Source organism: Pan troglodytes, chromosome 3, assembly GCF_028858775.2.
Source record: "Pan troglodytes isolate AG18354 chromosome 3, NHGRI_mPanTro3-v2.0_pri, whole genome shotgun sequence".
NCBI classification, from domain to species: Eukaryota; Metazoa; Chordata; class Mammalia; order Primates; family Hominidae; genus Pan; species Pan troglodytes.
In genome coordinates, this window is record NC_072401.2 from 118470282 (window position 1) to 118542370 (window position 72089).

The following is a 72089-nucleotide window of genomic DNA, read 5'->3' on the forward strand; positions in this document are numbered from 1 at the left end:
GCGTGGAAGGATCCAGAGTACCTAAATCACCTTGAACACAATCTGCTACATATTCTTTTGGACTTTGATGTGAATTTAAAAAAGAGCTTTTTTGTTGTAATGAATGGGATTTGGGTATTTTAAGAATAGCAATTGTTATCTGCTTTGATTAATACATCTTCCAAATATCAGGTGTAGTCCTACATTTCAAGGAGAATGTGACAAATGGCTCATTTTTTTCTCTGTATTTGTACAATTCCCATTACTTTTGAGTGACTTTATTGCACTCAGAATTTCTTAATATTTTCTGTAACTTATTTCTCATCATTTATCTTCAGTAAATCACTCCTGAGGTCACAAGCAGGATTTACAATCCTGTGAACTGAACTATATACTAAGTCCTTCTCTCTAATAACAAACACTTTGGTCTTTTAATCCCTCATATGTATGTTTTTCATATCATGCTTCTTGGCTTTACTTTCTTGATGAAATCCATCATCATGTTTGTCCATTTCTTGTCATTCTTATTTTCAAGGCCCCTGTTCTTCTGCCTTTCTTCTACTTTCTTCGAAACACAGCTCCAAGCTAGACCTATCTAATCACAGACATTTTCCAGCTTCTGGGCTGCTGAGCTTCCCTGGAGAAAAATCCCATAACTCTGACAAGTGGGACAGATTTATAGTTTCCAATTTTAGCTGGGGCCTCAAAATTGCTTGTCAATCCTTTTACTCAATGACTTTTGGTTTGATAGCCCTGACCTACATAATGGTGTGAGCACAACTCTCCCTTCTACAGTATCTTGTGCTTATTTCTGGGCATTTCAGAGGAGTCCTTTGTACAAACCCACTTCAAATTTATGAACTGAATTCCCCCCAGTGTATTAGCCTAGTCTCCTTCTCCTACTCCAGCCACCACTTGCCCATTCGTGCTTTGCACAGTTGCCTGTGGAAGCCTCACCACTGCCAATTGCAATCCTGAAATGCCAGCATCACTGCCAGGGATGCTGTCACCTAGAGCTGAGTACTTCACTTCCTTATAGTGTCACAATGATGTAGAGTTCACTGTCTAGACAGGTTAAAAAAAAAGTTTCCTTTTAACTTATTATCACATGTGGTCATCTGAACACAAAAGTAGCTGGACTGAGGGCCAGAGACTTGCAAAGTTTTCTTATTGAATCCTGAAAAGTGTGGTCCTCATCCCTTAGTCATAGGTGCTCAAGTTTCTTTTTTGGTGCAACAAAGGAAATAGATACATTATTCCTATAGTTTCTCTTTTCCCTTCAGCTCCTCCTTAAACCAAAATGTCTTCTCTATTACTAGTTATAAAACAGAAAATTGTGGACAAGCTGACATGTGCTTGTACTTAGGTGGAACAAGTTTACTAATGCACTTTTAAAATAGTGAACCAAATATTCTTTGTTACCCTCATCTGTGGTCTCTCTTTTTATACAATTCTTGATGGATTTGTGAGTAATGAGCATTTTATCCTTCTCATTCTTTTTGATATATATATATCAGTAGGGGGAAAATAGTTTCTCCATTCATTAGAAAAATATTCATTCATTCATTCATTCAACAAATAATTTCCTAGTGACTATACAAGTTGATATCAAAGTAGATATTTTTAATTCTTACTTTATGTCTCCAACACACACACAGTGCAAGAGTACAACAGCTCAGTAAAAATAGTAAGTACAATAAAATGTTAAAATAGCTGTGATAAAATTTGCTGTAATATAAAATGGGGTCACAAGAACGAGAGTGAGTAATTCAATTTGAGTTGGAATCAAAAGTTTCTTAGAGGAAATGATATATGAGTAGTTTGCATTTGCCTATGAAAGTGGCTAGCTCTTTACAAAATTATTGCAAAATAATTTACAAAAAGGTAAACTATAATGGCTTATCTATTTCCCATGTAGATGTATGTGTATGTAATCATATACATATATGGAATAGAAGGCTAAAGTTTCATATTAAACATAAATTATCTTTGTCATTCTGTTCTTATCCTTACCATGCCATGGATTGGTCCTAGCACATTTATGCAGTAAGTATAATCTGACCATAGTTTTTCTAGTTCTCCCAGTGTGGCGCTCTGTCTAATCTCCCCATTTTTCACCTTACTTGAAATTAAACTTTACTATTTTAATTAAAAACATTTAGAGAAAACCTATTTATGTGCAAAGTGCTGTGCTGTACGCTGTAGTTGAGAAGGAAAAAGGTGTTCGTGTTGACAGTCAAGGCTTGATCTTTGCCCTCAATGAGGGCAACGCAAAGGAGAAAAACTAAAATTTTATCTGAGACAGACCTCTCCTATTTGCTTTTCCAAAAAGAAGACACTAGAGGGTTTTTTTGTAATAATTTTTTAAAGTTTTGTCTTTGCCAAAAAAATGATCCTCCCTCTCTGCTTGGATAAAGTGATTGAAACTAGATATAAGTAGAAATTAATAAAACACATGAAAAACACATTGTCTGAGTAGGGGATACGGCCCTGGATTTGTTATTCACAATAAGAGCTATGTGATTTCTGCCATTTAGACCAATATTACTTCAAGTATTCCAATATAAGATAAAGCAAAATTTACCAAGGAGGGATATCAAGGAGGGCTATCAAGGAACACAATTTAGATCATTAGGAAGGGGGAACATTTTTGTTGTTTGCTTTTCAGTAATTGTTTTTTATGTTTATTTAACTTTCATTTTTCAAAGAAATGTTAACTGTTTTGTTTTACTTATAAAAGTACTTTATGGAGTACATAGTGATGTTTAAATACATAGAATGCATAGAGATCAGATTAGAGTAATTAACATCCATCATCACAAACATTTATCATTTATTTGTATTGGGAATATTCAATATCCTACATCTAACTATTATTTAAAACTATATATTATTGCTAATCATAATCCTATAGTGCTATAAAACACTAGAAATTATTCCCTGTAGCTTGCTGTAATTTTGTTGATTTTTTTTTATTAGGATAATGGGTCAGCTCTGCCTTGAGACAGCACACAGAGATTGCAAGTACTTAGAGGCTATATAGCTGCTTGATTCCCATAACAGTTAGAGATTTTCAGTGTTTGTCATTAAAGTCTGTGCATTACATCTTTTAGTGAGGTCACCTTTATGGATATTGTCAAGTAAATAGAACCACACTAAGTAACAGGAGACAAAAGGGTTTAATAAGGAGTTAGGGCTTACACACATGTGGAAAGAGCAGGGGCTGTGGGGGTCATGATGGCTGTCACTGAAAGGTCAGAGAAACAGAGAAGACATCAGCCTGAAAAACAGAAGAAAATGGTTTTTGAAAGTTTGTTTGGAAAAGGTCACAATTCCCAATTATCTTCATAATATCCTATACACTGTCTCAACTTGCAGCAGGACAGCTGAAAATGGCAGGAAAATCCTGAGTAGCTGCCATGGTTGGTCACTGGGATCTCATCAAAGTATAATGATTTCTCCTTACTTCTGCTTGTCATGTCAAATATGAGGGCCATTCATTTGTAAATGCTCATCTGGATCCAATAAATAAAGAGATGTGGTACTCAGTACGGTAATAATGCGAAGTTTACTAACATTCTAACAAAAAAGAGTGGTTACTTTATATTTGCTACCCTAAGACATTGCTACCCACATTCTTTTTGTGCTAATAAATAATCTGATGATATTTTCATAATCTGAAAGGAAAAACAATAGGTATATTATGTATATTCTACTCAACAGAAATAGTTGTGGCTCTGTTCATATAAGACAAAAGAGGCTTTAAGGGGAAAAATTCTTACTGGCTGTCTATACGAAAACTACATAATGATTAAAGCTTCAATTTACTAGGAATACATAACAATTTTAAATTAGCACGCCCCTGTGACTATAACTTTATAATTTCTCTTTGAGTCAGGGTTCTCCAATTGCAAGTGACAGAAAGAATCTCTAACTTAAGCAGACAAGAAAATTTTTGGTAATATCGGTTTTGATGAGCTCACAATGTTGAGAGAGAATATATTAAATTTTGCATAATGTCTTACAAGCAGACTAATTTAAAATTTAGAAAACAATAAAAGATATTGCTTTCTTTATTTCGTAATATAATCTAATATACTGATGGTGATATATTGAAATCTGCAATGTATCTAATGATTTTCATCAGCTTATCACATTTAAATAATGTCAAAACATTTTTACCGGACTGGTAACAGGGCGAAAATATATTGATTCTATCACTAATTACAATATGTTAAGAATTTATTTGTTTTTCTTTAAAATCATAATATATTATCATTTCTAATTCTGAAATATAGTAGATAGGCAGGGCATGGTGGCTCACAACTGTAAGCCCAGCACTTTGGGGGCCTGAGGTGGGCAGATCACCTGAGATCAGGAGTTTGAGACCTGCCTACACAACATGGTGAAACCCCGTCTCTACTAAAAATACAAAAATTAGCCAGGCGTGGTGGGATGCACCTGTATTCCCAGCTACTCCGGAGGCTGAGGCAGAAGAATCCCTTGAACCTGAGAGGCGGGGGTTACAGTGAGCCAAGATTGCACCACTGCACTCCAGATGAAATGACAGAGCAAGACTCTGTCTCAAAAAAAAGGATATATATATACATATATTATAAGTATATGTGTGTATATATATACACACTATATGTATATACTATATATATTATAAGTATGTATATACTATGTATATGTATATACTGTATATACTATATATACTATAAGTATATATATACAATAAGTGTATATATGTATATATATACTATAAAAAGTATATATTATATATTAAAGTTTTACTTTTGAATAAAAGAAATAATCTACAAGGCACAATTCAACAATGCTTTTATAATATATTTATTGTTTATGTATGTATGTGCATATGCCTGAGTGACCACATTTGTTTGTCTGTGTGCATGCACACACACATGTGAAATATACTTTATTCAAGTTGATAACTAATCATGCGGATAGGAATTCTGTTTTCACATCAATCTAATTTTCTTATTAAATACCATTATTTTCTCCTCCTGGGCCAAGTACAATGTTTTAAACTAGTAAAATGTCTTATTTTTAGTATTGTCAATACTCCCAGTGGTAGAGCAGTGTCGCTTTCTTAAAATATTTCTACCTTCTGGGCAACAGAATTTTTTTTCAGCACTAAATAAGACAAAATCAGTTTTGTAGCTGCTACCTGTTTTATTGTGTGTAGGCCTGTGTTAAGATACTTCATAAACTGTCAAATCCAGATTGGCACTGGAAACACTGTAATGCTTGATATTTGATGAGAAGCTGTCAACTTGCCTCTCCCTGTCAAATTGCCAGATGCTTCTTCATGACCAGTTTAGGCTAAGAGATTACTGGTAGTCAGAGCTCCACACACAAAGATCTTAATGCTATATGATTTGTGAGAGGAGTGGGGTAGAAAAGATGTGAGACAAGTTATACATTGTTGGAAAATGGAATTTTATATGCTTAATTATTAAGTTTGTTTTTAGGAACTTGTAGATGAATCAATAATTCAGAAATTACATTGAGAATTAAGCATGAAAAGGCATGGTAAAAATCCCTCTGAGTAATCATATCCATAAAAACAAATAGTCTTTGAACCTTAGGCTATAGCTTTAAGGGAAGTTATTATTCTGTTATTTGCTAGGATAATATTTTATCTCAGTATTTCTTGTTTCTAATTTAATTTATGTTTCACTAAATACCCAGCTAGATATATATGTGGGTGTGTGTAGCTAGACACAGAAAGGAATTGACAGAACACTTTGGCTCTATTTTCAGTGCTATATAAAGATAAAAGGCGGGGTGCAATGGCTCAAGTCTGTAATCCCAGCACTCTGGGAGGTGGGTGGGTCACTTGAGGCCAGGAGTTCGAGACCAGTCTGGCCAACATGGCAAAACCCTGTCTTTATTAAAAATACAAAAATTATCTGGGTGTGGTGGTATACACCTGTGGTCCCATACACCTGTGGTCCCAGCTACTCAAGTGGCTGAGGCAGGAGAATTGCTTGAACCCGGGAGGCGGAGGTTGCAGTGAGCCGAGATTGCCCCACTGCACTCCAGCCTAGATGATAGGGCAAAACCCTGTCTGGAAAAAATAATAATAATAAAAATAAAAAAGAGATAAAAAAGAACAATAAACCTCATTCTATGTGGTCATGTGTTACTTGGAAAATTATATAGTTACTTAAAAAATTAAGGAATTTACGTAAATGTTTGAAGCTTCCCACTCTGCCCCTAATAAAACAAAACACAAATGGAAGGCACAATATTCCATTATTCCCAATCAGGAAGCCCAAGGGAGTAGATACTCCTTCCCTGAACTGGTTAAAAGCTGGAACACAACAAAGTGCTCCTATTCTGAACCTCTTAACATTAAACAAGTAATTCAAAGGTAAATACTGAAGTATATAATTTGTTCACCAGGACAAATTTAGTGAAAGTCTTGGGGGCATTTGATGGCCGCAACACCTGTGTCCAGCAGCACTGTGGGTGCCAGCTATGCCCACTGTGGCACTATAACCTGATTACATCCTAGTTTCAGATCTTAACGTCTAGAATTCTCATCTATTCTCTAGTAGTCCTGCTTCTCTCTCAACATTGTGAGCTAATCAATACAGATATTACCAAAAATTTTCTTGTCTACTTAAGTTAGAGATTCTTTCTGTCACTTGCAATTGGAGAACCCTGACTCAAAGACAGATTATAAAGCTATAGTCACAGGGGCATGCTAATTTAAAACTGTTATGTATTTCTAGTAAATTGAAGCTTTAATCATTATATAGTGTTCATATAGACAGTATAAATTTTTTTCCTTAAACTCTTTTTTGCCTTATATAAACAGAGCCACAACTTATTTCTATTGAGTAGAATATACATAATATACTTATTGTTTTTCCTTTGGAGTTCAACATTTTGGTTTCTTATATTTACATGTGTTTCTTGAAAACCATATATAGCTGGAGCATTTAGACCATTTAGATTTAAACTGATAACTGATGTTTTTTTTTATTTATAGCTTTAATTTTTGCTTTCAATTGGTTGTTCTTGTTTTATTTTTATTTTTCTATCTTTTCCTTTTTTGAGTATTTGAATATTTTTTAAATTCCATCTTTAGTTTTCCTTCTAAATGAATAATTGCCTTTAGAATTATTTAGTAAAGTTCTGCTTTAGACAGACTCTGAAAAATCTCTTCTATATACCCATCCTTAATATTTTTATAGCCCATGCAAAAGCACACCTTGAAGTTTCCTGTAGAGTCTTTCAAAGTGACTTGAGCCTATTGCTGCACAGAATTCTGGGATTCTAGCTCTATGGACTATAACAGGAGACAATAGGTCATGGGCACTGATGGGCATACCTCAAACGCCCTATGGATTTTCAGACTTGTCAGGGAGACACTAGAGAAGAGCCCAGGAAGAGACCCTGAAGCCAGGGGATTGCGGCTGGAGCTGCACTTCCCTTAGAGTGACCTAATAGTAGCACTATGTTTCCATTACAAATATTTTTACCATATGTAGATTCTCACATTGACAATTCTTTCAGCATGCAGATTTACATTACACAGCCTTCTTGCCTCCATTATCCCTGCTGAGAATCATCTCTCCTCTCAGACTGTCCATTTTCTGTTCTTAATTTCTCCCTTTGCTCTATAAATTGTTAAGACTTTCTCTTTGCATTTAATTTCCTGACTAGTTTTTTATATTACTGGACAAATGTCTACATGTCCAGTTTCAGATTGATTGTGTTTCAGATTTATTTGATTGGTTGAATATGAGGATTGGTGGCGTTTGACACTTCTGGAATCTTCCAGTTATCTTTTAAAATATGGCATTTGCCCCATTTTCTCTCCTCCCTCTCTGAAATCCCAAACACCTATCAGACATTCTCATTCTATCCTTGACCTTTCCTGTTTCCTTGTGCTCTTATGGCATTTTTTTTCCTGACAGATCTATTGTATTGAAGCTCTTTTTAAATCTTCTTAATTTGCTCTTTGACTAGTTCATTGAGTTTTACATTTTTCTAGTTGTATATTTTTTTCTTGAATTTCTATTTTTTATCCAAGTCTGCTAGGTGACATTTTAGTTTCCTGAAGATACATTTAAGTTTGTGGTCTTTCTTTTAATATACTAGTTACTAGTTTTAAATTTTCTAGTTACATTTAGAATAAGAAATATTTAATATTAGTAATAATAAAGTTTTTTGTCATTCACCATATCTTCATAATACATGTTATCTTTGTGTCACAGAACAGATGCATTGTATCACAGAGAAGAAATTTCCAATGAATAGAAAATATTGGTTTTATTGCTTTACTTAGGTCATTCATAGGAATGCTTCTCAGAAATTTGAAAGACTCTTTCCTAGGCCTTTTCAAAATTTTCTGTAAAGAAAATGTCTGTCATTAGAGAGAGGTCTTTTAATTTTTCCCTCTCCATATTCATTCTTCGAAATTTGACCTTACAACTTGACTTCAATTATTATTTATATTTTGATGACTTTCCAAAATATATGTATCCATCTGAGTTCTTCCTTATAATCATAAGGCCTGTATATGCTATTATCATTGATAAATATCATTGTGGTGTTTTTGTTGTTTTAAAAGCATTTCAATTTTATTTATTTATTTTTTAGACTTTTAAGTTCAGGGGTACATGTGCAGGTTAGTTACATAGGTAAACTTGTGTCATAGGGGTTTGCTGTACAGACTATCTCATCACCCAGATATTAATCCTAGTGCCCATTGGTTATTTTTCCTGATCATTTTCCTCCTTCCACCCTTCACCCTCCAAAAGGTCTCGGTGTGTGTTGTTCCCCTCTAGGTATCCATGTGTTCTCATAATTTAGCTCCCAATTTTAATTAAGAACATGTGGTATTTGGTTTTCTGTTCCTGCATTATTTTGCTAAGGATAATGACCTCCAGCTCCATCCATGTCCCTGCAAAGGACATAATCTCTTTCTATTTTATGGCTGCATAGTATTTCTTGGTGTATATGTACCACATTTTCTTTATTCAGTCTATCATTGATGGACATTTAGGTAGATTTCATGTCTTTGCTATTGTAAATAGTGTTGCAATGAACATACACATGCATGTGTCTTTATACTAGAATAATTTATATTCCTTTGGGGATATATCCAGTAATAGGATGGCTGGGTCAAATGGTATTTCTGCAAAAACTCAATTGATTTGAGTTCACAATTTTTCTTCCCCTGTATTCTCTTCTCAGAAACAGTACCATATGCTGCTAATTTGCTCATAGCTGAGTTGGTAAGTCATAAATCCATAACACCCATTTATCTCACTGTTCATATCCAGAAGCAACAAATTCTATTGAGACTAACACTAATCATAATTTTTGCAACTATACTCTTCATTCTTCTTCTTGTTACCTCAGTGTGGATTACAATAATTTTTCCTGCATTGTTATATGAAATAGAGTTTGAATAGACTAATTTTCTCTGACTCCTTCCAATAGATTCTCCATGCCACTACAAATATTTTTTAATAAAAATTATCATGTCATTCTCCTGGCAAAATATTTCACTGAATACTTACTGATCTTAGATAAAGTGCAAACTTTTTAGTATGTTATTCAAGGTCGTTCTTTCCTCCCTCACTTGTTCTCTATATCCTAACAATATTTCATGCCCAAACCCATGTCCTCCCTCAATTTTTGGTCTGTATGTGTGCACTTCTCCATCTAGACAATGTGCATCCATCGTTTAAACTTTCTAACCCCTAATTCTCCCACTGTTATTACAGTTGTCAGTTGTTTGAGGAAGATTTCCTTAAACCAATAAGGCTAGACTGATTTCCCTCATAGAATGAATAATAAACTAATAATAGAATGAAAAATCCAACCAATAATCCTATTGCTTAGCATAGTGCGTTATATATGCTTCATAATTAGTCTTTTTCCTTCCCCAGGCCACAAACACAGTGAGAGGAGGAACCGCCATTTTCCCTTTTAGCTGCGGACCTAAACATAGTGCTGGAAACAGTAGGCATTTAATTACCATTTGCTGAATGGAGAGTTGAATAAACCTTTAATTTGCAGTATAATTAATAAAATGTATGATATGTGATTTTAAACATCACCATACTAGATGCAATGAAATGTAATGCATATAATGAAGCATAAGATTCTTGTACTTAAGTAGTTTGTAGTCTATTTTGCCATAAATGATTAAAACCCCTTAAAGATAATGAACAATAAGCTGTTTACTGTTGCCAATAGATATTGCAGAGAATAATTCACATAGGTGATCATTGGAGCCATTTACTCTAATAATTCTCAGAAATTCTATCACACCGCTCTCCTTCTAAACCACCATTTCTTGCCTGTAAATAATGCCATTTCTATGATAAATAAGAATAGACTTATCCAACTTGAAAAATAAACAGGCATTTTAAAAATAAACATATTTAGCCTATAACATTTTCAGTTTCAGTCATATGTTTACAGTTTAGTGAGGGAGATAGTGTTCAAAATATACAATTTAAAACAAGACAGAGTAATTTAGAGTAATTGCAAGAATGGGCATAATTATAACATAGTAGCAGAGGCCAGGTCTTGCTTGAAGAGCTATGATATGTTTTGATATATTTGGAAAAATTGATGATCTTATAATAATGTATAGAATCTGATAAATAACAAATATATTCCTAATTGTCCAATACTGCCATTTGAATTTAGTGGGGATTTTGGAGATCTTCAAGCATATAAAATGTCTAATGACTTTATTATATATTTTGGAGTTGATAAAACAGATTTTAGAGAAAACTAGTGAAAATGGGAGACAATTAAATGTTAATATTTGAGAATAATTTTATTTCATAAATCTTTACATGTAGATTAATTTCAGCAAAACCTTATATAGCAGTCAGGATTTGCTATGTGCTCTTTTCTTTCAATATTTTTAAATATAGTGGGGAAAAATAAAAAATAAGGAAATCTTAATAACTTCAAGAAATTAAGGTTAGTCTCATAATCAACAGGCAATTAAAGTTTAGAAATGAAAATATTCTGCAAATGAAAAACATGCATTTTGTAACCCCAATATAAATACAGCAAAAAATTTCTTTTTTAAGAGTATTTTAATTAGGTAAATGTATTTAAGCAAAGGTGTATGAGAATAACCAAAAAGACACCCCTCTGCCACTATTATTGAAACTAGAGCAATTTGTTTAAATGATTTCAGGGTCAATATTGAGGTTGCTCTTTTACGTAAAACAATTCCCAACACATAGCAACTATCTTTCTTTTTAGAATAATGTAGAATACATTATTAGGCCACTAATGTCAACATTTAGAAAATAAAGACATGGGTAATGCCATTCTCCATGTCGGTAGGCAGTGAGAAAGCCAATGATTTTCTTCTTAACAACCCTGAAAACAGATGTGAATAAATAGTATTTCCCCAGAAAGCAAAATCATGTCTAAGAACTTCACAAGAAACATGTTACTGGCCAGCAGTGCTGCACATTTAAAATGCTGCTGAGTAAGCCGGAGGTCATCCTGATAACATTGCCTGGTAAAGAACAAGTTGGCACTTTGCTATAGATTTCCCTGCCAGAACCTATTCCTGTTTTACACCTTCATTTGACCCAGGATGGGTTATTGTATCCAAGATCTAAAACTAGGATCAAATATCTTTCTTTAATAATGTTACCTTCCAAACAGGGACTCAGATGAAGGACCTATTGAAGGGCTTGGTTACTCACCTAAGTACCGTCATGCAGAAAGATAACGAGTAATATAGTTAAGAGATGTTCCCGTCAGGGCACCTTGGATTAATTCAGACAGTTGTCACAGAATGTCATACAAAACATGTTGTCAAACTTAAAGTTTTTTAAAAGTACCTATATATTGATAAATTAAACTTTTGTTTATATTCTTCAAAATGGTTTCCATGTGATAGATCATACTGAATTGTGTTTATTATAATTTATTTAGTGGATTGTTTTCTCTAAGCCTCATCAACCACATTAATCTCATAGGAATTTCATTAGTATTTAACTCCAACAGGTGTAACTTTAGGAGTTACCAATTTTTTTGAGTTTCTTCCTCCCTCTAGTATCCAATATCACATGCCCTCCCAAGTGGGTCCCAGCAGTTCTTCCCACTACTATTCTCACTTCACTGCAGGTCACTTGGTGTTCCCCTTGAGTGAATGAAGGCTGTGCCATTACCACCACCTTCACCCAGACCATGAGCTTCTCTGGGTAGGTGGCGAGCTCTGGCTAATCTGCTGCCCTCAGCGTTGCCATTCATTTCCTAATGGCTGCTGGGGACTCACACTATGCCAATGGTGAGCACATGAACTGCTGTCTTCTGAACAGCTACTCAAGGATCTGATGAAGTCAGGATGTGTGTTACTTGTGCCAGAGCTGCTCACTTTGCACTCTCTTTGGACCTTTTACAGAGGCCAATGCATGCTCTATCAACATATTTGTCTTTCCAAGGTTACTTGACTCTGCTCTTCTAAGTAGTTTCTCAATATTGCACTATGGCTGTTTACAGTCAAAATTGTAAATGTCATTGGCCATTGGACTACGAATTGTCACTTGTCATGTTACTTATCACTGTGTCCCCAGTGTTTATCACCAGGTCTGGGATATACTAATCAATCAATAAATATTTAAGGAATTGAACTTAATTTGCTTTGTCTGCTGGGACTTTTAAAGGTGGTCAATGTCTCTCAGCCTTTATGGGATACTCTTTTACAGAGATATCAGAGTTGAAGTGTTTAGACCCAGAGAGCTTATTAGGATGGTCCCTTCACTTTACATAAAGCTTTGTTATTACCAGGATTGGAAATATATATTTTACCTGGAGCGACGGCTCCTTATGAGCTGAATGCACTGGTACTGGTTACCTAAGAAACCTTCCCAGAGGTGCACTATAGCCTTCCCTTACCATGATGTTGTTATTTTTCAGACCCCTTTCTCCTTCTCTCCACCAATCCACATGATTTTATCAGGCATATTGTGGATATTTGAAGCTCAGCTATGCATAAATTTTGGGTTGTTTTATTTGAGTATTCTATTATGTATGTATGAGATAAAGGTATGACGACTTTCAATCTCTTTGCAAATATTAAAAATCACATTAAAATATTTGTTTTTGTTAACACACAGTAATATTAAAACTTCAGCCTCCAAAATGTAGTGAAGTCAAACATTTTAAGCAGTATTAAAGAATCTTAAAATCCTTTCAAAAGTTTTACCATGGATTAGCATTATTAGCATGGATAATTAAATTGATTAAAAACATCATCAGATTTCTTAAACTGTCATTAGTTCTGTTTAGTCCCATGGTAATGGTAATTAAAGTGGAAAGATAGAAACTTCAACTAGAAAGAAAATCTCAGAGCTCCTGTTTTCTCAAGATCTAATGAACACCTGGTGCCTTTGTAATCTATTAAAGCATTGGAATTTTTTGAAAAGTAGAGATGGAGGAAAAAAAATCAGGAAGATTTCTTTGTTCAAAAATCCTTCAAATATCTATTGTATGCAGATGTCCAAAAGGCTGTGGGAAAATGTGCCAACTAAAGATTTATTTCATATAATTAAAAAAAATGCTTTTTTCAAATTAGGAAATCATGTCTTATACCCATTTCTTCAGTGGGCTCATGCAACGTGGCCTGGATCTTGCAGTTATTCTCCCTCTCCTTTGTGTCATCTCATCTCTTTTTCAGTATGCAAATATATAAATATTCTCTATTATCTTCCATTCTAAGAACAGTCACAACAACAAAACAAACTCTTTTAACTCCATGCTTAACTTTGTTTAGTACATAAGAGAATTCATTACTCTTTTCCATTTCTCGGCTACATTGTCACAGAGACATTTGTTGAGAAAGTATTCATAATATCATACAGCATATCCTAGCCTCCTATTTTTTCCTCAATTCATTCCAACAGGACTTTCATCCCTATCACTCCACTGAAACTGAGCTCACCGTCTCTCCAGTGACCTACCTGTTTTTCAGTCCAGCCATTCAAAATTTCTAATCATAAGGAATTTGAACTCTCAATAGTAGCGGGCAGCATTTATATCTTCATGCTCATAGTGGGCAGCATTTATATCTTCAGGCTCATAATACACTTTCTTGTGGGTTCTGTGACACTGTTTACCTTTGTGTTTTGCCTACCTCACCAGCTGTCACCTAGGTTTGGGTTCTGTGAGACCCATATACATTTAGTCTTGGTTTTTCTCCTACTACATCAGCCATTACTGAGTTTCCCTTGTTGGCTCTTATTCTACTCCTTCATTTCTATCTGTAGGAATGTTTCAAGGCTAAGCAGTGGACTTTCTTCTTCTCCCTAGGTATACCCTCTCTTTAGATTACTTTGTTCAATGCCCCTACTTAAATATTGCATTTATACTGATGACTCCCAAATTTATGTCCTTAGCTTTGACCACGCCCCTGAGCTCTAAGTGTATATTAGGATGTCTAAAAGACATGACAGATACTACTGACCAAAAAAACTCCCTATTTCCATTCCCACCAAAAAGCATGTCCGTCTCTCAATCTCCTGTGCCTTTTCAAATAGCATCATTCCCCTTGTTCTTCAGCATTACAAAAGTGCCATTAAGGATGTGCAACAACTGGTATATATTTAATTCATGTGTAACATTCAAAATGGCATTCTGATTCATATAATGAAGATTATAATAGTAGCTTCATATTTAGAAGACATATTAACTTAATTCTTAGAAAAAGCACTCAAGTTTCAAAGAAATTGACAAAGCACAAATGTCATTAGGATGCCACACATGACATGCAGCCATTTCTAAATAAAAACCTGGTATAGTCTGCCCCCAAATCATAAGGTAAATAATCAGTCGACACATTTTTATTGAGTGCTTCCACTGGACTAGACTTGTGCTTCATGATATTTTTACCTTAGTGATTTAAAAAGGCATGACTTCAGCCCTCAAGTGGACACAGGAGATAGGCAGTAAACAAGTAATAAATTAACAATTACTACTTAAAATCGGGAAAGGGTGATAGATTTAAGGAAAGTCAATATTTAAAATGTGAAGGAAAGCTTTTCTAAGTTTTTTTCTGCTTGTTTCAGCTGAGTTCAACAAATTCTGAGAAAGTATGATCCATAGACATTGTGCAAGGTAATGAGAATGTAATGATGTATAATGCATATTATCTGACACCAAGAGGATAATAGTCTACTATCCATAACTATTAAAGTGATGGTTGATGCTTTTTGATTTTCCTAAATAAATGCTTAATTCACTTACTTAGTCTGAAATCTAATTTTGAACATCAGAATTTAATTTTTATTCTTACTGTAATTTACCTAGACCATGGTTTCAAATATGTTAAATATAACACCTACTTTGGAATTAATATATATCAAAAATTTTTATATGATGTCTTTTTTTCTGTAATTATGTAAGAAAAGTAGTCCATAGTTACTATGAATTTTATAACTCTTTAAAATAAGTGTTTAGTTACTCAGAAGATAATTTATGCACATTTTAATTATAGTCCTATATATTGTAATGTACATTATTTAGTCTTTGAGAATTCATACATTTGGAAAATAGATTCACTATACTTGAATTTTCTATTGCCTCCTACCTGGACATGAGAGAAAAATCAATGTCATACATTTGTACAATGTGTGAAAATCTACAGGGGAGGAAGAGACTAATAGATGTGGCACAGAGGAATTTTAGGGTAAATGACTCTGAATGATACAGTAATAGTAGTTACATGTCATTATACACCTGTGAAAATCCATAGAATACAATACATGTGAACCCTAGTGTAAACTATAGACACTGGTTGATAATGATGTGTAAATATAGGTTCACCAATCACAATAAATGTACCACTCTGAGGTGGAATATTGATAGTGAGGAAAGCGGTGTATGTGTGAGGTCAGGTATGTGTGAGGTATGAGAACTCTCTGTATTTTGCAGTCAGTCTTGCTGTGAACTTAACACTACCCTAAAAACAAAATCCATTAAAATGAAACAAATATGTAGGGGGAAAACCTATAAATGTGTGTACATATGTGGATATGTATATATTTATGCATAAACAGAGACACACATAACTGTTAAATTGTATATTAAGACTATATACACATATGTGGTATAAACATAAATATATTAACATGTTTGTATAAACACACACTCACAAAGAAACTTTATGACACTGTATCTGTATATATTATTAATCCTCATGGCAGCTTTTTGAGATACATACCTTTGTCACTTTAATGGCATATAATCCAAGACAGAATGTTGACATTCTCTGCCAAAGTTCACTTAGCTCTAAGGGCCACAGCAGGGGTTTGCCCCGATCTCTATTGTTAACCATTATTTGTAATCACCTTATTACCTTCCTCTGCTGAATTTGTGTCATTATACTTGAAAACATCTTTTTAAAATTATCTTAAAGCTTACAAGTTATATTTCAATATTTGTGTTGAGGACTCTGGCAACCTTGTATTTAACTGGCTGTTTTTATTTGAGGATTGAGTTAAGAGGACAGCTGCTTTTCTGTAGTTAAAGCAATAAGGGCATGAAGAGAATGAGATATTAAATTTATTTTGGGATGTAAATATTTTTCAGTGTGTGATGGCTTACGAGAAATCCCACATGGGCGCTAGTAAATGATCTATATTTTTGCAAACTTTCCTCAAGCCATGAGATTCTGCAATGCTGACATGATTTGATTTGGTGAATGATGCGGGTGGTGTTGAAATTGAGCCTTTTCTTACATTTACCTTAAGGAGTTAACTTGCCCTTTGTTTAAAATTTATATTTTTCCTGATTCAGTGAGTAACCACATCCCTTAACAGTGACACTTCTAGGCTGGCTAGAAGATACACACATCATTACTGTGAATTTAGTTTAACCATTTTCATTTTTAAATTAACGTGAACCTTTAACTACCTATCACAACCCACTGTCTTTTCCTCATCTATGTAAGTGTCTACTGGAATGGTCAGTTTACACATTAATGTATTTTTTTAGATTTTAAAATGAAAAATTTAGCTGACATAATGCTGCAACACAAAATGCAAGGTCACCTGTCAAGAAAAAGGAAAACCCAGGTAAATAATCTCGTGAGCAGAATTCTTAATGTTTGGCTTATTCCACATTTATTTAATACTTAAAACTGCCAGAGTGGGTGCAGGGCCTAAAAAGAACTTGGTAATAGGGATTTAGATAGAAAATTTTGACAGTTACATGACCATATAAGAATGTTCCAATTCAATGTTTCGGAAATGTATAATTTTTGCATGAAGGATGTATGAGGTTTTTTTCTACATAAATTGGAGTAATTGGCAGGTACCACTCTGTCTTATTTAGTGCGGGTAGTTTCTCACGGAAGGTAGATTTGATTGAAAGATGGCAGTGAACAAATTTTTTTTCCCTATTTCCATAGAAATTCCTACCAGTTTTTAACTGATTAACGTGTTTTTGATAGTTAATCAGTTACTTGAACTTTCACAGAGTTAACTAATGCCTGCTTTAATAATGCCTTAAATCATAATAAAAACTTGTTTCCATGTGGTCCATCTTGACACAGACCAAATCATCACACTGAGATTTATCATAACATAATGAAGCCTAAAACTTGTTTGTCCCTTACAAGATATGTAAGTTGCATGACACATTCATACTATTTGTTTTTTTAAAACTGGGATACACTGTTAACTAAATGCTACTGAATTCTCTGGTCAGATAGTTTGGTGTTAGTAAGAAGTAATTACCTGGCCAGGCACGGTGGCTCACGCCTGTAATCCCAGCACTTTGGGAGGCCAAGGCAGGCGAATCACTAGGTCAAGAGATTGAGACCATCCAGGCCAAGATGGTGAAACCCAGTCTCTACTAAAAACACAACAATTAGCCTGGCATGGTGGTGCGTGCCTGTAGTCCCAGCTACATGGGAGGCTGAGGCAGGAGAATCGTTTGAACCCAGGAGGCGGAGGTTGCAGTGAACCAAGATCACGCCACTGCACTCCAGCCTGGTGAGAGAGCGAGACTCCATCTCAAAAAAATAAAAATAAAAATAAAAATAAAAGTAATTACCTCTGTATACTCAACAACGCTGTCTATTTTGTCCAGATTACAAAGGTCTGCTCTCCCATTGGAGGGCATTCTCTGCCATAGCGCAAAGGCCCAAGTACTAGCCTACTTCATATGCCACGTTCTCAAACATGGCTTTCCACAAGAACTTCCTCGAAGCAACTGTTCCAATATGACAAGTCCTGCATAAAGCATTGGTAAAAAGTATTTTGTTACTCTATACAAATTATTCTCACTTAGTCTAGTTGAGTGAAAACTTAAACTTTACCTTTATTTTTCCAACTTAAAGGAATATCAGAATATTTTGTCTTCAAGCAAGCTTTAAATTATTAATTTAATAACTCTAATCTTCTTGAATCTATTCCAAGTTAATACAGTATTGGTTATGCATAATTCTGCTAACCGATAAACAAATATTGATGAAAGATAGATGAAAAAGTATTTTATGTTTTTTCCTAATTAAAATCAATGGAGAATTATACTTATCAGTAAGAGAATAATAAGTCCTAAAACTTTTTTGTCCCTTAAAAGATATATAGGTTCCATGACACATTGATACTATTTGTTTAAAAACAAATGGTATACACTGTTAATTAAATGCTAGCAGAATCATTTTTCAAAAATAAACATATACTTTGACCCCATGCTGGAAAAACCTATACTTGTAGACTTATTTAAAATATAAGGCTAAACTTTGAAGGCAATAAATCAGAAAATCTTTAAATATAAATATTAGATACACCTTTATGATTTCTGCAGTTTTGGTGTTGGGAGGGGCAGATAATCAGCTATTTGAGCCTTCACAGGGTTACTTAATGCCTGCTTTAATAACTCAAATCATAATGAAAATTTATGTTTCCATGTGGTCCATTTTGACACAGACCAAATCATCACACTGAGATATATCATGGCATGAATGTTTTGAGAATAAATTTTTAAAAATACCTAATTTGTACTGAGCTAAATTTCATTTGTAATGTTGCTTTCATAATTTATTTGGCATACATTTATTTTCTGACGATATTTATTGAGTAGGAATACCATTGTGAGTAGTTGAGATGTAGCCAGCATCTTTCCCTTTATTCTTCTCAATAACCTTGCTTCCTCTTGTGAACTAATATCTTACACACACACACACAAAAAAACAGGCTTTGCCTTTTTCCATGGATGAAGCATGAAACCTGACTTACATCCATCAGCCCAGTATACTCCTTTATCAAATGACTTTACTAAAGGTAACTCCCATTGTCTTGGGAATTTTAGAAATTAGTTTTTTTCTCTTTCTCTCCATCACAGGGTTAAAGAAACAAAGCCTAGAATAGCTTTCATTATTTGCTGCCATGAAGAACATAAAGCTAAGGGGTTAGAGCCAAGAAAAATCCTAGGGAAACTGATCTAAATCCTAATCACATCTATTTCTAAGCCAAATTTAACTCTTGGCATTGTTAATCATGTAACATAATTTTTCTGTAATTTATTTTTCCAGTTTGAGTCAGATCTGCACTTATTTGTAAAGAAGTATACAATATATAGGGCATTTCTTACCAGGAGTGGGGTTACAGGTAATGGGCTAGAATGGTTTTAAAAAAAGAACTCTCTGTCATACGAGAAGGTAAAAATCTTTGTTTTTCAGTTGCATAAAGTTGGTTTACTTTGGACCTTACAACATGTGCTACCAATATTACAGTATTCAGTAACTGAAAACAAAAATAGGTAAGATGATGGATTCTATATTTAAAAAATGAAATCTTGCTTTGATATTTACTTCTGAAAGCAGACAGAAAGGAATGTTTTACCAAGAGTGGCTCTTCTGTCTGTGATCTGTAATAAAAGCATTAAACTTGATTTTGAGGGCCCTCCATGCTTGGGAGAGTTGAATTACTTAAACCAAAGAGAGGGCTGGCTATAAAATATTTAGAGATGAGAGACATAGTAGGAGAAAATATAACAGAATAGGAAATATATGGCCTTCCCCTAGCATATTTGTAAAGTACTGTCTTACTGAAAAATTATATAAACACATTATGGAAATAAAACTGAAATAAGGATTGAGAGGCAATACGTATAAATACTCACCCACTAATTCCCATTGTTTCCATTGGATTCTGCAAAGATACAGATTATACATACATGTGTATGTAAATAATCTTCAAAATATGTCTTATACAGATAAATGTTCCCCAATTAAAGATGAAAACAAATAATCACAACATTATTTTTCAAAAGCCTTTCATGTGACTATCTGATTTTCAACTTATTGAAGGTTGATGCATAACATGCTTTCCAAATGTAATTAGCTGACTTTTTTTATACACATGCCAAGTATTATTTTTCAACCTGGTATACAAACAATATTTTTCTAAGATGCTGTGGTTACTGATCTTACAAGGCCTCATTAGGAATCATTTTCAATAAACATTTTTAAAAAAGACTAAGTTCAATGTCCTTTTTAAAGTAATATTTAATTTCATGAATTCCCATTTACAAGTGGAATGGACAGGAATGATTTTAATATTTTTATATTAATTAATGATATTTTGATGCAATATATATGGCAGCAAACCTCCATATGTGTTACCCATTAGTACTGTGTTTTTTTAAATGGGGATGAAGCACTAATAATCACTACCTGTAAAATAAAGAACATTTATTATTTTGGTGAGTCTAGCAATCTTTTCTGAGTTGTAAGTTCTTAAAAAATAAATTCTAACAATTACAGAATACTGATTTGACTTCCACCTTTTTCGTACTTTTATTTTACCCCAAAGCAAACATTAAACACATAATCTTGCTAGGAGAGACCATCTTGTTGGTATTATGAAACACTGGTGGGAGTAAGAACTAGTATCATTGATATGCAAAATTGTGCAGTTATCTCTGCAAATCATTAGGAAAATGTTGAAAGGTTAAAAATCAAAACAAAACATAGTGGTGATCCCCAAAACTATTTTGACATTATTTTGACGATGAGTAATTTAGTCTCAACCAAAATCTTTTTTTCCCATTCATAATAATCATCCTCCCCTCAAATGTCTTTAAAAAATACATGAAACAGTTCAATAACAAAAACCGAAGAGCACGAACTATTTTCAAAAACAGAAAAATCTCTAGTGCAGAAAGAAACCTCAAAGAGCAGATTCCTTTGCAGACATGAATCAATGCGCTTGCAAAGATTATGAAGATTTCTCTTTCCTCTTTGGCGGACAGTCTACTCTATTTGAAGTTTCCACTCCCACTCCGTTTTCTGTTCTTTTTTTAGAAGATCTCGACCGTTTCTTCTTCATACATGAGGCCTGAATATTAGAATCTTCTACCCACCTCTGAAGCCAGAGAGTAATTAAGTTCCATGTTACGTAGGCTTGGATCGTGCAACTGGACGACAGAACAGCAATTTTAGCTGCCAACACATTTACATTTCCAGTAAGGGCATCAGGATTCCGATTCTGCGATCCAGCCAGGTGAAACCCAACAGTGAGTACGGAAACAATTAAAGTCACAAGTCTACCCAAGATAAACACAATGGCCCACAGAGATATGCCTTTCTGGTACTTTTCATCACTAAAGTAAAACAGGCCGCACATGTGGGAAAGTAATTCAACAAAATAATGCAGTACCAAAAGAAGAAGTCCCAAATGATTCAAGTACAAGAGATAAGCTCCAGTAATGTGGAAGAGGTGAAGACCAATGTAGACAAGTTGACGAGGGATGTCTTGTTTTTTGGTTTTCTGGAAGTAGAGTTCAGGAAAAGCATGAAACCAGTAAGCCAACTGGGATATGTAGAAAAACTTCATTTGAAATGTCATCATGCTATGGGGACGAGCCTTCCATATAAGAGTTGGGTCTGACAGGCAGTTTTCAGAGATTAAAATGAATGTGCCCCAAATACAAGAAAAAAAGTAGAACACACTAAACTGACCAGATTCGTTAAACTTGTTTTGTTTCGCTTTGGTGAACTGCATTCTCTTGTTAATTTTATCCAACACATATTCCTGAATTGTGGCATGAATAATGATTGCCACCAGCATGTAGAAGAAAACCGTGGCCAAATCTTTGACACCATAATAATAGAGGGACTTTGATCCCGTGGCTTGTTCCTCTGCTGCAGGGACAGCAACACTGTGCTGAAGAGTGAGAAACACGATGGATGCTTCTGCTGTTCCCTCGAACACAAGCCCCAGCAAGAAGAACATCCCCACGCAGGAGACGATGTCCGCATGATTCTGCAGGATGAATTCCTGGCTCAGAACGGGGGGGTTCTTGGTGCTCTTCTTACGGAGCCCCATGGTGGCGCTTCCCGGATACTCACCGGCGAGCCGCAGCTGCCTCCCCCTGGCTGCTCCTCACAGCGCCGCCGCCACGGTAGCAGCTCCGGGGGCTCCACTTCCCATCCCGAAGTCAGTCCCGGGTCGCAGCGGCCGCCCAGAAAAAAAATAAATCAAAGGCGAGGGCCGAGCTGATCTGAGCATGCGCACCAGGGGGACGGCGGAGGCAGGGAAGGAAATCGAGCGCCGCGCCCCTACCCGGCGCCAGGCCCGGGGTTGCGAGCGGTGATCTTCAACGTTGATCGTCGCGTCTTCAAACTCGCTGCCACCGCCAAGATGCTCCTGAATTCTTTTTTTTAGTGGCATCTTCATTAGTAATCATGATAAACCTATAGAGCTCTGGTTATTCTTCAGATCATTAATTATAACAACAATAGCATAATAATAACAGCAAACTCCCAGTACTAATTACCAGTTGCTGTGCTAAGCATTTTATTTATATTTATGAATTTAACTTTCCTGAAACACCCAGTGAGGTAGATACTGTGATAATCTCCCCTCCCCCACCCCTTTTCAAGAGACAAAACACTGAGGCACAGAGAGGTTAAGTAATATGGCCAAATTCACATCCCTAGTGAGGGTTAGAGCAAAGATTTAAATCCAGTCTGGCTCCAGAGCGCCTGTTTTTCACTATTACGCTGTATTGTCTCTTACTGTAAATCAATTATACCTGGAAATATTTACTAGGTCAACAAGATAGCATATTAAAACTAGTTCCCCTATTTGCAATAATAATAATGTTTGCAATGATAACGTCTAGCCAGTATTTTGAAAGACTGGCACTTAGAGGGAGAGATGTATTAGTTCATGGAAAGGTCTCTTTTTGGCTACAAAGCTCAAAACTTAATTTCTTCATTATAACAGAAAAGAACCTCATATGTCATTTGTGTAGGTTTTGCATATATGGAGGAATTGTGAATTGAAGTTTCCCAAGACTTCACATAGGACTTGGAAACTTTCAAGATTGGAACAGCCAGAAAGTAGAATCCTCATTGAACACTTGCAACATTCAGACAAGATCCAAGGAAAGCTACACTGTTTTAAGTAAGGCTAAACTTGCCCTAAGGATAAAGCTAATTCATGCTTATAAACACAAAGTTTATAAGAAGCCTTGAAAAGGTTAAGGTACTCTAGGACTGTCTGCCAGAATGCCTACTTGTGGCCTCTAGGTGCATTGTTGGCATTAGCATGAAAGGGTGGCTTAATGCTCCAAAAGTGGGATTTCTAGCAAGCAAGACAGAAACTAAATGGCCTTTTATGACCTAGTATTAGAAGTTATATTATATAATTTTCAATACCAAGGTAGGCACAAGCCTGTTTTACTTCAAGGTGGGGTGAGGATGGAGGGGAGGGTGTGGACCATACACATCAACTTTTAATGAGAAATGTACCTAGTATTTGCTAATTTTTTAAAAATAGCCACATCCTTTCGTTGGGAATAAATTTTGTTTCCTCTGACATGAAATATACACTTTTTCCTTCCAATGCAAACAATAGTCTCATATCAATATAGCATCAGGTTCAGGCTTCTTACACAGGATATTTTTGTAAGCTAAATCAGATCCAGGAGCAGATAAAGGAAAGTCCTATCCTTTGTTGCACTTACTCTTGGTCTGAAGACTTGTGAACTAAAAGAATAAAGTTTTTGGCTCCCACACACCCAAAGCGTAGGAAAAATGCAACAGACACTTCCATCTACGAGTGAGAAAATGGATGCACACAGCAGTCAATAATCAATAATAACTATAAGATACATCCAGGTAAAGTTCCTAGATTTTGGTTTGAGTCCAATCTTCCTTTCTAGGAAATGGTGAAAGATTTTTTTCCCTAAAACATGGATTAAATATTATAAGTTGATTTGTTTCTGTATGTTGGCTTGCATATATTAAAAGATAAAAGACACTAGAAGCCAAATAGTGTTAACGTAATACTGTTTATCTTTGTCTTTGTCATGTAATAGTCATTGATTATAGAATTAATTCTGGAGTATTAATTACACATCAATACTTCAAGGAATTAACATTGCATAAACAAGTTTACAGGTGGAATCAACAGAACAACATATGAATCAGTTTCTGATTATCCTCAATCTTTCTTGGTCTCATGTATTCAGACAATTGCCAGGCATTGGTCGAATTATCTATTTAAAATGCTATATTGATTTTGTTATAAGAAACATTTGATTTAAAAATATCAATAAAAGTTCTCACGATAGTTAAGGTACTGTATTTCAAATAGGTGTTAATAATTAGTTCTTGCTGTTAGCTATGCAATACAACATTTTGATGTCTGTATTTTATAACTCAATATTATTTATATGAATAGCTTAGCTATAAAAAGCTCTTTTAGTTATGTGTCTTTTAAAATAATTACCTTAAAATATAAACTGACATTGATTCTGATTTTGCTAAAATAGTAAAGTACAGAAGAAACATTGTAATATAGAGGTAGCCTCACTTTTCAATATTTTTATATCTAAGAATAATATATATGTGTATACCTCTATAATACCAACCTTTTTTAGTAACTTAAATTTGGATTATTCAATTACTTGAATTGAACACTAATATTCCAGAATTCAGTTGCATTTGAAGAAGCAAGAAATGTCGCTTTGAACTACTTCAAAATATCAGACCCAAGTCTGATTTTTAAATCGATGTTTATAATTAACATTTATAATTGACTGAGCTCACCAAATGCTTAGCTCAATTAAGCAAAAAAATACAGTTTATCTTGTGCATGAAATTACAAAGTCTCTTGGGACTTGATTGACTTAAAGTTTTAAATAATTTAAAGATATATTTATTATTTTAAAGTCATTTTTGTAATTGATAAGACATGTTAAAACATGAGCTTTTAGAAGAACACACCCTATGCAATATGGCTAAATATTTATCGTAATAAGGAAAACTCAACATAATATTTACAGCTTTTAGAATACTTATTTGCCCATGGATTTATTAGTAACATACCGAGAAAAATATGAAGCACTATCTAAGGATAAACTCCTGGAACAGGTTAATAGTGTCAGTCTCCCACTAAAATGTAAGAATTCATAAAATTAAAATCAATATTTAGTAATTTATTTTTTCAATTGCCCCTTTTATGGGTGAAAATAAACCTTATACCCATCCTCATGGAGCTTACATAATAACCAGGGAGAACTAGAGGACACAAACAGTACAAATATGTGTTTGCAAATAGCCAGTGAAAATTGCTGGGAAGAAAATGTGGATAAGAAGATGAAGCATAAATGATGATAACTATTTTAGGTAGAGTGGGCAGGGACAGCCTCTCTAAATAGGTGATATTTGAATAGAGATGTACATGAAGTTAAAGTAAACTATACAAATGTCTGGAGGGAGACATCCTAGGACGTAGTTCAGACCTTACCAGGCAAGAGCAAGAATGATTGTCGCATGAACAGCAAAGGGGCCAGGATGACAAGAATGTAGTAAGGGAGAGGGATGATTGACAAAGTAACAGAAATCATTAGGGGGCATTTCTTATAACGCCTGTAGGCCAGGGTTAAGGAATTTAAAGTTTGGTCTAAGGTCTAAACATTGTAAGTATTGTGTTAATGGATTACTTCAGCTTTTGTGAGATATACTATTTGTGGAAGCTACAAAACTACAAAAAGGCCATTGTATAAATTGTGATTTGCAAACGTTACACTGAGCTGTTGTATTTTTTATTCTATTTTTTAAAACAATCTCTCTCTCTCTTTCTCTCTGTTTATATAAAATATTTCTTTGGTTGCTGCCTGTGAAGTAACTGATGTGGAATTGTCCTCTGATTCTACTACTCTTCCAAAATTTCAGTTGTATAATATATATGGCATGACATATGACAGAAAAACCACCTTATACAATTTTTTTACATGTGAAAAACAATGCTGCTGTGTTTCTATTTGGTGTCTAGTAGGAACGTTAAATTGTAGCTTAATGATGTCTTCAAAAAATCTACTTCCTCCTTGATGGAATCACTGCCTCCCTAACGATTCATATGGAATTTCAAATTTTTCTTAACTCTCTAAGGGTGTATATATACACTTACACAAAAAATGAAAACCAAATGAAAAATAAAGAAAAGATCATTTTAGCATTATTTTTGTAATATCATTATATATCAGTGCTAATATAGATGAAAACATCAATAGTATTTTAACTCTTTTATCAACTTTCTGACCAAAACAATCCAACTTTAATAAACTAACCATACAGATAAAAATTATTTTAATTCTCATTGGAAATGCCTGTATTCCCTAGTTTTACAGAGAAAAAAGGATTCTTACAGTTATTTGAATCCTTGACAGATTCTCCCTCAAGGTGTGATGATGTAGACCACCTAAGGGTCACACAACACCAGAGCTATTTTAGTGTTTCCCTAAAGGTAAGCTTCCATTGAAATTTTTTACTTCTAATATACTTGTATTTTAATCTTTGAAACTGTGCTTTAAAACATATGCTCAGAGACTAATAATCCTTATACATAGCTAGTTTATATGATTCATTTAGATAGTCTGGAAATAAAACATGTGTTTCTCTTTAATTGCTTGGAAATTAATAATAAGTATTAGAAATATTAAAAATTAAATTATAATTGCCCAAATATTTTTGGCACACTTTAAACAGAAGAGTATTTTATACTGTCCTTTCTCTATTTTTTTGTGACAGAGTCTCGCTCTGTCACCAGGTTGGAGTGCAGTGGCGCGATCTCAGCTAACTGCAACCTCTGCCTCCCGAGTTCCAGCGATTCTCCTGCCTCAACCTCCCTAGGAGCTGGGACTACAGGTGCGCACCACCATGCTCAGCTAATTTTTGTATTTTTAGTAGAGACTGGGTCTCACCATGTTGGCCAGGATGGTCTCGATCTCTTGATCTCGTGATCCACCCCCCTCGGCCTCCCAAAGTGCTGGGATTGCAGGCATGAGCCACAGTGCCTGGCCTATACTATCCTTTCTCTTAATGTTAAAGACCTTTATCATTGGCTGGGCGCAATGGCTCACATGTGTAATCCCAGCATTTTAGGAGCCTGAGACAGGAGGATTCCTTGAAGCCAGGAGTTTGACACCAGCCTAGGCAAGAAAGCAAGCCCCCATCACAATAAAAAATAAAGTTTTAACAAAACCTTTATTATTCACTGGGAAGCTTATTATTTTCAACTTTTCCATTCTTTTGTTTAGCACTTGTGGACTATTACTGAATTTTCTCCTCTACAAACTCTTCTGTATGATGCAATAAAAACTCATTTAGGAAAAGTCTTCTCATGCAAATTTCCCAAGGCAAGCAAGATTACCAAATGGATTATCAATGACCTTGGATGAAAAGATACATTAAAATTAATATATTCTTGGATTTTAAAAATGTATTGTTATGAAATAAAATTGATTCCTGTCTGCATATCACATGGAGGAATTGACTACACCTCATCTCTTCACACAAATTTCTCAATTGTATTTTCTCAAGATTTAGCTGACAGAGTTTTATGTGCTTATTCTGTCCAATGACAAGGAAGCAGGAAATGATCAAGTGAAACCAAACTCCAAGGAGCCTTAGGGAAGTATCTATACATTTGCTATAGATAGAAGGGAATGGGAGTTAGCAATTATTAAGAGCTTACTCTGGCCTGCTACTCTGCTCTGGTCTTTATATATGTATGAAGTCACTTAATTCCCATAACAATTTTTGAGGTAGGAATTATTTACTCCACTTTTTAAAAATGATGAAACTGAGTCCCATCGAGGACAGCAAATAGCCAGAGTGAAAAAGTAGATAGCAAAGCAGGAGTCCCACTTGGTCTGTTTAAATGAGGATGGAACATATTGTTGCTATAATATCAGTCAGCCAACTGTGACTATGAAGAGAATATCACATGGGAAAGGGCAGGTAATAGGATGTCAGTGGTTAAGGCTGCTTAGAAGTAAGAGACTTCAGAGTTACTGGGGAGATGGCAGAGGCACTCATCTCCTACATCATTTGGAGCCAAAACCAGACTGTGAGCAGAGAGTGATCTTCCCTGTGGCACCTTCTCTGTGTGTAATGTGAACGTGAAGGCAAAACTGGAGAGAGGAGAATGCAGAGGAAGCTGATTTCCCTTGAGCTCTGGTACCAAGTGACTGGGAGGGAGCCATGATTCTGAATACAGCAGGGAGAACTTATGTATCTTGATTGGAAATAAAAGCTGAATAATACCATAGTACCAATCAACTTATTGAAATAAGCCTGAATAATATTATCTCTTTGATATTTATCAGTATGATAGTAAAATGCTTTTCATATTAAAAAGTGATATTTTTCTTTATGTTTAGGCTTTTCAGTAACTATTAATAATTTTTAGAACAGATTGTTGACAAAGTCTGGTCATATTTGTATTTCCTCAAAATTAACAACTGAATTGAATGTCAGATTTATTCATCTTGCATAGATGAATTCATCATCCCCATTGCATAGAATAGTGCCTGGCACAAGGTCCTTAGTACATGTTGTTGAGTAAATGATATATGAGTGATGTGTCTAAGAATGTTATTTGCACCTGTCTTTATAATAAAATCCCTGAATAAATAAATATAATTAATTGGCATCATATTAATTATCAAAACAGGCACAACAGAATATGCTAGTCAGTACAATTTTAGTAGTACTGTTATAAATTGGGTGGAATATTAGATAGAGGAACTTATTAATAAAACTTTTGCCTAGTACGCAAATCTCCTCCATAGCCCCTGCTATAGGCAGTGAGCTTTGAATTACTTCTCATTGCAGGAAATCATTACTTAACTAGTAGGTCATTACGCTTTACATCTAGTGATTTTGAAGCTTTCTCACACTGTGTCAAAATTATCCTCCGAAAATACATATCTTAAATGTATTTTAGCCCATATTAACATGTATTTTAGTAACATAAATTAATATCATTAATAATTACACTTGAATCATTTGAATACTGCTTCTTAACTTTATTATTATAAAATAAACATTTCCCTAAAATGTTTGTATCTTATTTTAGTTCATCTTTTGCTCACAAATACCATTTATTTTTATGTTCACTATAGAAAGTTATAGTCATACATCTAGAAAATATCTTAAAAGTTTTCAAGTACTCTAAAGAGATAAACACTAATAAAATCATATATATAATATACATAACATATTAATAAGTCTATATAATAAAATATGAAATTTGAATCTTTTTAATTCTGCTTAACTTTAATATTGTAAAATAAACATTTTTCTGTTATGTTAACATACACACTGTAATAATGGAAAATACTTATAATATGAATGTACACTTTTCATGTTATTTAATGTTTATTTTCTTGTTTTCTATTATGAGCTGTAATGCAAAACTCTGTATGAATTTTTCCTACATTAATGATTACTTTTCTTTTAAATGTTTGTAAAATATTTCTAGCCTGCAAAAAATTGGACAGAATAAGGTTTGAATGTTTGTGTTCCTCCAAAATTTATGTAGAAATGTAATTTCCATTGTGGGAGGTATTAAGAAGTGAGGCCTTTTGGGAAATAATTAAATTATGAGGGATCTGCTTTTGTGAGTGGGATTAATGACCTAAAAAAAGAGTCTTTAGAGAGCTGTCTGAGGCTTCTGTCTCTTCAACTATGAGAGGCTGTAGTGCTTTTGCCCTCTGAAGGACACAGCAACAAGGCTCTACCTTGGAAGCAAGGAACAAGACTTTACCAGATACTACATTTGCTGGCACCTTGACCTTGGATTTCTCAGCCTCCAGAACTATGAGAAATAAGTGTTCATTATTTATTAATTATCCAGTTGAAGGTATTTTGTTTTAGTAGCATGAATGGACTAAGGCAATATATAATAAACACATGTTCCCAACTCACAGATTTTTTTTAACATTTGATATGTATTTGTGATCATTTGTTTGAGGAGCTATGACATGGACTCAGTTTGAATGCTTCCTAACATAATCAATGAATAGTGTTTTTGATATTTTTAAGTGTCACATATATAATATACTATATTTTACAATTTTTCTTAACATTTATTTATAAAAATAAAAATATATCAGTTCATTCTCATTTTAACTGAAATATATGATGTATGTAATTACTTCAAGTCCAAGAATTGACAACTGTTTCCATGAAACCACTTTACTGTATGGTTTGGTTACAGTTAGCCAACAGATGTATGTGAGTGAGAAGAAATCACTCCTCTCAGTATATTGTAGTAGTCAGACATGATGACAGACAAATATGGAAGTGTCCAGAAGTATCCAACATCCAGCTTTTTTCTTCCCAATTACTATTCCCACCAACCAATAGCATTTTTGAGTCAACCCTCAAGCATTTCACTGCAATTTTCATAGTGATGACAGCTGCCACATATCTCCCTATGAGCTCTCTGTTGATTTTGGCGGTCAGACTGAAAATAAACAAACCAACAAAAGTCTGGAATTTTCCTGTAAGTTCCAACCAACCAACTTACACAAATGTTTTTGTTGGTGATTTTCTCTGATCCTCCACATCCCTTATATACTCTATGCCTTAAGTTCTCCAGATATTTCTATATTTATGTAAGCTCCAATTTCTGTTGCAAATAATCTGTTCCAATCAAACATTTAATTTGCTCTATTTTTTTTAGACACTGACTGATATGCCACTTATAGCTGAATATGTACCATTTATGGATGTCCTTTCTATATTGTCCCATCCTGGTTGCCATATATAGGCACAATCTTATAAAAATAGATCACTTTTTATAATAAACCATAATGGAAAAAATCACATTTTTACCAAAATTATAATGTGGATAAATTCATTAACTTTTTTTTTATTTTTAGTGAGTCTAAATTATTGAAAAGCAACAAATGTTATGACATCTCCTCGCCTTTCTTCCTATTATTACGAGCACCTTATGCAGTGATTTCATAATTTTAATTCATATCATTGTCTAACAGAGTATATGTCCGCTACATAAACACATCATGCAGATACAAGCCAAACTGCTGAAATGATGCATCATTCAACATTGCTTAATAACTAAGAAAACAATTGTATTTTTAATTGCTTAATAACTAAGAAAAAAATTGTATTTTTAAATTAGAATGTGCAATAATAGTCTTTTAAAGACCCCAAAATAAAGAATTTTTGAAAATCCAACATATATTCTTGAATTGAGATGCAATTCGAATGCCATAAAATTCTCCTTTAAAGTCTTTAATTCAGTGGATTTTAGTATGATTACAGAGGTGTGTAACCATCACCACTACCTAATTTTAAAATATATTCATCATCATCCCCTTCAAAACCCCATCATCATCCCCTTCAAAACCCCATACACAATGGCAGTCCTCTTCATTTGCCACTCCCATCAGCCCCTTATAATCGTAACCCATAAACATATTATTTATATCCTGAGTGGCTGCATTTGGTATTTGGTCATCTTAATAACAAAGGAAGGAAAAGAATTCAATAATTTATGTATATATAGATGTTGGACACTTTATAGAATCATATAATATAGATTAGACAATAGGTAAAAATACAGAAAAAGTAGCAGGATAGTAGTAGAGATTTACCAGCTTTGGCTCTGAAAATAAAATTTTGAATACTAACATCTATATACCATGATTACTGGGTGTGATTGCTTGCAAAATTGGCAACAAATGTCTTCATGTCCTTCCATCAAGAAGCAGAGTTAACTTCTCACAACACTTGATTCTGAGACGCCCTTGCTTTGGTGACTAAAATGCAATGACGGGATGACATTCAAGTTCTAATACTGGACCACAAGAAGATTTGTATGCCTCTTCTTGTTCTTCTGGAATTTTGTGGCTCCATGTGAACAAGCCCGATCTAGCCTACTAGAGGGAGAGAGATCATGTGGAGAAGAACTGAAGCACTCCAGACAGTCCTCAGTTGACATAACAACTGAGTGCAGATGCACGAGTGAGCACCGAGAGAGTGGTCATTATTTAGCTATTAAAAAAAAATGATGTTATAAACATTGTTTAACACATATCTTGAGAAACCTAAACTTGTAGATTTCTAAAGAGCATATCTGAGAGTGGAAGTGTAAGATCTGAGATAATATATTTGTGTAGCTTTAGTAGATAATGCCAAACTATTTTCTGGCTAGGCATGGTGGCTCATGCCTGTAATCCCAGCACTTTGGGAGGCTGAGGCAGGTGGATCACCTGAAGTCAGGAGTTCGAGACCAGCCTGGCCAACTTGGTGAAACCCCTTCTCTACTAAAAATACAAAATTAACCAGGCGTGGTGGCACACGCCTATAATCCCAGCTATTTGGGATGCTGAGGCAGGAGAATCACTTGAACCCGGGAGGTGGATGTTGCAGTGAGCCGAGATCACAACGTTGTATTCCAGCTCGGCAGAAAGTGAAACTCCATCTCAAAAAAAAAAAAACAAAACGAAACAAAAAACAACAAAAAAAACCTTTTTCCAAAGTGGTTAGAATAAAGTTTGGTTACCTTGTCCACATTCTCACCAGTAGTTAGTAGAACCAAACATTTTAAAATTTAGCCATTCTTTGATGTTACTTAGTGATTTCTCATTGTCATTTTTATTTTATTTCACATCAGAATAAGTTTTACCAATTAGATCACAATGTACTCAGAAAAACGTAGAAATAACAGAATTCCATTTTCACATCCTACAACTTTAAATGCTTACCTCACTTAGTGATCTTTTCTATATCCTTCCTTTTTGTATTTGAGAGCATGTGATAGTTTATTTCTACTGGCAGACATACATGATGAGTATAACTAGAGTTAAAAAGCTGCATATACACACACATGCAGAGGTACACAGGTGCATTCATTCATAAATACATAGCATACACTCATAAATATGTAGTATTAGTAGTTAGCTTTATTATTTTATTTATTCCTTTGTCTATGCAAACATATTTATTGAATATTTTTTTCTGCCAAAGATTCTGTATATCCTGACATAAATTCTCCTTCTATACTGAGATTACATTCTGGTAAGTGTCATGGAATATCAAACGCTATCACTATGTATTGAGGAAAATAGTATAAGGAATGAGAGTATGATAAAAGATTATTTAATAGCTAGTTTGGAAAAGAGAGTTATTGATAGAAGTGCTGTTTCACCTGGGAGCTAACTGAAGGATTGATGTTACCCATTGTATTTTTCCTATTGCTGCTGTAAAAAAGTTACCACACACTTGGTGGCTTACAGCAACAGAAAGTAAATTATCTCACAATTTTCGAGGTCATAAAACTAAAATAGGTTTCACCGAGCTAAAATCAAGGTGGTGGCAAGATTGTATTCCTTCTAGAGGCTCTAGGAGAAAATCCATCCCTCTTTGTTTTCCAGTTTAAAGATTAGTTCACCTGAATTTCTTGGTTTGTGGCCTTTTCCTTCAACTGCCAAGCCAGCAATCATATACCACTCTAAACTCTGCTTTCGTTGCCACATTGTCTCTGACTCTTTTGTCTCCCTCTTTCATCTTTTAAATATTCTAATGATTACATTGGGCCCACCAGGTTAATACAGGATACTCTGCCCATATCAAGGAACTTAGTTTAATCCACTTGCACAGTCTCTTTTGCTATGTAAAGTAACATCCACAGGTTTGAGAGATGAGGTTGCTGACATCCTAGATGTGGGGGCATTATTTTGCATGCCACACCCATGCTGGGGAGGAGCAATCATTCAAAGAGAAGTGTTCCAGTCACAGAAAACAGTCTCTGTTTCTTTAAGGGATCTGACAGAATTAACATAACTGAAGCAGGAAGCAAGACATCTTACTAAGAGCAATAGTTATCAATCATAAATACTAAATATTTAGAGATATGTTTGAAATTACTTCAAAATGCCAAATATTTTACAGATTTTTAAAGCTGGATTCAGAAATAGGATATGGAAATGGAGGACATTTGTGTATCTGTGCCTTTACAGTGGAGGAAGGTCACAAGTGGAAGCAGTTATCTATAAATTAAAACATAAAATAGATGTTTTGTCTTCAAAAACTTGGAAGACTTTTAATTTCCCTGCAGTCCTATGTCTAATTTTTTATAATTAATTAATTAATTAATTTAGAGATAGGATCTCACTCTGTCACCCAGGCTGGAGCACAGTTGTGCAATCATAGCTCACTGCAACCTCAAATACTAGAGCTCTTCAGCCTCTGGAGTAGCAGCTGGAACCACAGGTGCACGCCACCACACCCGGTTAACCATGTTTAATTTTAAACAGTTCAAAAAGCCATATTTTTATTTTTAATGTCAAATAATTTATGTGGTGATATACACTGTTTTGCTTTATATATCTAGAGAGTTTATTCAATTTATTTTTTACAGATATAAAGACAGAATCATGTAGGTGTTATAAAATTATGCTACAAATGACGAAAATAGCACATATTAATGGGATTCGGAAGTTGGAAATAGTGTTTTCTGTGCACCATAATCTGTTCATTTAGAACATATAAATATGCAGTACTTTTAAGAATATACCCTCCTGTGTCCCTTATAAAATTTCTCTTTTCACAAGTTAATATATTTTGAAAAAAGTTTATGACTAATATGATATTTCTCAATACTTCCAAGAACATAAAGCAGAGAAAACAGTTAAATAAAGTATATTTTCTGGTGAGAAGAGGTAAAAAGCAAGTCGATGTATTTTCTCAATGATGGCTTATATGACAAATACTAGCACAATGACAGAAAAAAATTGTCATAAAAGGAAATTGATTGAAGGTATGTTCAAATACATTACGAAAGTTTATGATTTGTTGAGTATTAGATATTTACAAAATATAATTTTAGAATTTGGCTTATGTTGATTTCCATAACTTCATATATTGAACAAAGCTCCATTGGGAAACTATTAAAATGGCCATTGCTGTTACATACATTTTTGCTCTTGCTGAATTCTGTTTGATTATGCCAATATTCACGGCAATAAGTGACATGGACTTGTGACCTCTTTTCTGGTTAAAACAGAGGATAAGCAAAACCGCTTTCAGTATGTTAAATCCAACAGTAAATCTTGGAGCCTGAAACAGAGAAAAATGCAATCTTTTTATGTAGTGGCTTTATGAAAAATAAATTACTGATCTCCAAAGTAATTGATTCATATCACTTTTTCTCTATAAATCCAGACTGTGGATGGTAATTATTTTTAAATTTTTCAAAATTTTTCTCATATACAGCAGCACAAAAGACAACTACCTTGAAAACTAAAGTCTGCAAAATGTTGGCAAGGGCAAAGAAGACTGTGCACCACTTATTTCTGACAAGAAAAATGATTCTAATGTCCCTAACATACCACCTTTCTCCTTTCTATAGAATGCATCAATCTATGAATGTCACTTTTGTGGCAGTCATGATTTGTATTCTTCCTGGCAGCTCTCCTACTTTACAGGCCCTAAAGTAAGTTTGGTTATAGCCTACAACTGCAGGAGAGCAAAAATCCATTTCCTGTATCCATTTCCGTGGCTCACACCCATTCGATGTTATTGTCTTTCTGACTTGCCACCAAAGTTATTGATGATGTTACAAAATGGACAGACTGAGAATTAGACGCTTTTCACAAGATCTGATAATTAAGTAATAATAAGGAACCAAATCTGTAAAAGCAAAGCAAAAATATTTTACAATACAGGCCCCAAAGACAAAAGAAATCCTTATCATTTTCTGTTATAAAAAAGACCTATAATTTGCAAATAATGCAAGTGAAGGTGCTTTAATCTTGTATTATATCTGTTTATGGCTTTTATCCTAAATTAATTCATGCTTTTTAAAGTAATATGTAAATGTGAAATTACACAAGTGCAATCTAATTTTAATGCTAATTAATCTTCTATCCAACACATTCTTATTTACTAGCTAGTTAAATTTGCCACAAACTTTGGATAACAAATAACGGGATCATTAAATAGTTTATTTTGGAAATTTTGATCTTTTCAAGTATCTCTCTTTTCTACCACACTCACAAGATACAATTTTTTTCCTGAAGTAGAATAACTGTGCTTCCAATAAGGAAAATATTTGAGTATTAAATAAATATTTCTAAAAGATATATTATGATAGGCAACATTAATAGATAGACAATTAAGGTCAATTAATATTGTAATGATATTGGAAATAAATTTTCAGCAGGTACAAGACTTTGTTTACTCAACATGGGATCACAATAGCGTATCAACTGTGAGCGGGAGAAAGGCAATAGGTGCTTAACTGGAGAGATGTGCTAAAACATGGATTCGGTGCATAAACAAAAACAAGGATTTAATTTCTGGTTAAGATGAAAAATATGAGAACTAGATGATGGGGAAAAATTAATGCATATATTTTTCAATTTTAAGAATTACTATAAAATAGTATAATCAGAAAACATGGCATTGGTGAAATAAGACATACTGATGAATAGGACAGAACAGAGACTGCAGAAAGAAAAGACCTACATGAGTAGAGTCAATTGATTTCAACACATATATGGAGAAAACTCAATGAAGAATGGATTCTTTCAAGAAGTGGTGCTGGGACATTTGAACATCTTATGCAAAGAAGAAAAAAAAAAAAGAATCTAGACCAGACCTTACACCTTTCACAAAAACTAATCCAAAATGAATTTAAGACATAATACAAGATAAAAAGGATAAAACCTCAGGAAGAGGACACAGAAGAAAATTTATATGACTTTAAGCATGTTGATGAGATTTTAGATAAAACTTAAAAGCACAATCTGTGAAAGAAAAAGTAATAATTTGGCTTATTGAAATTAAAAACTTATCTGCAAAAGGCACTGTAAAGATAAAAAGGAGGAAATATTTGACATTTCTGATAAAGGGCTTCTTATCTAGAATACAAAAAAAAAAAAACCCTTAAGTTAACAATGTAAAAATGTGCAAAAAAATAAAATCTGAACAGACACCTTATCAAAGAAGACATAAAAATGATAAGTAAATACATGAAAAGATAATCAATATCATTTGTCATTAGGGCAATGCAAATTAAAACAACTAAGAGACACCACTACATGTCTATGAGTGGCTAAAACCCAAAACCTGACGATTCAATTACTGGTAAGGGTGGGAGCAATAGGAAGTCTCATTCATTGCTGGTTGGAATTAAAAATAGTGAGACCATTTGAGAAGACAGTTTGCCAGTTGCACATGAAGCTAAACATAGATTTAGCATACTCAACAATGGCATTCTCTTTTTTTTTTTTTTCTTTTTTTTTTTTTGACGGTGTCTCGCTCTGTCGCCCAGGCTGGAGTGCAGTGGCACAATCTCGGCTCACTGCAAGCTGCGCCTCCCGGGTTCACGCCATTCTCCTGCCTCAGCCTCCCGAGTAGCTGGGACTACAGGGGCCCGCCACCATGCCCGGCTAATTTTTTTGTATTTTTAGTAGAGACGGGGTTTCATCGTGTTAGCCAGGATGGTCTCGATCTCCTGACCTCGTGATCCGCCTGCCTTGGCCTCCCAAAGTGCTGGGATTACAGACGTGAGCCACCGCATCCGGCCGAACAATGGCATTCTTAAGCATTTAGCCAACTGATTTGAAAACTGAGTTTTATACTAAAACCTACACACTGAAGTTTATAGAAGTTTTCTTCTTCATAATTATCAAAAACTGAAAACAGCAAAGATATTTAATAGGTGAAAAGACAAACTGTGGTACATCCATAGAATAAAATATAACTTAGCAATTAAAAGGAATGGGCTAGGGCTATCAACCTAAACAACTTGGATGAATCTTGAATGGATATTATTAGTGAAAAAAGTAAGTCTGTAAAGGCAACATACTCTATAATTCCATTCATATGACATTCTAGAAAAAGCTAAACTATTTATGGAAACAGAACAAAGATTGCCAGTAATCTTGTGAGATAAAGGAGAGCTGAATATATGGAGCACAGGGAATTTTATAAGGCTATGAAAGTATTCTGTTTGATACTGCATTGGTTAAGATGGATAGTGATAACAGTGGATACACAACACTGTGTATTTGTCAGAACACATAGAGCCTTAAAACACAAAGAGTGAATGTTATGTATGCAAATTTTAAAACATCAGTTAAGAGATGTGGGGACTCTAGAATGTAGACTGTGATGAAAAAATTTACTACGAATGTATAGCATAACATAATTGATGATGATGGGTGAGAAAAGAGCTGAACTAAGTAATTTTGGAAATGCATGGGGTATGTAAAAATAAAGACAAAAGGAAGTGTATCTGGGTACTGCATGCTAGTAGTTAAAAGTATTTTCCATTGGAGTAAAGTGTAACAATTCCAAAACCACGCTAATGAATGCTGAGCTTTAGCAGCTAAGTGTGTGGTTGGGTTACAGTGAGAGCCAGGTTTTTCACTCTTAGATTGGTAATTTATAGATAAGCAAGAAGAGAAGTCTGGAATGATACATATATTAATGGATTAGAATTGGAATCATCAATATAAACTCATATTTACTTTAACATAAATAGGTTAATAGTCAGTTTGGGCTGCTATAACAGAATATCATGGATTGAGTGTCCAAAACAAACATTTGTTTCTCACAGATCTGGAGGCTGGAAGTTCAATATCAAGATGCCATTATAGTCAACTTCTTGGTGAGGGTCCTCCTCCTGGTTCACAAACAGCTGCCTCCTGCCTGTGCCTTCACTTGACAAAGAGAGAAAGTTCTGTCCTTTCATCTCCCTATAGGTCCACTAATCTGATCATGGAGCCTCCATACTCATGATCTAATCTAACCCTAGTTTCTTCCCAAAAGCCCTACCTCCAAATACCATCACATTGGGAGCTAAGGTTTCAACATATGAATTTTGGGGGATGCAAGCATTTAATCCGGAGCACAGATGTACAAACACAGATGACATATAATCTATATATTATATGTAACCCACACATCATATGTACATACATGTCTAACATAAACGCACATATACAATCTGTATATGTGTACATTATAAATGTTTATAAGTGTGTTTAATCCACTTAATTTGTATACATACACATTATAAATATGTTTATAAGATATATACACATTTGCTGGCTGTATCAGCTGTAAGGTCCTAGAAGCAATGAGAACAAAGTAGCAACGAATACACACAACACTCATATTATGGTTTCCAACACTGTTCTCTTACAAAAAGAATCAGTGCTCCTTGGAAAAATGGATGATTCTAAGACTAGGACAGGAAATATACAAGATGAGTATGGAGCACATTTTTTACCAAATGTAAACAGGTGCTCAAAACAAAAAAAAACTATTTAAAAAACAATGAGTATATGTCAAAAGAACATCATAGCTAAATGAAAGAGATCCCAATGGCCACAGGTAGAAGAATTTGAATAAGAAAAAAAAGTCACAGTGTGATAACCCAAATTATAAAGTAAATATCCGAGAGTCCAAAGGATATAAAGAAACCATTTAATAAGGGAATAAAAAGTGACTAATTCTGTTGGAAGCAACTTTATCTCAGCTTATTCAACATAAAGAGAGCCAAGTCTCTTGGGATTAATGTTAAACTCCCTGTTAACTAGAAAAGGGGCTGGCAAACTAGCCTCTCCAGCCACCTGTTTTGTACACTTTAAGGTGGTTGGTTGCGTTTTTAAATGGTTAAGGGCAAAAGAATACCCTGTGGGATGTGGAATTTAAATTTGTGTCCAGTTTTATTGGGAAAAAAATACACAGATGGGGAACATATGCAAATCCCCTATGCAGAAAAAGTCAAATAATTTATGCAGATACTTCCCCTCAAGGGGGTAGAGTATAACTCTCCACTCCTTAAGGAGTGTGGGCTACACAAGTGACTTCCTTTAAAAAAAAGTACTGAATGAAAAGAGGAGCGAAGAGTAACTTTTCATTGAAGAAATGTGGCAAAAACTCCCTCAGCCACTGGATCAAGCTGAACATCATCACTGATAAGTCATGTGGATATGTACCCTTGTAATGGTGTGAGGAAATTACAATTTACCTCTGAGGTTTTCCTTCCCAAAATCCACAATCCCCCATCTAATCTTAGAAAAATATCAGAGAAATATAAACAGAGGGACATTCTACATAAAAACTGGCTAGTATTTCGAAAAACACTTGTTGGAGCTCAGAAAATAATACTGCAAAATGAAAGTCTCAGAGGCAGCCTCAGAAGCAAGTTTCTCCCTAATCTTCTCCTGACCTCCACATTCTTTCCTGAGGCAAACTATAGAAACTAGAGTCTCTTTTCCCCAAGACAAGAGTCCATAACCCATTTCCCAAAGCAAGCCAGAAACCCTAAAAATATTACTCTGACTTTGCCCCTCTTTTCTGCATAAAAATTGACCATAAATAAATTATCTGACCTATCTCATTTGATTGTAGGTCATAAAACCCCAATTTCAGAGAGGGTCCTGCCTCATACCCAGCAGGAAGGAATGCTGCACAGAGAGGCAAAGAAGACTCTAAACAGAGAAGCCTTGCTGTGCTTCCTCACTCAGTCTGTTAGCATTAGACCGTATACTTTTTGTTCAATCATATTTCTACAGGTCCATTCATACTTTGTTGAACTTAAGCATAAAATGAGCATTTTCTGCTGTATCTTTGGATCTTCATTTTGAAGGCTCCCATGTCATGTAGAACTATGGTCAATTAAATTTGTTATACTTGTTTCTTGGTAACCTTTCTTTGTTATAGAGGTGTCAGCTGTGACCCTTATGATAGGGAGGAAAGGAATCAACCCCCTTTTACCCTGAGGCTGTCAAGCAATGGAAGCCTGAGAAACATTGACAGCTCAGAGGGGTCTAAGGAAACATAATGACTACAGATAATCTGGTATTATAGATAGAACTAAAATATGGATGTTAGACAAAAATGTAAAGAAATCTAAGTAAAGTACTGACTTCAGTTCATAATATTGTATCACTGTTGACTTGTTAGTTGTGACTAATGTAACATAGGAATGTAAGATATTAACAGTAGGGTAAACTAGATGTGGAATATTCTGGCTGTCTCTGTACTCTTCCAGAAACTTTTGTGTAAACGTAAAAATATTCTTAAATAATAGAGTTTATTTAAAAAGAGTGGTAATGTTGACTCAAATGTTTATGTTTGGAATTTTACCTGTGTGAAACATGGATAAAAAAAATGATTAGTGGAAACTTGTGGCTGGGGAACCATTTGCCTTTTTGGAAGAGAGAAGAGAACAGTGAACGTTAGAGACTGTTGTCGAAAAGCATGTATTAGCTTTCATTTTTATTGTATTATTATCGCTATTTGATATCATCTCGGAATCCTGAATCTGTTAGTGAAACTGCAGGAATAAAATTTTATTATTTTACCGTGGTGTTAGAAGTTTTTATCTGTTGAATCTTTTAGCGGTGAATTCAGGTGTTATAATATACAAACATACTTTGATAGTATTGCGCTAAAAATAAGAATACTAACCATTTGAAACTGTGGTGACTTTTGCCTAGTCAGGTATGATTAGTGTGCACTCTGCTGTCCTCTGCTCCTAGCTTCCCTAATTGGATAGCAGCCTCTGGTATGCCACATGATACAATGTGCAGAAACCTAAAAGTGACTTTTTTTCATATTTGTCCTTTTCATAGTAAACTGAAATAGTAGGAAATAGAGTATTTTTGTTTACTGTAAGTTTGGTTTGAAGTTACAGTATTTATACTTGCAAACTATAGAATGTAAGCTGATTCTACTCTGTGGCCTATTTTTTACAGCCTTTATGTTAAAAATGTTTATTACAGTAGTGTTGCCCCCAAATTCATATCTATATGATAGCTATTTATATGACCTTATTTGACAATAGAGTCTTTGCACATGGAATTATCGAGTTAAAATGAGGTCACACTGGATCGGCATAGGCTCTAAATCCAATCACTGGTCACTTCTTCTGACACAGATGCATGGAGTCATGGGAGAAGTCCATGTGAAGAAGAAGCAGAGATTGGAATGATGTATTTACAAGCCAAGGAATGACAATTGCCAGCAGCCACCAGAAGCAAGAGGCAAGGAAGTGTTCTTCCCTAGAGCTTTGGGAAAGAGCATGCCCAGTCGACACCTCGATTTGGACTTTAGCCTCAAGAGTATGAGAACAGATTTATATTGTTTTAAGTCACCCAGTTTTTGGCAATTTGTTACAGAAGCCCTAAGAAACTAATAAATACATACTTTAAAAGTTTATAAAAAACAAAGAAAATGTGAAAGATATCACATGTGGCCCACAAAGCCTACAATACTTACTGAGTTATCCTTTAAGAAAAATGTGTCCACCCTTGCTTTAGAGCCTTGCCTTAACAATTTTAATGTTTGGATGTAAAGTAGCCTTGAATCTAGTGATAATTTGTCCCTATTGCTGAGGTTTGCAACTTCTCGAATCTTCCTTCAATGCCCCAGGTGATGAATTCGCACTCTCTGCTCTAGTTGGGTAAGTATCTCTCCTGACACCTTGTGAGATCTTTGCACTGCCTTATGGAGTTTTGCCTGACACACATATGGCTTAGCATTCAGCTGACTCAGTAGGGATCCCTGTGCATTTTTTCACCATTGCATCTTTCTCTCCGGAGCTCTGCCTTGCAACTTATAGCCACCTCAGCCTCCCTGAATTCTAATCTCCTCAACTGGGGGATCACCATGCAGATCACTGTGTTGTGTTGGGGATTCTCACCTCTGCTCCCTAACTCTGGAGTGTGTCATCCAGCAGGGTAAGAGAAGGCTTACAGAAGTCTTGTGCTGCTTGTTGTCCAAGGTCTGCAAATATTTTTCTCACATATTTTTTTCCAGCATTCTAGTTGCAAATAGCAGAAATATAAGTCCTGGCTCTGTTACTCTAACATGGTTAGAAATGGAAGCCCTTTATCTTTTATTTTTATTCTTATAAATGTTGACCAGTACGTTTAAGTGTAATAAGAGAATTAAGCATATGATTCACATCCTAAACCTAGAATGTTATAGGACTTCTTCCTTGTCTAATGCCAGAAGTGCCCATTTTTAATTATGTGGAAGTCATTCACAACCTGATCCCAAGTTCCTGTATAAGATAAAAGCTGACTTTCTAGGGAATGCCTTAAACCTGACTATTGAAACCAACTTTCATAACAGCTCACAGGTGCTAATGGCTAAGTCTTCCATCCACATACAAACTGATATGTAATATTTAAACTCAAAAATACTCGATCAACATTATGTTTTTGCTTGTTTTCTTCTTTGACACCTTAGGATATTTAAAAACAAAAATATCTTGTTTTCTACATGCTCAAATTGCTGATATTTGAACACAGTTCCAAATTAGCCTAATCAGTGGACTGTATAAATGGATTTAGGGAGTTGTGTGCAGTTATTCAGGTCCCCAAAACAAATTGATTATTAAAATACCAAAATCCTTTCATAATATTACTTTAGCTTCTGGAGGTCTTACTATACCAGTCTGCTTCTCTGTAGAACTATAAATGACTTCTTGCCATTCAAGGAAGGAATTTAAAAATAAGCAATGTAATACTTACTAAATAAATAGAAAAGAGAAATCTAACAGTTCTTGAACTATGTTGCATAGCCTTGCATGAATGATTATATATACAAGATATATATATATCTTGTATATAAGATATACAAAGTTTATATATATATATCTTGTATATATAAGATATACAAGATATATATATCTTGTATATGTAAGATATACAAAGCTTATCTTCACTACTATATTATCATCAATTATCAAGTTTCTCAGGGAAACACAATTTTCTCCAATTTTTCTTCTAAAAATAAAGGTTTAAATTTTCTCACAGCATTAATTTATACTTTTTAAGACCCTGGAAAAATAAAAAGCAGAAATATGTATTTTTATTTTAAGTTTTAAATGCATCTACAGTTAATCTTCAGTGTAGCTCCTTATTGTCTCTGCCCCTCTCCATCTCTCTCTCTAGCTCACTCTCTCTCCAGACATATGCTCCCAACACACACTCAAAACATTATGTCTCAAAGAAAGCAGATAAGAATAGCTAACATGTAATGACAAGTAACTATATACCAGAAAATAACTTAATTTCCTTACAAATCTCATTTTATTTAAGACTCAAATAATCATCACTCTTATTCCCATGGAAAAATTAATTAAGCTTTGGGAAGTTTTCCATTTTAGTAAAGGCAAGCTGAATCAGCATTTGAAGACAGCTCCATATTCTCATACGCAGTATTTTATTATATAATTGTTTGGAATTCAAGAAGAGTTTAGTGGCTAACATATTTGCTCTTCAAGACTGCAAGATGGTTCGTCTGACATGTTTTTATTTTCATGCATTTAGGTTTCCCTATTTTCTTTTTTTTTGTTAAGCTGTTGCATTCTATTAAACATCATACAGTTTTCTTTGTGGATAACCTGTTTCTGATTATATCCTTAGAACAAATTATTAAATTGTTAGAAATTGTGTAAAGAAATATGGTACAGTGCCATAGTGTCTTCCAATTTCTAAATCCTTCTTAATGGTGCATCTAACTGGAAATATTTTACTATGTTTAAAATGTGAGTCAGGGACAAACATGCATTCTATTAATAGCTTTTTGTGTTTTACTGTAAGCTTACTTTAAATTTTCATGTTATTATTAATTAAAATTGTGTATACCATTTAAAATTTAGGAAAGAGACTCCATGGCAGATATAATGATGCAGAATCTCCTTGGGTAGAACTTAAGTATCTAAGAAAAAATAAATTCCTGGGTAATTGTGATGTACACGAAAGTTGAAGATCTACTGATTCATGCTGATGCCCCAATGCCTTAATTGGACTCCATCCACTTTCAATAGATGTAAAACACAATGATTTGATATAACTTGCAAACACTTTCTGTATGCCTTGTATTCATCAGGGTGATTCTACTTATTTTCCAGTTCAAGCAAATGCTCCCTTGCCAATTTAGATACATTGAATTAACTTAAGCTCAATAATGACAGTAAGGTAATTACACAAACATCACAATTCCAACTAGTGCCAATGTGAAAATACTGCAGTTGAAGATGTTTGCTATTAATCTTATACTTTTGTGAGTGCTATATTATTTATCAATAACAACTGAAGAATAAAGCGAAGTCATAAAAAATAGAAAAATTGTTAGTAGTTCATACAACGATTCACGCTAAATAAAATATGAAATTCCAAAGATTGCTTAGGACATTTTCAAACAAAAGCTAGGCAAAAGGATTATATATGTTCAAACCAGAATAGCTAGTGTTTACACAAGATGGGTATTTATTTTAAAAAATAATAGTATTAATAACATATATAAAACATATGATATTTATTTATGCAAACTGTATGTACAGAATTGTGCAATCATCACCACAAATAATTTTAAAACATTTCCATTACCCCCAAAAAGAAGTCTTTTGCCCATCTGCAGTTATCATTCCCACCTCAGCCTCAAACCGTGTATCTATGTTATGTCTTTATCGAATTGGCTTTTCAGAAAATTTCTTAAAAATGAAATCATAAAACATGTATTATTTTTTGCCTGGCTTATTTCACTATTTATGTTTTTTAGTTCAGCCATGTTGTAGCTTCTATTAATACTTCATTCTTTTTGTTGCTACATAGTATTCTATTACACGGCTATATCACATTTTATTTATCTATCATCAGCTCAGGGGTATTTGGGTTGTTTATTAGAAGATAAAATAATTATTTCTGTAAAAATATTCTACCAAATTTAGCAAAAGACTACTAGATATAATTAAAGGTATCAAGATGGCAAGAATAAACCTCAATGCACAAAAATATATGTTTTTCCTATATAAAATTCATTAAAAATTAAAATTTAAGACAAAATATTACTTAATCTGGTATCAGAAAATGTTAAGTACTTGGGTTTAAATTTAACAAAATATGTCTAAACCTGTAAACTGTAATCTGCATAATCTTGCTGTGAGAAAGGGAGATGCCATGTTCATAGATCAAAAAAGTCAATATTGTTAGTGTCATTTTTCTTGAAATTGATCTACAGATTTAAGGCAATCACCATCAAAATCCCATTAGATTTTGTTTGTGGAAATTTAACCTTTGATTATAAATTTTTTAGCATATGTGAAAGACCTAGAATAATTTTGAAAATGAAGAAAACAGAAACCTTGAAGTACCTGATTTCAAGGCTTACTGTGAAGATATACATAGTCATTTAATTTTCCACAAAAGTGGCTTTAATATTTCATGGAGATATTTTTTAAAAGGAATATTTTTTGCCTTGTTTATTAACAAAGTGTATTAGACTACTTGATAGCCATATGAAAAATAAAAATTATAAAAATAAAAACTGGACCTTTATCTCACACCATACAAAGAAAAAATAGAATCAAAATTTATCATAGGCTTATTAATTTAGAAGCTTAAAATAAACAGCCTAAATTAAAAAATATTTATAGGAGAACACCTTTGTAGTTTTAGACTAGGGAAAAATATTGTGAATAAAGCACAATAGGATTAACTATGAAAAAATACAATAAGTTGTATTTCATCAAAATTTTCTGTTCTTCAACAAACACCATTAAGAAAATGAAAAGGCAAAAACTGATAGAATATGGTATACTGATATTTGACAATTAAATTATATTGAGAATATATAAAGAACTCTAGTAAGTTAATTACAAAAAAAAACAAATTAAGCAATGTGATTTGGTGTAAAAAGAAAAGATTTAAACAAACAAACAAAGACATAGAAATGGGCCGTGAGTCCATGGGAAAATGCTCAACACCACTAATCAGCAGATAATTCAAAATTAGAAGTATGATTAGATTCCACTAAATACCTCATGAAACATCAGACATTTTAAAGAACAAAATTCTAACACTGGCAAGGATATAATGAGAGGAAAACTTTCATACATTTCTGGTGAGATTGTAAAATAATACAACCATTTTGGAAAACTTTTCATGGCTTTCTTATTAAAGTTAACTAGAAAGTTACCATAGTATTAAGCAATTCCTTCACCAAGCATTTACTCAGAAGATATAACACATGTAGTCACAAAAGGGACTGACATGTGAATATTTATAGCAGCAATTCGTAATAGCAATATATTGACTATAACATCTATTAGTTGAATGCATAAACAAATTGTGCTATATGAACAAGTTTAAATTTTGTTTAGTAGTAAAATTAACAAAAAATACAAACAACAACATGGATTTATTTCTAAAATTATCATGCTGCACATAAGAAGCCACAGACAGAGAATACATACTTCATAATTCCATTTCTATTAATCTATAGAAAAGGCATCTATTCTGAAAAATGGGCATGGTGTCTTTCAACAAGACAGGGGTTGCCTGGGGTGGTTAGCTGTGAGAATTGAGGAAGAATTACTAGGGAATTTTTATTTGTGCTACAAATGTTCTGTATCTTGACTATGGTGGTTGTTAAAAATATGTGGTGCAAGTATTTGCAAAACCTTTAACTGACCACAGACTTTTTAGAGCTGTAAATGTTTTTATTTTAAAATGCTTTCACTTAAAATGATTAGCTTTTATTGTACTGAATTTGATCACCATAATGTTCATTTAAAAAATTAAATTGAGAGATAAATCCAAAGGTCTTACAATGGTTCTATTATTAATTAATTATTATTAATTAATCAGGTAGCATTAATAAATTGCTTAACATTTTAGAATTTTCACAAATTAAAGAGAATAATTAAAACTAGGTAATATTAGCATGAAGAGTTGTTGAATTTTGTCAAAGGCCTTTTCTGCATCTATTGAGATAATCATGTGGTTTTTGTCTTTGGTTTTGTTTATATGTTGGATTACGTGTATAGATTTTCATATGTTGAACCAGCCTTGCCTCCCAGGGATGAAGCCCACTTGATCATGGTGGATAAGCTTTTTGATGTGTTGCTGTATTTGGTTTGCCAGGATTTTATTGAGGATTTTTGCATCAATGTTCATCAAGGATATTGGTCTAAAATTCTCTTTTTTTTTTATTGTGTCTCTGCCAGGCTTTGGTATCAGGATGATGCTGGCCTCATAAAATGAGTTAGGGAGGATTCCCTCTTTTTCTATTGATTGGAATAGTTTCAGAAGGAATGGTACCAGCTCCTTCTTGTACCTCTGGTGGAAATCGGCTGTGAATCCACCTGGTCCTGGACTTTTTTTGGTTGGTAAGCTATTAATTATTGCCTCAATTTCAGAGCCTGTTATTGGTCTATTCAGAGATTCAACTTCTTCCTGGTTTAGTCTTGGGAGAGTGTATGTGTCAAGGAATTTATCCATTTCTTCTAGATTTTCTAGTTTATTTGCTTAGAGGTGTTTATAGTATTCTCTGATGGTAGTTTGTATTTCTGTGGGATCAGTGGTGATATCCCCTTTGTCATTTGAAATAGGAACACTTTTACACTGTTGTTGGGACTGTGAACTAGTTCAACCATTGTGGAAGTCGGTGTGGCGATTCCTCAGGGATCTAGAACTAGAAATACCATTTGACCCAGCCATCCCATTACTGGGTATATACCCAAAGGACTGTAAATCATGCTGCTATAAAGACACATGCACACGTATGTTTATTGCAGCACTATTCACAATAGCAAAGACTTGGAACCAACCCAAATGTCCAACAATGATAGACTGGATTAAGAAAATGTGGCACATATACACCATGGAATACTATGCAGACATAAAAAAGGATGAGTTCATGTCCTTTATAGGGACATGGATGAAGCTGGAAACCATCATTCTCAGCAAACTATCACAAGGACAAAAAACCAAACACCGCATGTTCTCACTCATAGGTGGGAATTGAACAATGAGAACACATGAACACAGGAAGGGGAACATCACACACCGGGGACTGTTGTGGGGTTGGGGAAGGGAGGAGGGATAGCATTAGGAGATATACCTAATGCTAAATGATGAGTTAATGGGTGCAGCACACCAACCTGGCACATGTATACATATGTAACAAACCTGTACGTTGTGCACATGTACCCTAAAACTTAAAGTATAATACTACTAATAATAATAATAACAAACTAGGTAATATTTGAAATGTATGTCACTTCCAATTAGTACAACTATATGTCTTAAAATAGTGAAATAAATTAAGATAAAAAATACAATAATGGAAATGGTTGACTTTAATATTTTTAAAAGTATTCTATGTAAAAACAATTGTGGGATAATTATTACCTCTTATTTGAGTTCTATGCTAAAATTGGGTGGGGTAAATCTTGTGTGCTTCAAAGCAATAATTTCAGAGATAATACATAAATTTTACATAGAAGATCACTTTTGCTACTTGGAAATCCATATAAATTGGGTAGAATAAGTAGTGTTTTCAGAAGAAAGTAAATGAACGATACATGTTTTTGTGAATTGGAGATATGCTTATTTGATGATACAATGGTTACACCAGCTTTATGCAAAATATGAAGGACATGTTCTGGGTGTTCATTTCACTTACAGAAAATGTTTATTTCATTAATAAGAAGCTTAAATATAAACATGCAAATCATAAAATCTAGCCTCATACTTTGAATTCAAAATTTATAGTCCTGCAGACATTTTGGTAATTGTATTAGTCTGTTTTCATGCTGCCAATACATACATACCTGAGACTGGGTAATTTACCAAAGAAAGAGGTTTAATTGGACTTAACAGTTCCATATGGCTCAGGAGGCTACACAATCATGTTGGAAGACCAGAAGGAGCAAGTCCTATCTTACATGGATGGCAGCAGGCAAAAAGAGAATGAGGACGATGCAAGAGCAGAAACACCTGACAAAACCATCAGATCTTGTGAGACTTATTCAGTATCATGACAACAGTATGGAGAAAACCTCCCTCATGATTCAATTATCCCACCAGGTCCCTCCCACAACAGGTAGGAATTACGGGAGGACAAATAATATGAGATTTGGGTGTGGACACAGCCAAACCATATCATTCCACCCATGGCACCTCCCAAATTTCATGTCCTCACATTTCAAAAACAATCATGCCTTCCAACAGTCCCCCAAAGACTTAACTCATTTCAGCATTAACTCAAAAGACCACAGTCCGAAGTCTTATCTGATATAAGGCAAGTTCTTTCCACCTATTGTTACTGGGGGGTCCTTGCTCCCAGAGCTCCCAAGATAGTGGCAGGCTGCTTCCAAGATGGCAGCAGGCCACTTCCAAGATGGTGGCAGGCCTCGTGTTCTCTGATCTGGGGTTCTTGGCCTCACGGATTCCAAAGACTGGAATCTTGGGCCATGCGGTGAGTGTTATAGCTCTATTAGAAGCCGTGAGTCATGGAAGAGAACTGTGGAACCCAGTGACTAGTGTTCAGCTGGATTAGGACGAACCCATGCACTTAGCTGTGCAGGAACAATGGCAAGCCTCTAGCCCAATCAGGAGCGTCAATGGGCCCCTCGCTGGATCAGGAGCACAGCAGACACCCTGCCCGATCTGGAGGGATGGAAGTCAGCGGCGGGTCTGAGATGGCTTCAAACAGCAGTGGTGGATGATGAGCGAAAGCTCAGCTTGAGCCATAACATACATGGTCCAGAACAGTGCAGTTGCAAGATTTAATAGAGTGAAATAGGGTGAAAAAAGAGCTCCCATACAAAGGGAGGGGACTCAAAGGGGGTTGCCTTTGCCGGCTCAAATGCCTGGGTTTATATCCCGATCATTGTCCCTCCTGCTGTGCTCTCAGGAAATAGATGATTGGCTATTTCTTTACCTCCTGTTTTTGTCTAATTAGCATTTTAGTGAGCTCTCTTTACTATCTGATTGGTCAGGTATGATCTAAGTTGCAAGCCCCATGTTTAAAGGTGGAAGAGGTCACCTTCCCAGCTAGGCTTAGGGATTCTTAGTCGGCCTAGGAAATCCAGCTACTCCTGTCTCTCACTATGAGCCTGTAAAATCAAGGCAAGCTAGTTATTTCCTAGATACAATGAAGGTACAGACATTGGGTAAATACAACCATTCCAAATGGGAGACATTGGCCAAAACAAAGGGGCTATGGGGCCCATGCAAGCCCAAAATCCAATGGGGCAGTCAAATCTTAAAGCTCCAAAATGAGCTCATTTGATTCCATGTTTCACAGCCAGGTCACACTGATGCAAATGATGGGTTCTTGTGGTCTTGGGCAACTCTGACCCTGTGGCTTTGAAGGGTACAGCCTCCCTCCCAGCTGCTTTCACAGGCTGGCATTGAGTGTCTGTAGCTTTTCCAGCTGCACGCTGCAAGCTGTCAGTGGATCTACCATTCTGGGGTCTGCAGGATGGTGGCCCTCTTCTCACAGCTCCACTAGGTGGTGCCCCATAGGGACTCTGTGTCAGGGCTCCAACCCCACATTTCCCTTTGGCACTGCCCTAGCAGAGGTTCTCCATGACAGCCCCACCCCTGTAGCAAACTTCTACCTGGGCTTGCAGGTATTTCCATAAATCCTCTGAAATCTAGGCAAAGGTTCTCAAACCTCAATTCTTGACTTCTGTGCATCTGCAGGCTCAACACCACATAGAAGCTGCCAAGGCGCGGCTTCCACCCTCTGAAGCCACAGCCTGAGCTCTACATTGGCCCCTTTCAGCCATGGATAGAGAGGCTGGGACACAGTGTACCAATTCCCTAGGCTGCACATAGCTCTGGGACCCTGGGCCCAGCCCATGAAAGCACTTTTTTTTTTTTCCCTAGGCCTCCAGACCTGTGATGGGAGGAGATGCCATGTTGACCGCTGACATGCCCTGGTGACATTTTCTCCATTGTCTTGGGGATTAACATTTGGTTTCTCGTTACTTGTGCAAATTTCTGCAGGCTGCTTGAATTTCTCCTCAGAAAATGGGATTATCTTTTCTATCGCATTGTCAGGCTGCAAATTTTTCAAACGTATATGCTCTTTTTCCCTTTTAAAAATGAATGCTTTTAACAGCACCCAAAGCACATCTTGCATGCTTTGCTGCTTATAAATTTCTTATGCCAGATACTCTAAATCATCTCTCTCAAGTTCAAAGTTCCACAAGTCTCTAGGGCAGGGGCAAAATGCCCCCAGTCTCTTTGCTAAAACATAGCAAGAGTCATCACTCCAGTTCCCAACAAGTTGCTCATCTCTATGTGAGACCACCTCAGCCTGGACCTTATTTTCCATATTGCTATCAGCATTTTGGGCAAAGCCATTTAACAAGTCTCTAGGAAGTTCCAAACTTTCCAACATTTTCCCGTCTTCTTCTGAGCCCTCCAAATTGTTACAACCTCTACCCTTTATCCAGTTCCAAAGTCACTTCCACAATTTTGGGTATCTTTTCAACAATGCACCACTCTACTGGTACCAATTTACTGTGTTAGTCTGTTTTCAAGTTGCTGATAAAGACATACCCAAGACTGGGCAATTTTAAAAAGAAAGAGGTGTAATTGGATTTTCAGTTCCACATGGCTGGAGAAGCCTCACAATCATGGCAGGAGGCAAGAAGCAGCAAGTCCCGTCTTACATGAATGGCAGCAGGCAAAGGCAGAATGAGGGAGAGGCAAATGCAGAAACCCCTGATAAAACTATCAGATCTTGTGAGACTTATTCAGTACCATAAGAACAGTATGGGGGAAAGTGCCCCCATGATTTAGTGATCTCACACTGGGTCCCTACCTCTGAAAACACATGGGAATTATGGCAACACAATTAAAGATGAGATTTGGGTGGGGACACAGAGCCAAATCATGGAAGTAATATACACAAAATAGTTCTTCAAAGTATTTAGTTTTATCTGATAAGTGATAGCCATCACTCATTCAATGCAAAAATTTTACCTTTCCTCCCTTAGGAAATACTACCCATATCAGAAACAAAAAAATGTATGGTAGTTTCCCAATTTATTCCTTTTATTGTTATGATTATAAATAAACCAAACTGGCAAAAAGGACAATAACATGTTAGAAATATGATTGGCAACAAAGTTTTCTGAGAAACCATGTTTACCATATGTTTCATTAACATCTTTCTGGTAATCTAATATCTCCTTTCGATACATAAAGATTGAACATCTTCCCTATGGGAAGACTAAGGGCTGATGCCTCAAAGAAGCCTTGTTTTAATTGGTCAAAGGCCCTTTTAGCTTCTGGTTTCCAAATTAGGGAGTGGGTTTTAGCTGCCTGAGTTTCGTTTATTAGGTGATGTAAGAGACAAGCTATTTCACCATACCCGGATACCCATATCCATAAGCTGTAGAACCCTGTAATGCCCAAGAATCCCCTCAGTTGTTTGAGGGCTTTGGGGAGGAGAAAGGAGGACTCAGGCTTGAACATTTCTTTGCTTAGTGTCCTGGTCCCCTCTGACAAGACTAGGCCTAAGTTCTTCACTGAAGGCTGACAGAGCTGAGTCTTAGATTTAAGACTTTATTTCCTCTGTTATCTGCAAAATTAAGAAGAACCCTACTGTGCTCCTGAGAGACTTCCTCAGTTGGGGCACAAAGGAGAATGTCATCTACACATTGTAAAACTACCCTGAGGATAAAGGAACTCAGAGAGATCTTTTGACAATGCCTGCCCAAACAGGTGGGGGCTATCTCAGAATCCCTGAAGTAACACCATCCAGGTTAGCTGGGTGGTCTAGTTGAAGGGATCCACTAATGCAAACGAATACCAGGAGTCTGGTGTAACAGTATTCAAAATAAGGCATCCTTTCAGTCCAGGACTGTGAATGATTTAGTTCCCTCGTGTATTTGAGTTAACAGGGTATAGGGACTGGGAACTGCCAGGTGTATTGGAACCACAGCCTCATTAAGGAGGCAGAAGTCCTAGACCAGTCTCCAGTCCTCACTGGGTTTTTGTACCCCCAATATCGGGGTATTATAAGGGCTGTTGCAGGATTTAAGGAGGCCCTGCAACCTCAAGTTATCGATGCTAGCTCCTAGCCCTTTCTTAACTTCTGGTTTTAGGGGATATGTTTCTGTTTAGCTAACGAGGTAGGATCCTTAAGATGGACCCAAACTGGTATAGTGATTGTGGCTCAGCCAATTTTCCCTGAAGTTGCCCAAACTTCTGGGTTAATATTGGTCTCCACTAGAGGGAAACAAAGAGTCGTTCCTGAAGCCAAAAAGATGGTGGTTCCTACATGAGCTAAGATATCTCTGCATAGCAAAGGAGTTGGGCTTTTGGGCATGATTAAAAAGGCATGAGTAAACCAGAGGTCTCCTCAACTACAACTAAGGGGTTGGAAAAATTTCAGATTAAAGGCTTTCCAGAGATGCCCCTCATGTTCATGCTGAGAGAAGTGGGGGGCCCAGATTGTAGAAGAGAACTGAAAGGCCCGCTCCAGTGTCCAGGAGGAGGTCCACATTCCTCTCTTCAACTTCCAGAATCACCCAGGACTCCTGGATGGTAATGGTGGTCTGAACCACCAGATCCAGGGAGAGGAGCCCTGGGACCCATCAGTTCTGCTGGGCAGTTTGGGAGACTGGCTCTGGACCCAGAGGCCTGCATCTCCAGGGCAGTCCACCCTCCAGTGGTCCTATCACAAATTGGACAAGTTAAAGGTGGCTTCCTCATGTGGCCTGTGCAGAGCTTCCTAAAGTGCCCTGGCTTGCCACTTTGTAGCAGTTAACACGTGCATCTCGGGGATTCTGGGGTTTGTAAGCCTGCAAGCCAGCCATTAGAGCCTCTTCGTTTTTCTTCTGTCTCCCCTCTCTCTCAGGCTTCCTTCCAATCCTTATTGTAAAAGACTGAGGTGGCTACTTTCAGGAGGTTCTCCAAAGCACTATCTGGTCCTATGACTTGCTTCTGCAGCTTCCTCCTGATATCCAGGTTTGCCTGAGTAATAAAAGTATCCTTTAGGATTAGTTGTCCCTCAACTGAATCCAGAGGTAGAAAGGTGTGGTTTACCAAAGCCCTTCTTAGTCTTCCCAGGGAGGCCATGGTGTTCTCATCTGATCCCCAGTCTATCATGGATAGTTTGGAATAATTGAGAGACTTAGTTCTAGTCCTTTGTATGCACTCTAGTATGTACACCTGAAAGTGTTTTCTTTCCCATTCTCCCATTTTATCATTGGGGTCTCATTTAGGGTGTCCTTCAATGGTACTGCTATTCTTCCAACTGGATAAGGCCCATTTCCTTTCCTGGCACAATATGATATATAAAGCTCATCCCCAAAATTTTCTGCTGCTTGCAGGGTGGCCTGCTTTAGCAGTAGTCAGGGTTTGATTCAAAAGTAACATAACATCCTTCCAGGAGATTCAAACACCTATGTTGAACTCTGTAAATCCTCTATATACCTGTCAGGGTCAGCATGTTACAGCTCTCTCGTTCCCACCACCTGCAGCACAGCAAATGGTGAAGGGGTATGTTTCAGCCTATTTGTGTTACAGCTCATTTAGTAATTCCATCCTGCTCCAGCCCATGGCTCCTGGGCTGGCCTGGCCCTGCTGCTACTTCTGTTCATGTGAGGTGGCCACCCAATGCTAGCAGAGGACGGGAGGGCTATGGTGTTACAGCTCTGGCTCAGAGAAGTCCAATGTCTGCACCTCCAGAAAGGTTGCCACTCTTCACTCCCACAGTCCAGTGAATGGGAGCATGTCACCACCTGCAGCTCAGTGAGCTGGCCAGGAAAATGTTACAGCCTTTTTCATGCCCTCTTTTCAGCAGGTCCCAAGTTCTTGTCCCACGTCCAGGAAACAGAAAGTAATACAAACTAGTGAAGGGTGAGCAAGGCAGAGAAGAACTTTATTTAGCAATAGAACAGCTCTCAGTGGAGAGGAGACCTGAAGTGGGTAGGTCCTATCTGCAGGCAGGTAGTCCCAACGTGTGTCTGAGTGTGGCTGAGTCCAGGGTTTTTATGGGCTCAGAATGGAGGACGTGGATGCTGATTGGTCCATGAGTGGGCCCAGAAAATGCACCATTCGACTGGCCAAAAGGCATCAGGGAAGTTCTCACTCCAGGTCGTGGACTCCATGTCTGACAGCATCCTACTTGTATATGAGATGAAACTCAGTGGTGAATGTTAAAAATGTATTCAATTAATATGTGCAACTATTATATATCAATAAAAAAATGTTAAATGAAAAAACATGAATGGTATAAAATAAATAGGAATTAAACAAATCTGATTTAATTGAGTAATTATTCTAATACAGGTTGAGCATTCTTAATCTGAAAATCCGAAATCTGAAGTCTTCCAAAATCAAAAACTTTTTGAGTGCTGACATGAAAATACAAGTGGAAAATTCCACACCTGACCTCATATGATGAATTCCAATCAAAATGCAGTTGAACAACACCATATGCAACACCGTTTATTCAGTGTCCCTAGTAGAAAGAACAGCTTCCCATCCCCCTTCTTTTGCAATATATCTTCTCTGCACATACCCAGACTCCCCTGTGTGAGCCCACAGAGTATAATAACATGATACGTGTCAGGCTGGATGTACAATTGGTGCATTTTCCATAATGCCTCACATGTGTCCAAGACCTACATGCACTATTCACTGTGTTTTGTTTTTTCTGTTTCTCTGCTCTGGGGTATAAAGGTATGGTTGAAAATGTCAAAATGGGCTGCAGATATCCCTATGGGTAACAGTGATAAAAAAAAAAGGAAGCATTTTTGTTTATCTACATCATGGAAAGTCAAGCTGTTGAAGAAACTGAACAGTAGTGTAAGCATGAAACATCTCACAGAAAAGTATAATGTTGGAATGACCATCATATATGACCTGAAGAAACAGAGGATAAACTGTTGAATTTCTTTGCTAAAAGTGATGAACAGAAGTCAGTGAAAAATAGAAAAACACTGCATAAAACTAAAACTGGAGATCTTGAGAGTGTATTGAAAGAATGAATTGGTCAGCATCACAGTGGACACCAGCACTTGATGGTAAGCTGATTATAAAACAAGAAAATATCTAATTGAAGAGAAATTTGAATATTCGTCAGACTGGTTGAAGAAATGTAAGAAAAAACATGGCATTAAATTTTGAAAGATTTGGGATAATAAAACATCTACTGATCCTGAAGCAGCAGAGAAATTCATTGATGAGTTTGCTAAGGTCATCACTGATGAAAATCTGACACTAGAACAAGTCAATAAAACTGATGAAACACCACTTTTTTGGTGTTATTGTCTCAGAAAGATACTGATTACAGCTGATGAGAAAAAGCCAACAGAAATGAAGAATGCCAAAAATAGAATAACTATGCTGGGATGTGCTAATGCAACAGGCATGGATGAGGGTAAACGTGCTGTGATAGGCAAAAGCTTGGGTCCTCAAAATTTTCAGAGAATAAGTTTCTTTTTTTGTTTTTTACACCTCCTAGGTTCAAGCGATTCCCCTGCCTCAGCCTCCCAAGTAGCTGGGATTACAGGTGTGCACCATGCCCAGTTAATTTTTGTATTCTTAGTAGTGATGGGGTTTCACCATGTTGGTCAGGCTGGTCTTGAACTCCTGACCTCAGGTGATCTACCCACCTCCGCCTCCCAAAGTGCTGGGATTACAGGCATGAGCCAAGGTGCCCAGCCAAGTTTCTTAACACTCCATTATTATGCTAACAAAAAGGCAAGATCACTAGAGAAATTTTGTCTGATTAGTTTCACAAACATTTGATAACAGTCTTGTGCTCACTGCAGGAAAGTTAGATTAAATGACAACTGTAAGGTTCTGTTATTACTTCTCATCAAAAATAATGTTTATGCCATGCACCTTCTTTCAAATGTGACTTCATTAATTCAGCCATGTGACCAGGGTATCATTAGATCAATTAAATAAGGAAACACTTTCTTGAACAACATGATAGCATCAGTGAACAGAGGCATGGTGTGGAAAGTTTTTGAATTTTTTTTTTTTTTTGAGACAGAGTCTAGCTCTCTCACCCAGGCTGGAGTGCCGTGGCATGATCTTGGCTCACTGCAACCACCACCTCCCAGGTTCAAGCAATTCTCCTGCCTCAGCCTCCCGAGTAGCCGGGACTACAGACGCCCACCACCATGCCCAGCTAATTTTTGTATTTTTAGTTGAAACTGGGTATCACCATATTGACCAGGCTGGACTGGAACTCCTGACCTTGTGATCTGCCCACCTTGGCCTCCCAAAGTGCTGGGATTATAGGTGTAAGCCACCACTCCTGGCCTTGGAATGATTTTAACAAGACAAATGTGATATATTCTGTTGGCAATGCTTAGAACACAGTGATTAAAAACACAATTGTTCATGTCTTGCTCAACCTCTGACCTGTGACTAAATTCAGTGATAATTATGAACAAGGTAGTGACTTTTTAGGATTTCATACATCAAGTGAGAGTAAAATGATGTCTGATATATATATGTCTTTTATATATGCAAAAAATATAGCTTCAGAATCCATCAGTAAGCTTGAAGATGTGGATATCAAAACATTTTTTAACATTAGAAATTAAGCTCCAGTGGTTTATTCATTGACTAATCAAAAATAGTCAAAATGATTATGAATCAAGGTGATCATGATAATAGCCATGATGAAGACGATGATGTTAAAACTGCGGTAAAAGTATAAATGACGTCAAAACGTGTAATGGGCTCCTTAAGAAATAGAGCTGCATGCATTCATATCAAAACAAAAATATGTCAATTTATAAATCAAAGAGAGACTTCTAAGGAAAACTGTTATTAATGACGCAGATGATCCTGGAATAAACATTTTAAAAAGCCATCCAGGAGAACGGATCCTCATGCCTAGAAGACTCACTTTCTGGTCCCTCGACTTCATCTGATGTTTTTTCTCACCTAAAAAATTAAAATAATATATAACGTACATAAACCTTTTAAATTAAAACACTGCATTATACGTAGGAACTAAAAGCCTGGCTTGTTTGTTGTTGCTGTTAACAGCTGATCTAAGTATTCTGGTGACGCTGCTGTGTTGCTTAGCTACCTGGAAGACAAATTTTCACTTTATTAATTGTATGCCTTTTTTAAACTGTTAATTACTTATCTGTAAATAAGTATATGAAAATGATCACTCATGAATAGCACATAAGTTCAAAGTCAGGAATGATGTTGATGCTTAAAAAAACCACAGATTGTCTACATGGGTGGTGAATATAGTGAAACCTTTGCTCTCTGATGGTTCTATGTACACAAGCTTTATTTCATGCACACAATTACTAAAACTTTTATATAAAATTACCTCTAGGCTATATGCATAAGAAATATAAATGAGCTTTATATTTAGGCTTAGATCTCACCTCTAAGATATCTCATTATGTACATGAAAATATTCTGAAAACCAAAAAATCTGAAATACAAAACACTTCTGGTCTCAAGCATTTCAGGTAAAGGATACTCAAACTGTACCATTAAAAACAAATATAACATTAATTTGTTGTACACTTGGAGTGATGTAGCCCATATCCTACCTACAGTGAATATTTTAGCCATATATAAGATATTAAAAATGTATTTCTTGAAATTATTATTTAAATTATAGAGGCAAGTGTATTTTACTTTGGATGAAACAGGGAGATTTATCTTTATTATCTTAAATAGGCTTTTCCTAGTTTTGTAATTTCAACTTTTTTCTAAAGTTATTTAAGAGTAATTCACTGTGTTTATGCATTTAAAAATCTTTGGCTTATAGAATCTTGGCTTCCTGGAATTTCTATTTTTTTTTTTTTTTTTTTTTTTTTTTTTTTGAGAAAGAGTCTCATGCTGTTGCCCAGGCTGGAGTGCAGTGGCTCAATCTCGGCTCACTGCAAGCTCCGCCTCCCAGGTTCACACCATTCTCCTGCCTCAGCCTCCCAAGTAGCTGGGACTACAGGCACCCGCCACCATACCTGGCTAATTTTTTGTAGTTTTTTAGTAGAGATGGGGTTTTGGTGTTAGCCAGGATGTTTTCTATCTCCTGACCTCGTGATCTGCTCGCTTCAGCCTCCCAAAGTGCTGGGATTACAGGACTGAGCCACTGTGCCTGGCCCTATTTTTTTTTTACTGACCACATTTTAGAAGTTTTATTTTTCTTCTGCAATTCTGGTAGGCCTTTCCTAATTAGCTATATCAGAAGTCATAGTAAACCTATAATATGGAAAGAAGATAAAAATATTAACTAACTGGTGCGAGAAGTCAGGGACGCCAAACAGAGGGACCGGCTGAAGCCATGGCAGAAGAACGTGGATTGTGAAGATTTTATGGACATTTATTAGTTCCCCAAATTAATACTTGGGTAATTTCTTATGACTGTCTTTACTGAGTCTCTAAACATAAATTGTAAAGATTTCATGGACACTTATCACTTCCCCAATCAATACCCTTGTGATTTCCTATGCCTGTCTTTACTTTAATCTCTTAATCCTGTCAGCCGAGGAGGATGTATGTCACCTCAGGACCATGTGATAATTGCATTAAGTGCACAAATTGTAGAGCATGTGTGTTTAAACAATATGAAATCTGGGCACCTTGAAAAAAGAACAAGATAACAGCAATGTTTAGGAAACAAGAGAGATAACCTTAAACTCTGACCGCCAGTGAGCCGGGCAGAACAGAGCCATATTTCTCTTCTTTCAAAAGCAAATGGGAGAAGTATCGCTGAATTCTTTTTCTCAGCATGGAACGTCCCTGAGAAAGAGAATAAGCGCCTGGAGGTATCAGCTTATAAACAGCCCACCTGGGTGTGGCCTGTCTCTAATGGTTGAGACTGCAGGGGTGAAATAGACTCCAGTCTCCCATAGCGCTCCCAGGCTTATTAGGAAGAGGAAATTCCCACCTAATAAATTTTGGTCAAACCGGTTGATCTCAAAACCCTGTCTCCTGATAAGATGTTATCAATGACAATGGTGCCCAAAACTTCATTAGCAATTTTAATTTCACCTCGGTCCTGTGGTCCTGTGATCTCGCCCTGCCTCCACTTGCCTTGTGATAGTCTATTACCCTGTTAAGTACTTGATGTCTGTGACCCACACCTATTCGCACACTCCCTCCCCTTTTGAAACTCCCTAATAAAAACTTGCTGGTTTTTGTAGCTTGTGGGGCATCATGAATCCTAACAACATGTGATGTCTCCCCCGGACACCCAGCTTTAAAATTTCTCTCTTTTGTACTCTGTCCCTTTATTTCTCAAGCTGGCTGACACTTAGGGAAATAGAAAAGAACCTACATGATTATCGGGGCAGGTCCCCCGATAAATAACTGATAATTTGAACAAAATATGCTCTGTTTTAAAAATACTTAGGAACTATTTGTTTTATATGGCTGCTATAAAAATTGTCATAAATTAGTGGCTTAAAACAGCAGAAATCTATTATGTTACAGTCTGGAGGCCAGAGTCTGATATCCAGGTGTTGGCAGGTTTGTGCTCTTTTGAGCAACTCCAGGGAGAATCTTTCCCATTCCTCCCTCCTAGCTTAGCTTCTGGTGACTACCTTCAATTCTTGGCATTGTTGTCTCATAGCTCCACCACGCCAATCACTACCCTCTTTATATAATCTTCTCCTCTATGTCTTCTCTTCTTCCTGTCTTAAATTTCTCTCTGCCTTCTCTTTCAAGGACTCCTATCATATTTTGGTCCACCTGGATAATCCATTATTGTCCCAACTCAACATCCTTAACTTAATCACGTCTGCAGAGAATGCTTTTCCAAATAAGAAAACTCACAGGTTTAGGTGATTTGACAGAGATATCTTATAGGAAACCGTTTTTTTCTGCCTACCACAGGGAGTAATCTTCAATTGTGTGATATTAATTAATGTCATCCTCCCAAATTAAGGGCTTGTAAGGTAAATGGATGTGCTTTAGTCAAGAATAGGTCAAGGTAAACATCCTGCATGACTCAGTGGGATTGGAGTGCAGGTGCACAATTCCATGCGTTATATAATCACAGCTATGTAGCCATAACATGGGGAGAATCCTCACTTGGCTTGGAGCCATTGTTGTTTGTAAAAGGTATAACTACCCTGCTGATACTGTACATGCTGCATGCGCCCAGAGAGAAAAAGTTAATCTGCTGACCTTGTGAGGGAGAGCTATCCATCCTGCAGGTGGACAGTGGGGAGCCAATAGCCAGCAAGTGTGCCAGGGAATGCAACTTTAAGTGTGGGAGCAGCAGGCGCTGCAGAGCTGGCTGCTAAGAGAGGCTGCAGTTGGAGCAGGCAGCCAAGATAAAGATGGACAGTTTGAGAGAGCTGCTGAATAAAACCATATTTCACCTGCCTACAGCCCCACACTGAGTGTTCTTTCAGCTATTTGCCACCAATCCATCCACTCCCCCAGACCTCAGCAGTGGCTGGAACCTTGACACTTGGCATGACAGCACTGAATACACTTCAACTACCACTGGAAGAGTGGTAATTATTTTTTACTATTTGGGGAAACTGCTGAAGCTGCAGGCCACTAAGGAGCTTATTTCACTGATAAGTGACTGTCCTAGACAATTAAGTACCTGCAATACAGACTGCAGAGAGCCCCTTCACTGCCAGATGGCTCCTTAATGTTCAAGCAACATGGCGAAAAATGAAAATAGAAGAGATTCTTTGGAGGCAAGTTGTTTCCAAGATACTTTTTGTTACTGTTCTTAATGACTTTTGTCTTCATAAGTTTTCCTTTTTAAACCAACAACAACAACAAAAAAGAATTAAAAGCTTTTCTACAAACTTAACATGTCTTTAAAAATAAATTATGAAACTATTAAGTTTAGCATTTATACTTGGGAACAGATATTAACATTGTTTTTAAATATGTTTTAAAATATTTGAAAATTCTAAAAATAAGTTATATGAGTTGAATTAAGCAGCTATATATAAATGTTTAACATTTATAAATAATATCTTGATATAAAACACAAATTTAGTACTATTGTCACTCTGAAACATTGGTGTGTTTTATGCAATACAAATAATTGAATAATTCTGAATTGCACACAACTTGTTGAAATGTTTTAAATGGAGAGAAACATTGTCGTTTAGTTCCAAATTTTCAAATAAAAATTTTAAGAAGATAAATTCAATATTTTACTGATTTATCACAGAATCGATTTGGGCATAAGCAGATGTATATTCCTTCCTACTTTTGCCTCATCTACCTGTGAGCACAAGTGTCTAGTAATACAGATCACACATAATTAAAATGTTGTTTTAGTCACTTGTTTTCTTAATTTAACAAATACACATTTTTTTTCAGGTTAGAGTGCTGTGATTTGACTTCAAGTGAAAGCCAGGGCTTCAAGGCCCTTGCAGTTTAAATCAAACTTGTGTCAAATTTGGTCAGGTGATTTTACACACAGAAAATAATCCAGAGTTTGCATTATATTCATCTCATAAATCAAGTGTTGGAAAATTATAGTTTGCAGAAAATATTTTACCTACAATCCGTTTTTTGTAAATTACAGACACACCTATGTGTTTATGTATTATCTGGAACTGCTCTCTCACTACAGTGGCAGAATTGAGTAGTTGTAACTGGGTCATAAGGTTTGGCTCTCTGTCACCACCCAATTTTTACTTTGAATTGTAATCTCCATAATCCCCACATGTCAAGAGCAAGACCAGGTGGAGGTAATTGGATCATAGAGCAGTTTCTCTATGATATTCTCATGATAGTGACTGAATGTCAGGGATCTGATGGTTTTATAAGCATCTGGCATTTCCTCAGCTTGCACTCTCTCTGTCCAACTGCTCTGTGAAGAAGCTGTCTGCTTCTCTTTTGCTTCCTGCCATGATTTAAGATTCCTGAGACCTTCCCAGCAATGTGGAACTGTGAGTCAATTAAACTTCTTTCCTTTATAAATTAACCAGTCTCTAGTATTTCTTCATAGCAGTGTGAGAACAAACTAATACTGTAATTTAGCGCACCAGTACCGAGGTAGTGGGGTGCTGCTATAAAGATATCCAAACATGTGGAAGTGACTTTGGAACTGTGTAACAGTCAGAGGTTGGAAAAGTTTAGAGGGCTCAGAAGAAAACAGAAAAATATGGGAAAGTTTGGGACTTCCTAAAGACTTTGAGGGTTCAGAAGACAGGAAGATGTGGGAATGTTTGGAACTTCCTAGAGACTCACTGAATGGCTTGGACCAAAATGCTGATAGTGACATGGACAATGAAGGCCAGGCTGAGGTAGTCTCAGATGGAGATGAGAAACTTGGGACCTGGAGTAAACACCACTCTTGTTATGCTTTAGCAAAGAGACTGGTGGCATTTTGCCCCTGCTCTAGAGATCTGTAGAACTTTGAACTTGAGAGAGATGATTTAAGGTATCTGGTGGAAGAAATTTCTAAATGGCAAAGCATTCAATAGGAAGCAGAGCATAAAGGCTTGGAAAATGTGTAGCCTAATTATGATATAGACAATAAAAACTCATTTTCTGGGGAGAAATTCAAGCCCACCACAGAAATAATATGCATAAGTAACGAGGTGTCAAGTGTTAATCAGCAGGACAATGGGGAAAATTTCTCCAGGGCATTTCAAAGAACTTCATGGCAGCCCCTCCCATCACAGGCCCAGAAGCCTAAAGGGGAAAAATTGTTTCATGGGCTGGGCTCAGGGCCCCCCTGCTCTATGCAACCTGCGGACATTGTGTCCAGCATCCCAGATACTTCAGCTCCAGCCATGGCTAAAAGGGGCCAAGGTACAGCTTGGACCATTGCTTCAGAGGGTGCAAGTCCCAAGCCTTGGTAGCATACCCATGGTGTTGGGTCTGTGGGTGCACAGAAGTCAAGAATTGAGATTGGAGAACCCCTGTCTAGATTGCAGAGGATGTATGGAAGTGCCTGGATGTCCAGGCAGAAGTTTGCAGTAGAGGTGGAGCCCTCATGAACTTCTGATGGGCAGTGCAGAAGGGAAGTGTGGGGTTGGGATCCCACACAGAGTTTCAACTGGGGAACTGCCTAGTGAAGCTGTGAGAAGAGGACCACCATCCTTCAGAACCCAAAATATTAAATTCACTGATGGCTTGCACCATGTACCTGGAGCAGCCACAGACACTCTATGCCACCCATGAAAGCAGTCAGGAGGGGGGTTGTATCCTGCAAAGCCACAGGTGTAGTGCTGCTCAAGACCATGGGAGCCCATCTCTTGCTTCACCATGACCTGGATGTGAGACATGGAGTCAAAGGAAATCATTTTGGAACTTTAAGGTTTAATGACTGCCCTATTGGATTTCAGATTTGCATAGGGCCTATAGCCCCAGTGTTTTGGCCAGTTTCTCCCATTTGGAATGGGTGTACTTACCCAATGTCTGTACCTCATTGTATCTAGGAAGTAACTAACTTGCTTTTGATTTTACAGGCTCATAGGTGGAAGGTATTATTTTTTTCTCAAATTAGACTTTGAAGTTGGACTTTTGGGTTAGTGCTGGAATGAGTTTAAGACTTTGGAAGACTGTTGGAAGGGTATGATTGTGTTTTATAATGTGAGGACATGAGATTTGGGAGGGGCCAGGAGTGGAATGGTATTGTTTGACTCTGTGTCACCACCTAAATCTCACCTTCAGTTGTAATTATCATAATCCCCACATGTTAAGGGAGGGACCCAGTAGGGTAATTAAATCATGGGGTGCTTGTGTCCAACTTCTCCTCATGATAATGAGTGAGTCTCATGCGATCTGATCATTTTATTGCATCTGACATTTCCCCTGCTTGCACTCACTCCATCCTGCTGCCATGTGAAGAATGTTCCTGTTTTTCCTTTGCCTTCTGCCATAATTGAAAGTTTCCTGAGGCCTGCCAGCAATGTGGAATTGTGAGTGAATTAAACCTTTCTTTTATAAATTATCGAGTCTTGAGTATTTCTTCATAGTGGTGTGAGAAGGGACTGATATACTGTAACACTATGACCAGCAAAACCTAAAATTTTTACTAACTAGCCCTTTACAGAAAAAAGTTGGCTGGCTCTTGATCTGAATTATCTTTGTATAATATAGTGTAATTGGCATTCAGATTATAAAAGCTTTTTTGTTTATTTTTTATTTTTATTTTTTATTATTATTATACTTTAAGTTTTAGGGTACATGTGCACAATGTGCAGGTTAGTTACATATGTATACATGTGCCATGCTGGTGCGCTGCACCCACTAACTCGTCATCTAGCATTAGGTATATCTCCTAATGCTATCCCTCCCCCCTCCCCCCACCCCACAACAGTCCCCAGAGTGTGATGTTCCCCTTCCTGTGTCCATGTGTTCTCATTGTTCAATTCCTATCTATGAGTGAGAACATGCGGTGTTTGGTTTTTTGTCCTTGCGATAGTTTACTGAGAATGATGATTTCCAATTTCATCCATGTCCCTACAAAGGACATGAACTCACCATTTTTTATGGTGCATTGTATTTCATGGTGTATATGTGCCACATTTTCTTAATCCAGTCTATCATTGTTGGACATTTAGGTTGGTTCCAAGTCTTTGCTATTGTGAATAGTGCCTCAATAAACATACGTGTGCATGTGTCTTTATAGCAGCATGATTTACAGTCCTTTGGGTATATACCCAGTAATGGGATGGCTGGGTCAAATGGTATTTCTAGTTCTAGATCCCTGAGGAATTGCCACACTGACTTCCACAATGGTTGAACTAGTTTACAGTCCCACCAACAGTGTAAAAGTGTTCCTATTTCTCCACATCCTCTCCAGCACCTGTTGTTTCCTGACTTTTTAATGATTGCCATTCTAACTGGTGTGAGATGATATCTCATTGTAGTTTTGATTTCTCTGATGGCGAGTGATGATGAGCATTTTTTCATGTGTCTTTTGGCTGCATAAATGTCTTCTTTTGAGAAGTGTCTGTTCATATCCTTTGCCCACTTTTTGATGGGGTCGTTTGTTTTTTTCTTGTAAATTTGTTTGAGTTCATTGTAGATTCTGGATATTAGCCCTTTGTCAGATGAGTAGGTTGTGAAAATTTTCTCCCATTTTTTAGGTTGCCTGTTCACTCTGATGGTCGTTTCTTTTGCTGTGCAGAAGCTCTTGAGTTTAATTAGATCCCATTTGTCAATTTTGGCTTTTGTTGCCATTGCTTTTGGTGTTTTAGACATGAAGTCCTTGCCCATGCCTATGTCTTGAATGGTAATGCCTAGGTTTTCTTCTAGGGTTTTTATGGTTTTAGGTCTAATGTTTAAGTTTTTAATCCATCTTGAATTAATTTTTGTATAAGGTGTAAGGAAGGGATCCAGTTTCAGCTTTCTACATATGGCTAGCCAGTTTTCCCAGCACCATTTATTAAATAGGGAATCCTTTCCCCATTGCTTATTTTTCTCAGGTTTGTCAAAGATCAGATAGTTGTAGATATGCGGCGTTATTTCTGAGGGCTCTGTTCTGTTCCATTGATCTATATCTCTGTTTTGGTACCAGTACCATGCTGTTTTGGTTACTGTAGCCTTCCAAAGACTGTTTTGTTATTCTTCTAGATATGAAAGACTCATGGTGTTTAGGTACTTTATAAATTAAGATCAGGGAGATATTAAACAGATTAAAATATATTTTTTAAGTCCTAGGACAAAGAAATACTGAAAAGCATAATCTCCCCCTTTCCAATTGCTTTTGGGTAATTTATGTATAACGTTTTGAATTGCACATAATAAAATTTTTATTAATATGGAAAACACTTTTCTTAATTAAAATGAACTCATAATTCTTTCAGAATAACTTCTTCTACTTTTTAAAGAGATTTGCTTCATTATCTTCTTATTTAAATTATCTTCAATGCCACACCATTTAATTGAGGTATATGTTTGTGTGTGTGTGCAAGCTCTGACTTAAAATTGTGTATTCATCACATGCATTTGTATTTGATTAACACAATGAATCTTGTTCATGGCAATGTTACCATCTACAAGAGAACAATAATAAATATTCAACCAAGTGTATATTTCATAATATTATTTATAAACTATGCTGTACATTCATACACTTAGTGAATTTTAATTTTGTCAAGTTATCATTTTGCTCATGAAGGACATTGTACAGTGTACTTCAAATGATAGTAGTATCATTTATTCTTTAATTTTAGATTGTATTCCCATTAAAAGTTTTCTAATAGAACATTTTTAATTCTCATACAATTTTATCTTTGCTTTTTATTTTTAAATACATTTTAATTAAAGTGTAATAAATAGAAAATATTTGCACAAATTATAAGTCTGTATCTTGGTCAATTTTTGCAAAATGAACATATCCTGTCCACAAGCCCCAGATCAAGAAAGAGAACATTGCTAGTACACTGCACTCCCTTTGTATTGTAGTTTTATATAAAAGAAAAACAAATTTCTATATTTTTATGTATCTCATTTTTTTTCACTCAATATTATGCTTGTGAAAGTTATGTTTGGTAGTGTGTGTAGCATACATTTTTTTTTATTTCTGTACCACATAGTATTCCATCGTATGAGTCCACCTCAATTCACTGGTCCATTCAATTTCTTTCTAATTTAGACTATTTACAAATCATAATTTTAAAAATATTATTGTTCTTTTGATAAATCTATGTAAAGATTTCTATTTGCTATATACTTATGACTATAACGGTTGGCAATTGTGATTGCTATGTTTAGCTATGGTAGGTACTACCCATTTTCCATAGTGGTTCTATCAACATGTACACCAAATAGTGATCTATGGGATACTCTGCTGCTTCACATGCTTGTCAATGCTTGATGTTGTATATTTTTTTCATTTTTACCTTTACACTTTCCCTGATGACTATATTTTCATGTTTATGGTCATTTAGATGCCCTCTTTTGTGAAAGCCTATTTAAATATTTTGCCTCTGTAATTCCAGCCTGATTAATTGAAAGGCAATTTTTTTACTTTTCAGCCAAAGCTAGTATTTACTTTCTAATATTCACTAGATTGAGCAAGTTCCTTTTATAATATTTTAATTTGAATTCATTGAATTTGTGTTAAATAATATTGCTAGCTTGCTTAGACTTAAATTCCACTTCTGCTACTTACTACATGTGTTGACTTAAGCAACTTATTTAAGCCCTTAATGCTTTTGTATTTTCTCAGTGAAGTGAGAATTATTGTAGCATATTTATCATGGCAGTGTTATGATAATTTATATATAGTATTTAACTATAATAGTACTCATCATATGGGAAATACTATATAAGTGACTGCTATTAGAATTGTTATCTTTCTCTTCTCCATTATAGCTATTATAACCTTGTAATTGGGGGAAAAAAAAAACAGCTTATCTGACAACTCATTAAGGCCCCAATTATCAACTTGTCTCTTCTAATGCCAAATTTGTGTAATCTACTATTTACAGTTGATCCCCTTTCTCAGTCTCTTTTCAAACCTATCTTTGACTTTCACTGTCTTCGGCATTTTTCACCCCGTGTTGCTTTGTTTGATATGAAGAATTTTCAAACTGTCCTTATGTTTCTAATATGCGTACCTATTCCCTAAGACACCTATCTTCTCACCCAATTCTTGCTGATTTCCCTTCCAGATAATATACTTTGCCACATATCTTTTATAAATTTAAAGAGCCTGGACTGTTGAAAATATATTTCCTGATTATTACTATTTACATATTAATGTTTTATAAGATTTTGAAAAAGAAAAATAAATAACATAAATTATTGTCATGAACAAAGTATAATTAACATTCTGCTTTCGATAAAATTGGAAGTTACCATTTCATGTGACTTTTTAAATTAATATAATTTTTAAAAGAAGTTTTATGTTTATGAAATAAAGGCAGAAATTCTATATCTATTTTCTAAATAACATAAGAAATGATTGTCTTGAACAAAAGGATACTTGGGTGGCATTCTACTTTTACTGCTTTGTATGAGCACCTGTTTTTACTTAACACACTTTTATAAAAGAAGTTCACATTTACCGAAAAAATGGGTAGAAAGTACAGAAAGTTTTCTATTATCTCCTTCTCCTATCCATATTTTATTACAATGGAATTAGCAAAAATCAATTATTAACAGGGACATTTTAGTTTCAGGACTGCTGAAAATATAGCCTCTCTTCCTAAAGTCCCATAAAATAAAGTAGAATTTTTATAAAGTATATTAATACTAAACATGAAGATATACTAATAGAAATTATTCAAAAATAAGGATAAAGACTTTTTTAAGAATCAAAGAAAACAAAGCAAGAACACAGCATCACTTAGTTATGAGACAACTTCAAACAAACCTACATATATGTAATTAGTTTTCATTTAATCAGAAAATTTACTGGAAGAAATAATAGTGAAAATATTTCAAAAGTGGATAAAAACTGTATATGCACTGATCCATGAAGTTCATCAAAACCAAGTACAAAAATGTTTTTAAAAAACTACACCATGATACAAAATAATCAAATTGCTCAAAATTATTGATAGATTGCCTTAAAAACAGCCAGAGAAGACAGACACATTACATAAAGGGAAACAAAGATAAGGCTGACAGCCGAATTCTTTTTCAAAACAATGAAAGCAATAAGAGAGTGGAGAAAAATATTTAAAAAAAACACTTATCAATCTAGAATTCTATACTCCGTAAAAAGATCGTTCAACAACAAAATCAACATCTTTAAAATATAGGATGCTAAAATAATACTCTTTCAGCAGACTAACATTATGTGAAATGTCAAAGGAAATCCATCATACAGTAACAAATGATACCATGTAGAAATATGGATCAAAAAAAATAGGGAGCAATAAGGTGTTATTGGAACACACACACACACACACACACACATATGTATATGACCAGCAAACATAATAAAAATGAGCCCACTAGAGATGGTACTTTAACACATTATTTTAAGTAATGTTAAAAAAACAAAGTTTTAAGAACAGAGTGGAAGAAATACTGACCCAGAATATATTCAAAGAGAGGAAGCTATGATCAATAAGCAGTCCCAGGTACCCGGAAGAACACAAAACATGTACAAGGGTGGTTAATTTTTAGGCTGGAAAAGTATTTAGAGCTGAAAATAGAGTTGTTTCCCAGAAAATTTTGTGCATAAAACAGTAAACCCCCTCTATAACTTCAGGTCACAGAAAATCCATCAATCACCAACATAATACAGACAGAATTATTTTTAGTCACAGAAAACAACGTAAGAAGACAGTTCTTTCAGGAAGGTACGGTTTTCTAAGCGTGTTATTAAGGATTCAGAATGCTGTATTTTTTCTAAAGTACTTGTCATTTTACACTTTTCCCTTGTGGCCTCATGGTGGCAATGCAGCTTCAGGAACAACCGTTGTTGTCCAGGCAGAAAGAAAGAATGGGGAAAAAGGTGCCTAGTTTCTTTTAATCATCTAGAAAAGGCTCCCACAGAGATTTCTTCCTACATCACATGGCAAGATCTGTGATATGTGGCCAGCGCTAGCTGAAAGGAATGCTTAGACGTCAAATACTTTCACTTTCTAGAATCCATGCAGCAGGAAAGTAAAGGAGAAAGGAGTTGAGAATGACTTTGTTTGACTTTGTGTTTATAAAAGCTACAGAATAAAATGGTAAACCTGAAACAAAGAAGCCAAAAATATGACCAGAGAGAAAGCTGATAATTCAAAAGAAATGGAAAGTTCATTTAAAAATTACTTCATAATATTTTAAAAGATATTCCACAATCTTGTAATCAATTGGATCAATGCATTTAAAAAATTATAAAAGTCATATTTTGTAAATAATAATTATAATAATAGAATTTGTAAGTGTTCTGAAAATCCATAATGGTATCATTTTTGCAGAAAGCAATTTGAAGGTAAAGACACACTAAAGCATGTAATTATGAGTGGTATTCAATATGTAGCTCCAAATATCTGCTAACTTAGAAGAAGTAAAGTTAAAAATATCTTTTTATCTCTCTCACACACACTCACACATGCACGCACACACATGCA

General features: G+C 35.6%; 1 protein-coding gene and 1 long non-coding RNA gene across 2 annotated transcripts; both read right to left on the reverse strand.

The window, feature by feature from the left end:
• Nucleotides 1–3053: 3053 nt before the first annotated feature.
• LOC104006174 (uncharacterized) lies at nucleotides 3054–22514 on the reverse strand. Its single transcript, XR_679767.2, has 3 exons — nucleotides 22370–22514; nucleotides 20140–20168; nucleotides 3054–3259 (listed from the first exon to the last, which is right to left on the reverse strand). It is a non-coding gene; the product is annotated as an uncharacterized LOC104006174 (long non-coding RNA).
• Nucleotides 20507–22375, reverse strand: TRAM1L1 (translocation associated membrane protein 1 like 1). The gene has a single exon (XM_526671.9). It carries the CDS (start codon nucleotides 22344–22346, stop codon nucleotides 21237–21239), a length of 1110 nt encoding a protein of 369 aa, XP_526671.2. The 5' UTR covers nucleotides 22347–22375; the 3' UTR covers nucleotides 20507–21236.
• Nucleotides 22515–72089: the final 49575 nt, after the last annotated feature.

Excerpts from the sequence above, each read along its gene's own strand:
- TRAM1L1 (XM_526671.9), bottom strand. The coding sequence starts at position 22,346 with ATGGGGCTCCGTAAGAAGAGCACCAAGAACCCCCCCGTTCTGAGCCAG.